This window comes from Phocoena phocoena, chromosome 12, assembly GCF_963924675.1.
Source record: "Phocoena phocoena chromosome 12, mPhoPho1.1, whole genome shotgun sequence".
Classification (NCBI taxonomy): Eukaryota; Metazoa; Chordata; class Mammalia; order Artiodactyla; family Phocoenidae; genus Phocoena; species Phocoena phocoena.
The window spans coordinates 15,954,292-16,019,462 of NC_089230.1; the positions used below are offsets into that span (position 1 = coordinate 15,954,292).

General features: G+C 49.2%; 1 protein-coding gene across 1 annotated transcript; it reads left to right on the forward strand.

Moving 5' to 3' along the window:
• The first annotated feature begins 6,825 nt into the window (after positions 1-6,825).
• ZC3H12D (zinc finger CCCH-type containing 12D) lies at positions 6,826-31,633 on the forward strand. Its single transcript, XM_065888618.1, has 5 exons — positions 6,826-7,130; positions 21,441-21,580; positions 26,459-26,693; positions 29,662-29,768; positions 30,933-31,633. Exons 1-5 carry the CDS (start codon positions 6,826-6,828, stop codon positions 31,631-31,633), a joined length of 1,488 nt encoding a protein of 495 aa, XP_065744690.1.
• The last annotated feature ends 33,538 nt before the right edge of the window (positions 31,634-65,171 follow it).

Consider the following 65,171-nt stretch of genomic DNA (forward strand, 5'->3'; position numbering starts at 1 on the left):
CCCCAAATGCCGTCTCCTCTAGAAGATGACCCTGTGGGCTTCAAGAAGGCCTGTGAGGACATGGAAATAAGTCTTCACCTGATGGCAGTGAATGTAATTTTGGCCAGTTCCCTGGAGCCATTAGAATGCTTGGCCATGAACCCTAAGATATGACCTCTTCTCCAGGGCCAGACGTTGCCAAGATGACGGAGTGCCAACACCTGGCACGTGAATACGTTGGGAGTGGCATTTTTTTTTTTTTTTTTTTGTGGTACGCAGGCCTCTCACTGTTGTGGCCTCTCCCGTTGCGGAGCACAGGCTCCGGACGCGCAGGCTCAGCGGCCATGGCTCACGGGCCCAGCCGCTCCGCGGCATGTGGGATCTTCCCGGACCGGGGCACAAACCCGTGTCCCCAGCATCGGCAGGCGGACTCTCAACCACTGCGCCACCAGGGAAGCCCCAGAGTGGCATTTTTTTTTTAAACATCTTTATTGGGCTATAATTGCTTTACAATGTTAGTTTCTGCTGTATCACAAAGTGAATCAGCTATACGTATACTTATATCCCCATATCCCCTCTCTCTTGCGTCTGGGAGTGGCATTTAGTAGAGGGTTTTGTTTTAAACTTTGCTTCAGAGTTGCCCTGGGATATCGATCAGGACTGTAAATACTTGTGTGTATGCCCGAAGTAACCTACGACAGCACACGAGAGCAGGAGACAAGTTTGAGGGGAAAACGAAAGACCAAGCCAGTCCACCCAGGCTCACAGCTACACTATTCACAACAGCCAAAGCGTGGCTGCAGCCCAGGTGCCATCTGGGTTGCTTGAGTAGATGGATGGATGGATAAATACAATGTGCTATATACGCACAATGGAGTATTATTATTTCCTGCCTTAGAAAGGAAGGAAATTCTGACACCTGCTACAACATGGATGAACCTTGAGGACATTATGACAAATGAGAGAAGCCAGTCACAGAAGGACAAATACTGTATGATTCCACTTATATGAAGTACCCGGAGCGGTCAAATTCAAAAAGACGCAAAGTAGAACCGTGCTTACCAGGGGTTAAGGGAGGGGGTGGGGACTTAGTGTTTAATGGGGAGAAACTTTCCATTTTGGGAGTTGAGAAAGCTCTGGAGATGGATGGTGGTGATGGTTGCTTAATGCCGCGGAAATGCACTCTTAAAAATCATTAAAACGGTAAATTTTATATTATGACCATTTTGCCACAATTTAAAAAAATTATAATTCCGTTAAAAAAAAAAAGGCCAGACGCAAACCACAAATCTCACGGGCTGAAGTCTTTGCCTCTCTGTGAATTCTTCAGACTCTGACAGCTTCCCTGAGGGCCTCTAGATCTGAGCTGAGCCAGAAAACTTCGGCGTGGACCCTGTTTAGAACTTTCTCCTCAGCATGGTGGGTGACTTCTGATGGGTGTCTGTGGTAGGTTTCCCTGCAGCTGGCAAAGGCGACCCAGGAACGGACTTGGGGGTCAGGGTCGTGTGTTGAATGAGGGCTGGCCCTGCTCTGTGGCCGCCGAGCAGCCCTGGACTGCACCCTCTGGCAGGAATTGGGGCGCCCTTGGGAGCCTAGTCTCTCCCATCCATTAGCTGTGGGATCCTGGGTACACCATCAAAACCTCTTTCCCTCAGTCTTGTCACCTGCAACGTGGGGAACTCTTTCCGTGTCCCAGGGACTTTGGGATTTTCCAAAGGTGACATAGCAGCAGGCACTTGTAACTAGAAAACACAGTGCCCATGTGAGCTGCTGTTTCTCTACAGCTCCTATCCCTCTCGTTTTCTCATTCTTCTGTTTCTCATTTATTTTTTTCCTTAGGGGCTCTTCCAGCCAGAGGTTACAGCCTTTTTGGCCCAGAGCCCCTCCCTCTGGATTGGCTGATTCTAGAAGACCTGATCTGACCCCCGTTGTTCCACTTGTGAGGTGTCCCTCCCCTCCTTTCCTGCTGTTCTGTCAGGTCCTGAACCCACCTCCACAGCCTTGACACTGAGCACAGAGCAGCGTGCCACACTGACCGTTGTCAGAGCTCAGGAGACCTGAGAAGATTTTCAAAGTGTCACTAATCATCTGTGCTGTTTGTGACTTCCAGTCAAGATTGAGGAAGAAAACTAAGATGAAATTGTTCATACTTTCAGGTCTTAAAAATAGAAAGGAAAAAGTAGCTCTGGCAGTGGTACAGCTCAAGGACCGACACAGCTGAAGGGGGAGGGTTGTGACCGCAGCCTCCCACCCCCGTGTTCTCCCTTATTTGGAAATTTTATGAGGAAACGAAGTTATTTTAAAGTCTCAAGGAGAGGGGGGAAGCCTCTGAAGTAGGTGAATTCTTTCAGTTAATTTCGTGTAAAAACAGCCCTCCTGTCCCACACATAGCCTTTCAGAAGTCTGCTCAGGAAAGGAGCCCTGTTGAAACTTGAGGGTTCTGTGGGGAGCTGCCAAGGTCAGGGTCCCACTCCTTCTCCCCCGCCCCAGGGGAAAAGGCCAAGTTTTTTCAGTTTGAAAATGTTCATGTTTCTGTCATACCAGAACGCAAAGTCACAAAACAAATGTGGACTCTCCTCGTAGCTGTTACTTGGTGACCCAAGAGAAGTCACCTGACACAGTCGTATTTTGGTTTTTCCATTTCTGTGATGGCAAGGTGTTGCCTCCGTCCTGAACACAACTCAAAGCAACCCATTATTTTGGGCATCTACTTATGGTCAATCTCTGCCATTTAGTAGCTTTATAGCCTTTACTCTGTACCACTCTGAACCTCAGTTTCTTCATCTGTGAGAAGGGAGTACTTTTATCTACCCTAACCACCGGGGATGATGGGAAGTTCAAGTAAGAGTCTCTACAAGAAAGCGACGTGGAAACGAAGAACAACGTGAATACAGACTTTTACGTTGGTGTTGCCTGTACTGTCTTTCTTCTCTTTCTTTTTCTCTCGTTTGTGTTCCCTCCCTCTTTTCTTTCTTCCACCCGTCCTCTCAAGCCTCCCTTCTCTCTCTCTTCCAAACCCAAATAAGTGCTACAGAGCAGGCGTAAGCAGGGAGGGGTAGAGGTGGGAGCGACTGGGGCCGCCAGGACTGGGAAGGTTTCTCGGAGGAGGTGACAGTGGGGTTCAGTCTGGTAGAGGAGGGGCAGGCGCTCCACAGTGGGAAGGGCCCGAGGGGAGGCCTCCAGGCCTGAGAGACCAGAGTCTTTCAGGGACAGTGAACAATCCCTGGTGTGAGGCTGGCCTGCCGGGCAGGTGAGTGTCCCCTTCCTCTGTGGACATTGGGCCAAAGCTGGACCCCGGCCCAAGGGAACAACCTTCCTGAGAGAAAAGGACTGGCCACTGGTCAGGGAAAAGGTGAGACTGAACTAGAGGTATGTGGCCATCGAGACTGGAGAAGGGGTTGCAGCCGTTGTGAGGGGCCTTGCCTCTCATGCTGAAGGGTTTGACATCTACTATTAAGGACCCCAAAGAAATTTTGCTTATGTGGGTTCTAGCTATCTATGCATATGTACCTTATTAGAAACTAAAACTATGAAATTTAAAAATAGTCATTTATTTTAAAATCAGAATAAACCAATTATATTAATATAAATGATGCATTTTATGAAAAAGAACTCTATTTTCCAAAACCCCCCAAATTTGTAAGAAGACTGGGACTGATTTACATTTTTTGCAAATCTCTTTAGTAGCCAATTTAATAGAAGACCACTTGCTTCTCATATCTGCTTCCACATTCAAGCTGTCACAATATCACACAACACGTAGCCTCTGGGACACTTCATGGTACGCTCGTGAGAGGATGAGAGTGAAAAAAACCCAAATTACACCTAAGCATTATTATGGAAATAGTTTTTACCTTAAAGACTCCCTGAAAGGGTCTTGGGCTCCCCCTGGACCCCACTTTGAGAACCACTGAAGTGGGCTCAGCAAATGCCTGGTGAGTGACAGCATTGTGAGTTCCCACAGCACTTTATCGAATAGCCTGCAGGGCATTTATCTCCTAGATTTGCAGCCATGTGTGCCTGGTGCTTAGCAAGAGGTCTGAGCCAGAAGCGCAGTTGTGCGCTCATTGATCTAGGGGCTGGTGGAGGGCATGAGGGGGAGGGAAGATGGCCTGGGCAGGGCCCTGACATTGAACGAGGGAGCAGAGGCTAAGGAAAGAGCTGGAAAGACTTAGGAGGAGACCCAGGCCAAATTGTACAACCTAAGGGAGAAGAGAGTTTCAAGAAGGAGATGGTCCAAAATTTTTGGATTTAAAAATCACAAGGAAGGGAGTGGTCCACAGAGTCAAAAGTCGCAGAGAGTTTGCCTAAGGCGAGGCGTGTGAAGGTGCTGTTGGATTTGGCAGTTAGGGTGTCATGGTGACCTTGGGGGCAGTTTTGGTGTTGCAGCAGTCAGTGGGCCAGGTGGGTGGGAGCTGACAAGTGGAGGCTGCAGGAGAGACCTCTCCATCCAGGAGGTTGGCTTGCAAGTGCCCTTGACCTGCCAGCCCCAGGCATTGTGAGTCCTGCTTGGGTTCCAGCACTACAGGGAGATACCCTGCAGGAGAGGGAGTGGCCATGCTGGGAACCCAGAAGAGAGAATGTTGCAGAGGATTCCAACAAGAGACTAGGAACTGAGGATAAAGAACCTGTAATACTGAGGAGGGGATGAGGTGAACTGATAGACGTGTGTGAATGTGCGCTGAGCATGAAGTGTAACAGGGTAAGATCGAAGACCATCTAAATTTCCGTCATTTGGCATATGGATAAACACCATTCATTCATTCATTCATTCAACAAATATGCATTGAGATTCAGCTGCGCCAGGCACTGTTCTAAATGCTGGGGTTACGGCGGGCAGCAGAACAGGTAAACCGGCAGGGAAAGCTTTCCAAAATGCCTTTTTAGTAAGAAAAGTACGTTGCTAAACAATAAGTCCAGAATGATGCTATTATGTGAAAATCATCTCCTTTAAACAGTATATGTGTGTATCTATTAGATATGCAAGTAAATGCATAGAAAAAACTCTAGAAGGAGACAGGAGAGGCAAGTGGGATTTGGGGTATGTATGAAGAGACCTTATATCTTTTTATTTGCTATACTTCTACATTGCTTCAATTTTTCACACTCAATATATTTTCGTGATTATTTCTATATTTTAAAAGGCTTTTTGAAAGATGTAGGTCTCTGTGAGTAGAAAAGAGAGAAAAGACAGAGGGACCCAGTCTGTCCAGAGTGTCCCCTTTGGCTCTCTCGTCTTTTTCTTGTAAACGTCTGTCAGGCTGCAGCCCACTGCCCAACACTACCCCAAAGGTGCAGGCCAGGCAGTGATGGCTGAGTGGAAAGGATCAAATTTGGGTTAGGCCCTTCCATTTTAGAGGTTCAGTACGATCTGAGTTTATTGCTAGGGAAAGCTGTGCCAGTGCACAGAGCTGAATTTAGGTCAGAGCGTTGTGTTTCTGGGAATAGAATTCACCAAGGGGCGTTTTCCCCTATTTAAGCCGTGGAGCTGTATTAGTTTGCCAGGCCTGCCATGGCAAAATACCACAGACTTGGTATTTATTTTATGCACGTATAATATGTATACAATCGGCCCTCCATATCCTCGAATTCAACCAATTGTGGATTCAAAATATTCGAAAAAAAATCCCAGAAATTTCCCAGACCCAGGCCCTGGAAGGCTGAGCCCCTCACCTGCTCTGGCACTGGAGAAGCTGTCCCGCCACCTGTCCTCCTTCCTGGCTTGGTGGGGGCCTGGCTGAGGGGCAAGACTGACCCACGGAGGAAGGGGGAATCTGTACCTGTTGCTGCTTCCTCTGTCTTGGCTAACCCCCGTTCACCCTGAACAGCTAATGAAACTCAAAGAGTTCCCAAAGCCTGAGACCTGGGCCATTCAAGCAAAACTTAAATTTCCCACGCCCTGGCAACTGTTTACATGGCATTACATTGTATTAGGTATTATAAGTAATCTAGAGAGGCTTTAAACTATACCGGTGCGTATACCTAGGTTGTATGCAGATACTAAGGCATTTTATATAAGGGACTTGAGCATCCAGAGTTTGGTATCTGCAGGGGTCCTGGAGCCTGCCCCCTGTCCTCAATACCAAGGGATGACTTTATAGATTTATTTTTAAATTTTTAATTTATTATTATAATTATTATTACTATTATTATTATCATCACCTCCTCACAGTTCAGGTGGCCAGAAGCCTGAGATCACAGTGTCGGTGGGGCTGGTTTCTTCTGAGGCCTCTCTCCTTAGTTGGTAGATGGCCTGTTTCCCCTGTGCTTTCGCATGGCCTTCCCTCTGTACCCAACTGTGTCCGGATCTCCTCTTCTTATGTGGACACCAGTCTTATTGCATTAGGGCCCACTCCACTGACCTCCTTTTACCTTAATCACCTCTTTAAAGACCCTATCTCCAAATAGTCACATACTGGGGGGCTGGGGGCTGGGCTTCAACATATGAATTTGGCGGGGGAAACAATTCAGCCATAGCAGAGCCTAAAAAACATTTCTTTGGCCTGTGCACAAATGTCCCCAGGGCTGGGTGGCCTGCTCAGCGGCTCTGGGTCCCTCTGGCCCCCTTGCAGGACCGGGAGTGGGGTGAAGGCCTGGGAGAGCCACTAGTACAGGCACCGTGGTTGCATCACAGCTCTTCAAGCACACTGAGCCACTGAAACTCCTCAGGGGACCAGGCCCCGACGTGACTTCCTGACAGATAAGTGGGGGGAGAGAGCACCCATAATTCACCTCCTCTGCCCAGGAAACACCTGATGGATGCCTTTTCTCTCTAGCTCATGCCGGTAGGGCTCTGCCAGGAGGAGGCCAGCGGCAGGACCCTCACGGGGGCCCAGCTGGCACAGCATGGAGCGCTCGAGAAAGATGGAGTTCTTCCAGAAGCTGGGCTACGGCCGGGAGGATGTGGTCAGGGTGCTGGGCAAGCTGGGCGAGGATGCCCTGGTCAACGACGTGCTGCAGGAGCTGATCCAGACGGGCAGCCGGCCCAGTGCCCACGAGGGCAGCGCCGCGCCCCTGCTCGTTCCCAGGGGCTCCTGTGGGAACCCCGACTCTGCCCAGCGTGGGCTGAGGGCGGACCCGGAAGAGGACAGAGGAGGCCCAGCCAGTTCCTTGCGACCCATAGTGATCGACGGCAGCAACGTGGCAATGAGGTAGCTTTCTTCGTCCCCTAACCGCGGGCGGGGAGAACTAACCTTCTTCTCAGTGGGTCTGTCCGAGGAGCTTTGGAGCCCATGGATGGGGCTTGGAATCCCCATTCCATCCCTCAGTAGCTGTGTGGCCTTCAATAAGTCAGTTAACCCCTCTGAGCCTCACTTCCTCCACCTGTAACGTTGGTCTACAAGCTCCGTAGAAGGTAATTGTAAGAACTGGAGCTGCACAGAAATGCCTAGGGCAGTGCTGGCACAAAGTAAGTGTTCAACAAACGGCAGCTTTTATCGTACTAACTCAGGAATAATCGGGGAAGAGCCTAGAGCTGGGCCTTGGTGAGCACGGCTCCCTGTCTGGTGTCTGTCCCTGACCAGCTGTGTGACTCTGGGAAAGCTGGGGTATCTCAAGCTTCCTCCTCTGTGACACAGGTCAAGAGAGAACTCTTCTACTCCCCTCGAGGTTATGAGAAGCAGATGGGAAAACGTAATACTTGAACCGTGCTGGAAGCCCTCTGCTGGGGGTTGTGAGCTGTGCTGGTGGCGGCCCTGGTGGTGGAGTGGCTCCCTAGCTGGGTGCGGGAGGTGTGCTTGTGGTCCCTGAGCTCTAGAGGCAGTGTTATACTGGTGTATTGGCATCTTGTGTGTTTCGGTGATGAGAGCTTCGCGCCCCAACTCATCTTTCCCGGAGAGGCCAAGTTCAGCTGAGAGAGAAGCTTTGCAGCCTCACCCACACTCCGCACTGGGCACAGAGGAGGCTTTGCCCAAACAAGCGCGTTATTTTACTGTTTGGCTTAGCTGCAGCCCAGCAAAGGGCAGAGCCACAGGAAGTCGGTCACTCACAACTACAAATAGACACACGTCCCTTTCCAAAAGCTGAGCCACAGTGGATGGAGAAGAGCAGTGTTATCGGCGCTGAATGTGTCAACGGGGTATTCTTTGGCTGACAGACCGAGTGGTTTTCCCTGAAAATTTGGGCTCGCTTTTTTGTTTTTAAATTAAAAAAAAAAATTATTATTTGGTTGCGCCAGGTCTTAGTTGCAGCAGGTAGGCTCCTTAGTTGCGGCATGCATGTGGGATCTATAGTTCCCTGACCAGGGATCGAACCTGGCCCCCTTGCACTGGGGGTGTGTGTGTCTTAATCACTGCGCCATCAGGGAAGTCCCTGGGCTCACTTTGGATTGGGCGCTGCAGGACAGAAGTGTGGAAAGGTTAACTCAAGATGGCACAGGCTTGGGGGTGGTTCCAATATGCCCTGCTTGGTGTGTAGGACAAGTTCATTCAAGCGTTCATTCAAGTTTTAGCCAGCCAAGTCTCCCTGGGCTTGATTATGTCAATAGGCAATGGAGCCCTGCCTTTTCCCTGGGGCCTAGGAGCCGTTCCTTCGGTCTCTAAGGCATTCTCACACATGCTCTGTGGAGGCACCAGATAGGTGAGACTCTGAAATCCCGCTTAATTCAAGATCTCTGGGGGAGTTAAAGGGATTTTTAAGAATCCAGTAGGTTCTGAGCATCCTAGGAAGAAAGTCTGCTGGGTTCTGAGAGGGGCCTGGCCTCTGCCTGGTCTGGATGAGGCATCTCTTCTTCTAGACATCAGTAGAAAGACATGGGTTACATGTAAAGATTTTTTCGATATGGACCATTTTTAAAGTCTTTATTGAATTTGTCACAATATTGCTTCCGTTTTGGTTTCTTGGCTGTGAGGCATGTGAGATCTTAGCTCCCCTACCAGGGATCAAACCCGCACCCCCTGCATTGGAAGGCAGAATCTTAACCACTGGACCGCCAAGGAAGTCCCTGGCTTGTATTTAAAGTAAGGTGATATTGCTTAAATCGAAGACCTTTCCAGTCCTAAGATTATATGAGCTCTCCGATTCCAGATCAAAAGAGCAGAATGACTGCAGGGTAAAACAACTACTTCAGGTGCTACAGGAAAGCATTCTCTCTTTGGGGACCAGAATTTTTTTTTTTTTTTTAATATTTATTTATTTATTTGGCTGCACTAGGTCTCAGCTTGCGGCACGCAGGATCTTCGTTGCCGTGTGTGTTCTGGCGTGTGGGATCTTCTTAGTTGCAGCATGCCAACTCCCAGTTGTGGCATGTGGGATCTAGTTCCCCGACTAGGGATCGAAAGCAGGCCCCCTGCACTAGGAGTGCAGAGTCTTAGCCGCTGAACCACCAGGGAGGCCCTAGGGACCAGACGTTTTTTAGGAACAGCTACAATAGGGTGATGGTGGAGGGTTTTCTTTTGATGAAAGTCTCTGTTGCTGCTTGGAATTCACATTTAAACCACGTCCTCTATTTGCACATGACCTAGACGTGTTCTGGGTAAATCCATTTAGTCCCACCCCGCCCTCACCTCCTACGATTGTAATTAGTCTGTGGCTTACAGATGGAAACCATCTCTCAGGCTTATTATGAACATGTGTGTGTCAGAACATGAATTCTTTCAGACTTGCGCTGCCTACAAGCGACCTCAGATACCTAGAACACATGTATTTGTGTGTGTTCTCAGGGTGTGTACGTACATATATGCACATTACACAAACATCCCCTCCCCTGCGCCCCTGCATCCCCTTAGTTAGGAACAAAAAGAGAAATTTCACAGCTCCCTGATGGCGGGACTTAATTTGTTCAAAGGCACGTCTGGGAGAGAGTTGGGGTCTGATGTTCAGATCCACACCCGCTCCTTCTCCTACAATAACACCTCCCGTGTCCTCCAACCAGAGTTTCAAGAGGACCCCTGACCTCAGACTCTGCCAGATCCTCGTTTGTAAAGGATAGCTCCCAGTGTGGGGTGCATCTTTAGAGGGGCCAGATTACTGAAACCCAGCATGGTGTCTACTCGTTATCTGCTGACCTCAAAACTCAGTTAACCTCAGAAACATGGTTTCTGAAAGTTCTCCTTCGCTGGTTTTGTAGTATCGCAGGCATTGCCATTCTCTGTTTTCGAAGATGCTGCTGCTTCATGTGCTGTCTGGTCCTGGAAGGAGTGGGGAGGAGCCTAAAAGACAGGTTGGGATGCATGTCCTTTCTGCCCTGAGCAGGTGAGAAGCGTGTCTTCTGTTGGCAGCAGCATCCTATAGGGTGACTGTTGCTGATTTGCTGACTGTGGCTTTGTCCCCTGGAGCCTGGGACTGTGTCTGCCTTTGCTCACAGAGAACAAGAGCCTGACTTTTCAGCCATGTTTTTTTTCTCATTATCTTTGGGAAGTTGTGTTTCAGTGGATCTTTAAAGACTAAACAAATCTGTATTAGTTTCTATTGCTGCTATATCAAAATTACCACACAAATGTAGTGACTTAAAACAGCACAAATGTATCGTCTCGTAGTTCTGGAGGTCAGAAGTCTGGCCTGGGTCTCCCTGGTTTGAAATCAAGGTGTCGGCAGAGCTGTGTTCCTTTCTGGAAGCTCTAGGGGATGATATGTTTTCTTGCCTTTTCCGGCTTCTGGAGGCCACCTGCATTCCTTGGCTTATAGCCCCTTCCATCTTCAAAGCCAGCAGTGGCCTGAAATGATTTACAAAAAGTAGAATCTGTATACATATATTGGTTCCCTTGGGAGAAGATCCACAGCTTCCAATAGCTACTTAGAAGGTCTGTGATCCCCAAAATGTAAAGAAACACTGATGTAGAATGAGCAGTTCTAGATAATGTCATGCTTTACGGCAGGGCGCTAAGCCTCTCCATTAGCACAGAGAATGTGAGAGGGGGTCATTTGTCCTTGCCTCTGACCATCTGAGTCGAGAGAGGAAAAAGCACAGGAAGGGCCTAGAAGGGCTTGGCCAAGATCAACACTGGCTCCATCAGACCCTGGCCTCCAGCCTTGTGCTCTGACCATACCATCACTCTAGGAGTTTCCATGGGCTCCTCTCCCCAGAGCCTCAGAATGTGTAGGCCAAGTCTATTTGTAGTGGCTGAACCCGGTAGGCCTGGGGTGGCTGCTCTCTGGAGATCGGCAGTGAGGGTCACTGGCCAAGTGCTTTTTAAAATAAGTGGGAATGTATTTGTTCAGAGCATACATCTTGTTCAAGTCATTTCGAAAGGACCATACCACCCAATTCCAAAAACCTCCCATCTCCTCACTGTAACAACAAAAGGAGTCTATTTGGTTCTTACAAGCAGGAGCAATGGCTTCATTTACCATTTCCTAAGTGGTGGGTCAACTTCAATGTGAATTCTAAGTTGCAGTGGCGGGCGTGTAAGATTGGGACCTGGGAAGCAGATCTCATGCTTGTCCGTAGTTTTGCTGAAATCCTTGTATTTCACATGGGAAGTTAGGGAGGTCAGGAGCAGGGGACAGAACATAGGGCTTAAGAGTCCGAAGATCTGAGTTGTGACCTCTAGCCTAGGGCTGCCCAATAGCGCAGCTCCCTGTGACGATGGAAAGTTCTTTACCCGCATATGGTGGTCCATATGGTGGCCGCTTGCTACATGGGGCTGCCAAGCACTGGAAATGTGGCTGGTGTGGCAGAGGAGCTGAATTTCCAATTTTATTTCTTTTGAATTAACTTGAAATGTAAATAGCCACATGTGGTGAGTGTCTGCATAATGGACGGTACAGCTGTAGCTCCTCAGCTTACCTACTGTGTGACCTCCACATGTGTCACCTGACCTTTTTAAAAAAATTTTTTTAATGTAATTTAATTTTTTATACAGCAGGTTCTTATTAGTTATATGTTTTATACACATTAGTGTATACATGTCAATCCCAATCTCCCAGTTCATCCCAGTACCCCACCCCCCGCTTTCCCCCCTTGGTGTCCATACGTTTGTTCTCTGCATCTGTGTCTCTACTTCTGCCCTGCAAACCGGTTCATCTGAACCATTTTTCTAGGTTCCACATATATGCGTTACTATACGATATTTGTTTTTCTCTTCCTGACTTACTTCACTCTGTATGACAGTCTCTAGGTCCATCCACGTCTCTACAAATGACCCAATTTCATTCCTTTTTATGGCTGAGTAATATTCCATTGTATACATGTACCACATCTTCTTTATCCATTCGTCTGTCGATGGGCATTTAGGTTGCTTCCGTGACCTGGCTATTGTAAATAGAGTCACCTGACTTTTTTGAGCCCTGTTTATACAGGTAAGAGGTTGGACTGAATAATAATAATCTTATGTACTTTCTCATCTCTAACATTCTAGGACTCAGGGTGATTACTTTATGCATGTGTGAAAGAAATAGATGCATTTTTCTCATAAAGGAATGTCTCTTCTTCTGCAGAGGTTCAGAGAGAGTAAGTAACTTGCCACAGGTCCCAGAGCAGTAAGTGCCAGTCTCTGGCTTCAGTGCTCTTTCCATTTCCCCAGCACTGTGTATCTTTGGGCTGCTAATTCCATGTATCTTTGGTCTCAGAGTGGGAGACCCTGACCCCATAAACTTTTATTCCGGGGCCAGAGCCTTCCTGTGCTGCCCAAAGTCCTCCCCAGGCACGATGAGCTCCAGACGTGCCCGCTGCAGACAGGACACGCCAGACCCCTCTCCCTCACCAGGGGCCAGGATGCCCCTCCTGCAGCTGCCAGCCTGTTGGGAACCCTCAGAAGGTCACGTGCATTGAATGGTGGCTCTGCTTGACCAGCAGCACAGAGACGGATTTTCAGTCCCTACACCTTCAGGGGTGTGTAGGCGTACGTGTTTGTGCATGTGGGCATGTGCAGGAAAGGGGAAGCTGTGAGCCGAGCTCTGGAGTCGCTGTACGCTTGGCCTTAAGAAAAATGTCCAGAGGTTTTAAAAAGGTGACTTTCGTTGAAAGCATGTGACCAGCTGCACTGTGGTGTTTGGGAAGAATGTTGCTTCTCGCTGCCGACTCTTGCCAACATTTTCTTGCCTGGCAAACTCACAAATACCCACACGTACTGACAAGTACCAGTGGTGTATGTTCTGTAGGCAGATTTAGGAAAGGAGTGAGTTGAAGGCTTTCAGCCTGGGGAAAAAACACCTGATAATTTCACATCCTCTTACTGGCCTTGACAAGGGTTTCATTTGAGTGTTTCCTCATTTGGGGGTGTACAGGGTTTTTTGTTTGACTTGTTGTTTACCTTTTTAAACTCTTAAAAACCTTAACAGAATCTGGCGTACTCTGGAGAAACAAATCTTCAGTGATGAGAGAGCTGAGGTTGGCAATGGGAGGTTTTCATCAGGCCCCTCTCAGTGGGTGTAGGGGGCACACTCCTGGGCTGGGGGTCCAACCTGCCTCTCAGCCCCTGAATGGACTCCAACCAACGTTGGCCTTGGGTTCCCACCTAAGTCTGCACCCATTTCTCCTTTTATGAGATGAGGGAGCACCCTCTCTCAGAGGTCACCCCCTGTCTCCCTGCTGACCTGAGCTGGGGAGATCTCTTGGTGGAAGGGCTAGAAACTCCAGGTTCAGAGTGTTTGCAGTTTAACCCCAAGTAAGAAACAGAGTCAATCAGTGTTGGGCCTTTACATCTCACACCCCAAAGGAATCTCCGCTTGTCTTTCCTTTCGTCCCACCCCCAAACCACCGCCTAGCTCTTCATAAGACCGTCTGCTGGTTTCTGCAGAGACTTCTTGGGCAACAGTTAATGAATGATACAGGGGCGTTCACTTAGATTATCAGTTACTGTAAATGGCTACGCGCTGATGGTGGCTGCCCAGGCACACTCGTCAGGCAGGATTTGCCTCAGGTACCTACCCACTTCCGTTACCACCTCCCTTTGTTCAAATCCTCTCACTCCTGTTTCCTTTTCCCGAGGCCTGGCGCTCAGCTCTCTGCCTGATAAAGTGGTTCTCAGTGGCTTTTAAGAAGCGCTAAGGTCCCTCCCCCAGCTCGAGCATTTTAACAGCTGGTAATTTTTTAAAGTTTTGATTGGAGAACAGTTGATTTACAGTGTTGTGGACAGGTGGTAATTTTTGCTCCGAAGGAGCTGCTGTCTGGGTCCCAGGAGCAGAGACTGGAGAGGAATAAATCGAGATGGGATAAATCGAGATGGGAAGGAAGAGTTTGCAGCCCAACAGATTAGGCTCTGAGATCAGCAAGCCAGCACATGGCTTTGCTTTAGTTTCCTCAAGGGTGAAATGGGGCCGATGTCACTTCCTCAAGGGCTTCTTGCAATGATTAAATTAGGCACACGTGCAAAGTGGTCAGATACACAGGACTCTGTTAAGAATGAGCTCCAAGAAGCTGGGGCGAGGTCTGCCTCGTTCACTGCTCCCCAGGCCCCCAGCACAGCGCCCTGCTGACGGGGATGTTCACAGCTGCATGCTGAGCGAGTGGGGGAGAAGCCCAGGGGAAGGGGTGCCTCTGGCTAACGTACTTCCCATTTGTACGTGGGGTGTGGGCTTCCAGGGTGACCGCTGAACTTTATTACCTGACTGAGAGCTCTGCTGCCTCCTAGAAACAGAGCCCCACGTGGTGAGGAGGCGACCCCTGCTTGTGGCATCAACCCTGCCATTGCTCAGGGCTTTCTGTGGCCAGGACTAGGGCAGCCATGATGGCGTTTTGAGGTTGGTAAAAAAAGACATGGCAAGGACTGAACATAGATAATCTTCACATTTCTAGAGACCAGAAGGCTCATGAGGCTGGGGTAGAGTGTGTGCAAAACGGTGGACCTGAATGAAAAATCCTCCATTCCAGAGAGACCAACTTAGGGGTTCTCAGGGCCAGTCCCCAACCTCCCTGTGCCTGGAATTCAGGCTGGAAGAGAGGGTACCTCTGAGGGAGAGAGGGAAGATACTGGCCGCACTGATGGGAAGACGTACACTCCCTCCATCTTCCACTGGTCTGGGGTGTACGTAACTGTCCTTTGGAGCCTCTTGGTTGGGGTCTGCCATCTTGGAGTCCTGTATCAGAGAGGCCGTGGGGCCAGTTTCTGCTGCATGAAGCTGATGGTGGCCCCATTCCTTAGCTCTTCTCTTCCTGAATCTCTGCACCTCCAACTGCCTCCCCTCCACCTGCCTCCAGAGTCACTGGAACTCGTCACCCTGCTCCCCATTGCCCATTCACAGGGATGGGGTGCCTGATACCTCTGATGGGTGTGAGATTTATACCTCCCAACCCCCGTCCCAAGTCACACACCCATCAAAGGCATCAGGGATGGAAAGTTGGCTTTTGAACAGTTAAAGACAGATAGGTAGTCACAGAAAAGAGAGCAGTCAAGAAACAAATTTTAGGGACTTCCCTGGTGGTCCAGTGGTTAAGACTCCATGCTCGCAATGCCGGGGGCCCGGGTTCTATCCCTGGTCGGGGAACTAAGATCCTGCAACCCGCATGCCACATGGCACGCCAGAGAAACAAATTTTAAAAGAATTGTGGCAACGATATGTTTTCTTGAGAATGGACTGTGGGCACTTTGCTGCGGCCAAGAGATACATATGCTCGGGGGCGGGGTGGGAGTGTGGGTATCATCAGATGTTCACATCACTGCTGCAATGTGCACAGAGCACAGACCTTATTTTCTATGATAGGTGAAATCTCTTCGCCACCTTCTAGGTAGCGGGAAGGAGCAAACTTTACACTTGCCCGTCTGTGATAGCTCAGTGTCTTCTGTCTTCTGGAGGACTCAGGCTTCGTGTTTCCTCTCCCTTCCCCTGCCCCTCTCCCAAATGGCATCTGGAGGCTTTTGAGACCTGGTGTTTTCTGGCAGAGGGGTCTGGGACGGTCACCGGGCTCCTCTGCAGAGCAATGGGCTGGCCTGGCTTCCGGAATGGTCAACAGAGAGGGTCATCGGTCCCATTTGTCCTTTTGGGGAACCATGCTGGCTTAAAGTCCTGTCCATTCCCAGGCTGCGTGAAATCCTCCAGGCCCGGGGAAGCAAGGGATCCAGGGGTGTCGCTTCCGGTTCACCTATCCGCCACTTTCCTCCACGGCAGCTCTGTAGCCCTGTGGGAGGCTGCACCCACTGAAACCACGATTTCTCTGAGAGGCTTGCGATAGACCCAGGCTGTGCTGAGAGAAAATCCTTCAGCCTCCTGTTCACATCCATCGCGGTGTCGCCAGCCCTTCCGTCCCCTCATGGCTCAGCGAGTGGGGCAGGCCTGGGGGGCAGGGTAAGGACGCTGTGAGTGGCCCCTCATTCTCCCTCCGTCTCCTTGTTTTGCAACTTCTGCTGGGGCCGAAGGGACTAGCTTTTCATTTCCTCTTCCTTTTTACCACAGAAGGCCCCATTGATTTTTTAAAAAATAAATTTATTTGTTTGTTTTTGTTTTTGTCTGTGTGTGTCTTCGTTGCTGCATGTGGGCTTTTCTCTAGTTGCAGCTAGTGGGGGCTGCTCTTTGTTGCGGTGCGCGGGCTTCTCATTGCGGTGGCTTCTCTTGTTGTGGAGCACGGGCTATAGGCGCACGGGCTTCAGTAGTTGTGGCACGTGGGCTTCAGTAGTTGTGGCTTGTGGGCTCTAGAGCGCAGGCTCAGTAGCTGTGGTACATGGGCTTAGTTGCTCCGCGGCATGTGGGATCTTCCTGAGCCAGGGATCGAACCTATGTCACCTACATTGGCAGGTGGATTCTTTTATTTTTTGTGGTTTTTTTTTTTTACTATTACCATTTTTATTAGACACTCTTCTAAAAAAAATCCTAGTCTAACTAAATATACTGAATTAGAAATAAGGGGTATTAACTGTAGGAAAAGAAGATATAAAAGTAGTATTATTGCTGATAATTAAAACAATGTATTACTTGAGAACAAAAACCACAAACCATTGCAGAGGAAATGCCCCAGAAATAGACCCTTGACTACATAAGAAAGTAATATAAGATGAAGAAAGGGCCACCAGTCAATGGGAAAGAAATTGGGTTATTCAATCAATTGTGTACAGAATCCAACTATCTACTTTGAAAGAGAAAAATTGCTTAGAGCTGCATGTTACATTCTACCACAAAACAAATTCTAAAATACTAAAAAGATAAATATGAAAAACAGTCATAAAACTAAAGAAAACAAAGTTGATTATTTATCATATCCTTGAATCAGTAATAATGTTCTAAACTCAGTTAAAAAAAAAGAAGAAACTGCAAAGAAAAAGATTGGTACACTTAAATATGTAAAAATCTGAAACTTCTGCATATCAAGAATTGTAAAATTACATGTCCAACAAAACTAGAAAAAACATTGGCAATAATATGACAAAAGCTTAATATCGTTAACAGGTAAGTGTTTTTACAAGTGAAAGAAAAAACAGACATCCCCAAAGATATGCAATCGAAAAATAAGCAAAGGACATGAATAGAAAATTCACAGAGAAAAAACAATGGCTAATGAACATATATTTTTTTAACGTTCAATCTCATCAGTAATCAAAAAATGCAAATTAAAGCAAGATTTCATTATTTGCCAATAAAATTACCAAACTGTTGAAATGACGCAGTACTCTAATACACAACTGGTGGGAATGTGAATTGGGACAGTCTCTCCGTAAGATAATTTAGCAATATGTATCAACACCCTTAATAAAAGTACTCAGGTTCTTTGACCTAGTAATTCTAATTTGAGGGAATCTATCCTCACGACATAATTTTGAAATACAAGCAGAGTTTTATGCACAAAGATGTTAACTATGTCATTATTTATGATGGCAAAAGACTGGGAATAACGTAAATGTTCAGTAATAATGGATTAAGTAGATAATGTAATTCTACATGATGAAATTACGTTTACTACAAACTCTTTTTTTTAAACATCTTTATTGGAGTACAATTGCTTTACAATGGTGTGTTAGGTTCTGCTTTATAACAAAGTGAATCAGCTATACATATACATATATCCCCATATCTCCTCCCTCTTGCGTCTCCCTCCCACCCTCCCTATCCCACCCCTCTAGGGGGACACAAAGCACCGAGAAGATCTCCCTGTGCTATGCGGCTGCTTCCCACTAGCTATCTGTTTCACATTTGGTAGTGTATATATGTCCATGCCACTCTCTCGCTTCGTCCCAGCTTACCATTCCCCCTCCCCGAGTCCTCAAGTCCATTCTCTACAACTGCGCCTTTATTCCTGTCCTGGCAGGCGGATTCTTAACCACTGTGCCACCAGGGAAGTCCCCCTGTTGATATTTTCTCCTTACTGTTTGCATAAGCCTCACAGCTCAGCGACAACGGCCAAAGGGCTATTTTCTCTAAGCTGGAAGACCCTACAGATCTAGGGGGGTGAGGCCTGGTTCCTGATACGTCACTGGGGCTACAGGAATCTAGAGTTCTCTTGAATCTCCACAAAGCCCAACTTCTAACACCATTGATTAGCATTTCTTTTTTTTTTTTTTTAAAGAATTAATGACTTCTTACCATATGGTGTCATATACTAAGACTTCATGATGTTTTCTTTTTAAAAAAAATTTTATGTATTTATTTATGGCTGTGTTGGTCTTCGTTTCTGTGCGAGGGCTTTCTCTAGTTGTGGCAAGCGGGGGCCACTCTTCATCGCTGTGCACGGGCCTCTCACTGTCGGAGCCTCTCTTGTTGCGGAGCACAGGCTCCAGACGCACAGGCTCAGTAGTTGTGGCTCGTGGGCTCAGTTGCTCCGCAGCATGTGGAATTCTCCCAGATCAGGGCTCGAACCCATGTCCCCTGCATTGGCAGGCAGATTCTCAATGACTGCGCCACCAGGGAAGCCCCTGATTAGCATTTCTAAGACTCCCTTTTTTACTTTATAAACCTGGACCTATCCTAATCCTCTCTGAGAAAGTAGTGGAAGAAGCCACGCACAAGAGAAAGCACAAATGTGAAGATCTGATGTGTTGGCCTTGCCTGGATGTGGAGAGGATGCGAGGGCCATGGGGACCCTTGGCTCTCTAAGCACCCAGCCCTGCCTCTCCCACCTCCCCTTCGCCTGCTCCATGGGTTGCAGCCGTACTGTCCTCTTTTCAGTCCCTAGACGCGCAAGCCTTTCCTGCACCAGGGTCCTTCCAGCCAACCCTTCCCTGTGCCTGGGCTGCTTCTCTTCTGGCTGCTCATAAGACCTGTTTCTTCTCAGTCATTCATTTCTTCAGCATGTTTTTGTTGAGCCCTTACCAATTATCAGGCACCACCATGCTAGGTGCTGGGAACGACGGGCAGCAACAGGAACCTATGCTCTAGAAAGGGGGAGGCCCAATTCATCCCCTGGGGGAGTGTGCATGTCCAACTGTGATAAGTGCCAGGAAGGACAAGGATGGTGCTGTGAGGACTACTAACAGGGGAATCTGACGGAATTTAGAGGCGAGGGGATGCTTTTCCTGAGGAAGTGACGATGAAGCCGAAGGAGGAATGGGCTGGGCTGAGAGGAGTGGAAATAGTTGGTGCAAAGGCCCTGTGATGGGAGTGAAGGGAGATGCATGGTCAGGACAAAGGGCTGAGGGAGTGCCGGTGGCTGGGTGGAAGTTGTGAGCAGGGGGTGAGCTAGTCTTGAGGCCAGACCACGGCCGAGTCCCACTGAGTCTGCATTCTCAGTATCTCAAATCTATGTACCTGTCTCCCTCTCTAGCAAAATGCCGCTGACCTCCACTCATGAAGTCTGAGGGGTGTTTTCAGGCTTCACTGGCCCCTCAGAGCAGCATTTGGCTGCCTTCCTCCCGAGGCTTCCACGGTGCAGCCTCTTCTGCTTTACCCCCTTCTCTTCCTTTTTTTTTTTTTTTTTTTTCTTGGCGGTACGCGGGCCTCTCCCGTTGCGGAGCACAGGCTCCGGACACGCAGCCTCAGCGGCCATGACTCACGGGCCCAGACGCTCCGCGACATGTGGGATCCTCCCGGACCGGGGCACGAACCCGTGTCCCCTGCATCGGCAGGCGGACTCTCAACCACTGCGCCACCAGGGAAGCCCCCCCGCTTTTTTTCTGAGAGATGCCTTTGCTTCTTTCGTTGGTTGTCCTGCTCTACCTGCAATCAGCTGCTCGGTTCCAGGGCTCCTCCAGGTCCAGCCCCTGGATGCTCACTCTGTCCAGGCAATTCTCCCCACGCGGTGGCTCCAACTGGTGCTTAAACAGATGACTCACATGTTTTATCACCCAGACCTCTCTTCTGAACCCTAGCTGTTTATTTAATATTTCCACTTAGAGGTCACCAAGGCTCCTCCCAACTCGCCATGTGTCCACGACCAAACTCAGGATCGTTTTCTCTAAATCCTGTCTTCCTCCCAAACAGAGTCTGTCTCAGGGAGCCCTCCATCCCCTTATACAAGCCAGAAGTCTCCTCAGTGCCTTTTCCCCTATCACCCCTGTACCCAGTCAATCACCACCTTCTGGAGATACTACCTTCTAACTATCCCTCAGGTTCACCTACTCTTCACCACCACCAGCTGGGTCCAGGTCACCATCAGGTTTTGCTTTGATGACTACAGCTGCTTCTTAACTGGTGTCCCCCCTACTCTGGATCCTTCCAACTTATTGTCCTCTGTGCTGCCAGGTTGAACTCTTTGAAACATACATCAGATCACATCTCATCACATCACATACACCCCCCGGTCTTAGAATCCTAAAATCTTTCTACAGCTCTCATGCTTCTTAGGAGTAGATAGATCTTCTAGCTCCTAAGACCCTGCCTGGTCTTTTTCTTTTTTAATTTATTCTATTTATGTATTTGGCTGCTCTGGCTCTTAGTTGCGGCACGTGAGATCTTCGTTGCAATATGCGGGATCTTTAGTTGCAGCATGTGGGATCCAGTTCCCTGACTAGGGAATGAACCTGGGCCCCCTGCATTGGGAGCACGGAGTCTTAGCCACTGGACCATGAGGGAAGTCCCCCTGCCTGGTCTTGAGCCTCCTCTCACACTACTCTCTCCTTCCTGCCTCCACTGATGGGTGATTACAGTGGAATTTGGGGGGCACATTGGCACCCTTACTTGGACTTGGGGAGACAAATATCACATTGACAACCCTCTCTCTCTTTTTTTTTTTTTTTTTTTTTTTTGCGGTACGAGGCCTCTCACTGTTGTGGCCTCTCCCGTTGCGGAGCACAGGCTCTGGACGCGCAGGCTCAGCAGCCATGGCTCACGGGCCCAGCCGCTCCACGGCATGTGGGATCTTCCCGGACCGGGGCACGAACCTGTGTCCCCTGCATCGGCAGGTGGACTCTCAAACACTGCGCCACCAGGGAAGGCCCTGACAACCCTCTCTTGATCCATATTAGCTTCAGTTAATAAGAGGATCTTGTCTATTAATCCTTGGAATGCACTCCCCTTGGAGCCGGAGACCCTCTACATATTATCACAAACTAATTGGTTCCAATTAAGGGATATATTCTGTGCAAAGAATGACCTATTTTTAAAATGCAGATTTGCCTGATTCCCTTTGATTATGAGACTATGATCCAGGCTATTCCCAGGAAAAGTCACTCTTGAGGAACCCTTCCTGTTTCTCTGCAGATGTCTTTGTTTTCTCATTGCAGTCATGGAAATAAAGAAGCCTTCTCTTGCCGCGGAATCCAGCTGGCTGTGGACTGGTTCAGGGACAGAGGACACACCTACGTCAAAGTTTTTGTCCCCTCCTGGAGGAAAGAACCACCAAGATCTGATACCCCGATTAGAGGTATGCTGAAGCAGGTACATTCTCAAGAGGGACTATACACCTTTCCTCCACAGTACTCCTGAAAATCACAGTCAGTTATCTGCTTACCGCTTGTTTGATGATGTCTGTCTTCCTCACTGGACTATAAGCTCCATGAAAGCACTGACCACGAGTGTGCCCTGCTGGAGCCCTGTCACCTAGCGTAACAGCTGGCATATAGCAGGTGCCCAATAAATAGTTGTTGATAGATAAATGAACAAAGTATTTACTCTTTTAGTGTGAAAGATTAAGTTCCAAAAATAATAGAATCTTATAACTTTTAACACTCTGCAGAAAGATTGGGTCTGCATCCCACCCCTAGTAGAATACAGGAACTGAAAGAGGCATCCGTTTGGTCCAGTGATATTTATTAACTGAACATCTAGTTCAATCTCTTCATTTAAAAAACAAACAAACAAAGGAAAACGAGACCCAGGGAATTCTTTATTTTTAATTCTTGTATCAGCTAGGAATATTTTCAGCTACAAATAATAGAACAGGTGGTTTAAATAAACAGGGTTTTTTGTTTGTTTGACTTTCTTATAAGAAGTCACATGCTGAGCCACTGCTGGTATCATGTCAGCCAAGTCCGCAGTGTTGGGGCCGACCTCTTCGTGATCCTGGCAGGTTTCATTGACTTCTTCTTCCAGCCTTTTAACCAAAAGTTGCTGGTTTTGTTTTCAGTTCTGTCAGTGGTTACCAGTTGCTTCTTCTTCTCTTTCGGATTCTGTTTTTTAAGTAAAACGCTATTCTTGTTTTACAGATACGGTATCTTCTTGACTATTTCTATACTAATACAGACTTTTAAAAAGTTCTCTGAAGTTCCATGAATCATATTTATTTTTTCTGGGGTCAGTTCTGTTTGTTCATCTCTCTCTTTGTGCTGTTAAATCTTCTTCTCAAAAGTCTGGTGATCCTTTGCTTGTCAGTGTTTACTTGTGAAAAAAGAACCAGATTGGTTAAATACGTACCTGTGCAGTTGCCATGGGCTTCCTCTCCTGGTATTTGGATCTTTCCCTAAAAGGTAGGACTGACCATTGAATGTGCTGAGCAGGAGTTCACTTCAGCACACCCTGCGCAGAGCAGGCAGGCAGCTGGACGCCTCTGCCCACCACACATTCCAGTGCCACGAGGACGATGGTTTTACTTTAGGAGGTCAAAGGCCACATGGGAACCTCCTCCTTCCTAGTTATATCTTCACTTTCCATGCAGTGATAGGGACCAGAAAGGGTGGATGCAGCTGCCCCATGGTAGCCTTTCAGTTAATAATCCGACTTCTGCTGACTCGCCACTCCTGCTGGAGAGCGCTGGGACTTTGCAGGGAAGGGGCTCTACCTCCTCTTCAGCCTCCATGCACATCTGGGCTCCATGCACATCTGGGCTGTGGTTCCCTTTGTACTGTAGGGTCAATATGATCCTACCTGCTTTCTTTCTTTCTTTCTTTTTTTTTGCCGTGTGGCATTGTGGGATCTTAGTTCACTGACCAGGGATCAAACCCAAACCCCCTGCATTGGAAGCATGGAGTCTTAACCACTGGACCGCCAGGGAAGTCTCTGATCCTACCTGCTTTCTTTCTTTCTTTCTTTTTTTTTTTTGCCGTGTGGCATTGTGGGATCTTAGTTCACTGACCAGGGATCAAACCCAAACCCCCTGCATTGGAAGCATGGAGTCTTAACCACTGGACCGCCAGGGAAGTCTCTGATCCTACCTGCTTTCTGTCTTCCTAAAATTTGTCAAAATCCTGGGTTTGCTGCTGTCCCCAAGCCCATTTTTAATGTGCTTATGGATTCCCTACCCCTTCTGTACTGCTTCTCTTCTCTTTCAATGGGATTATGAGAAGGAGGGGGGATGAACACTTGTGTTCATCATGGACCAGTTGTCCCAGATTATTCTTTATGGTCTGAACATGGAGAATGGTGGCTTCCAACAGCTGTGCAATGTTGTACAATATATATTGTGCGATACGTAACGGATAACGAGTAGGGAATTCACTTTGGGGTACGAAGAATGTTTAAACAAGCCACAACAAATGCAGAGAGACAGCGGAAAGAGTCATACATTTGCCTACATTACAATAAAAGCTTCCGTTCATTAGCGAATACCACAAAAACAAGAAAACGAAAAGACAAGCCTCAACCTGGGAGAGGCCATATATCACATATCCCTGATGAAGGATTCCTGTTGGAATCTATAGGGAACTTATCCAAATTAATAAGACCAAGACAAAGGACACATATATAGAAAAATGTGCTAAGGCATTTGACAGAAGAGAAAACACAAATGGTCAATAAACATATGAAGAGATGCTCAGTTGTATTAGTGACCAGAGAAATGCAAAATAAAACCACAGCAAGAGGCCACGTTACACCCACCAGACTGGGAAAAATTTTAAAAACCTGCAAATGCCAAGTGCTGGCAAGGTTGCCTTAGACGCTGTGTTGGGTAGTAACTTGATATAACTACTTTGGAAAACAATGCAGCGTTACCTTGTAAAGTGCCTTTCCCTACAACTCAGCAGTATCACTCCTTAAGACAGACCCTAGAGAAACCCTTGTCCTTCTGTACCAGGAGACGTCTGTGCAAAACTGACAGTCATGACATGGCCAGACCTCATGCACACAATGTTCAATGAGGAAAGAAGTTGCCCCAGAGTATGTGCAAGGTGATTCCATTCGTGTAAAGTCTGGAGGCTCATAATCACATTGGAAATTGTCCTTTTGAAGGGTACATATATACGCATTTAAAAAAATAAAAGCAAGGGAATTATAAACACAAAGTTCTCAAAACTGGGTTATCTTAAAGGGAGTGGAGGGAGATGCAAACTTCGAGGGGCAATGGGGACTTCAAAGCACGGGCCATGTTCTATTTCTCAAAGGGAGTACCGCACACATGGCATTTAGCTAATGAATTGTAGTTTAAAATTGGAGTATAATTGACTTACAGTGTTGTATTAATTTCAGATGTACAACGTAGTGATTCTGTTGCAGGAAAAATGGGACACGAGGATAGTCATGTCTGAGGTCTTGAGTGAGTCCTTGGGACAGACGACCAAGTGAGGGTCCTTGGCTTTGGGCAGGAAAGAATTCTAGAATGAACCATAGTAAAGTGAAAGCAGGTTTATTTAGAGAGCTACACACTCCATAGACAGAGTGTGGGCCATCTCAGAGGGTGAGAACCGGCCCTGCGATATGGAGTGGTTAGTTTTTATGGGCTGGGCTAACGAGTGGGAGGAATATTCTGTCTTGGAGAAGGGGCAGGGGTTTCTAGGAATTGGGGCACCCCTACTTTTTGGCCTTTTATGGCTAGCCTTGAAACTGTCATGGTGCCTGTCATAGTGTCATTTAGTTAATGCATTACAATAAGGGTATAATGAGGCTCAAGGTCTAGGGAAGTCTAATGTTCTGCCATGTTGCGCCTAGTAGGTTCTAACCAGTTTTTGTCGCATCCCATTCTTCTTAATGGTTGTGGCATTCTTTCAATAGTTGTGTCCTTCCGCCTTCCTTCCTGTCTCAATTCGATATTTTTATACATTACAAAATGATCAAGGCTTCCCTGGTGGTGCAGTGGTTGAGAGTCCGCCTGCCGATGCAGGGGACGCGGGTTCGTGCCCCGGTCCGGGAGGATCCCACATGCCGCGGAGCGGCTGGGCGCGTGAGCCATGGCCGCTGAGCCTGCGCGTCCGGAGCCTGTGCTCCGCAACGGGAGAGGCCACAACAGTGAGAGGCCCACGTAACGAAAAAAAAAAAAAAAAAAAAAAATCACCGCACACACGGCATTGAAAAAAAATTATTCTTTGTACCATACATGCATTATGCACTTTTGAAAAGTCTGGGAACCATGTCATATAGGAAAGGACTGAGACATGGGGGACGAATATGCTAACAATCTTCCACATGCGGAGTAACTGTTTCGTGTGGAAGGGATTTCTTTTGTCTCCGAAGGCAAAACTAAGATCAAAGAGTAGGCAGTCCAGAGATGCAGATTTTAGCTCCTGCTAAGAGACCTTGTAACGTCTGCAGCTCCCAGGACACACTCCCTCCTCCCTGGCTTCTTGGGGGCTCTCCCCACATGCGCTGGTCCAGTCGTCCCACAGATGCTGTGAGACAGGTGCAGGAGTCATCTTCCTCATCTTATAAGTGCAAAACCTGATGTTCAGAGAGGGGTGAAAAACCCGAGAGCTGGAGCTAAGAGCGGAATGTAGGCGGCAGATTCCTAATCCCGGCCTCTCTGCGTGACATTCTTGTGTCCCTCAGAGCTGTCAGTTGTGGGCTGCTCCGTCCTGAAGGTGTCCCAGCAGACTCCTGTGTCATGGGAGGGGGGGCAGTGGTTCTCCGCTAAGGGCCCCGGCAGCACTCTTCCAGGTGGATGCAGGGCTCCTGGTAATTCCTAAGTGCCGGGATTCTAGTTAAAATAGGGATGTCTTTCTCCAGAAGAAGGCCTCTGTGTCTACCGTGGGAGGGGCACGGGGCAGGTAACCATCACAACGACAAGAGCTGTGGCTTCACTCTTCCTTCCAAAGTGCGTCTCCCTGGCTGGGCACCATCCTCAGGGCTCCTGTCATGACGCAGGCAGGACAGAAGCCAAGAGCCCACTTGACCTCAGGCTGCTGGCAAATTCCTCTGAGACCTCCCTGCTCTTCGCCTGCTAGGCTGGGCCATAGGGGAGAGGGGGAGGGGGGAGAGGGGGAGGGGTCTAGGGGAAGGGGGAGTAGGGGGAGGGAGGCGGGGACGGGTGGGAGGGGCGAGCTGATCAGAGAGGAGCCCTGAGCTGCCGGAGCAGCTCCGGAGTTTAGGACGGCTCTGGGGGTGGAGAGTCCCTCCGAGAAAGCGCCTCATGCGGTCCCCGCCCTGCGGCCCCCAGAGCAGCACGTGCTGGAGGAGCTGGAGAGGCAGGCGGTGCTGGTGTACACGCCGTCCCGCAAGGTGAGCGGCAAGCGCGTGGTCTGCTACGACGACCGCTACATCGTGAAGGTGGCCTACGAGCAGGACGGGGTCATCGTCTCCAACGACAACTACCGCGACCTGCAGAGCGAGAACCCCGAGTGGAAGTGGTTCATCGAGCAGAGGCTGCTCATGTTCTCCTTCGTCAACGACCGGTGCGTGTGGCCCGTGGGGTCCCGGGGCGGGCGGGCGGGTGGTGACGGGGCCCCCCGCGGGGCTTAGTCACGGGCTCAGAGCCCCCCTGCCCCGGGCCGCCCGCGCCCCTTCCCCGTCGCACATCTCTCTGTTGGCCCTCTCTGCCTCCTCTCTTTCGTGACCAGATTTCCCCCACGGGGCTGTCTTGTCCCAACTGTCCTGTGACCTTTCTGTTCCCACGCCCACATCCAGTTGCCTGACGCATGGCCTTGGGGGGACCTTCCTTTTGTTTTTATTTTTGAAGAATTTAACATTTCAAATAAGAGCACTGGAACTGTCGTCATGGGGAGAATCTGAACTTTGTTGCACTCCCTTTCACTTCTTCTATGCTTCTGTCTGTTTTTTTTCAAAGTTTTGAATTACGGATGGGAGTGGGCACCATCACCCTTTCTTTGGGGCTGTAAAGATCTTGGAACCGTCTCTGTCTTAATACGTCTTGGTTGACACTTTCAAGAGAATCTGGTTGGTTCATCTGTCCCCTAGGGTGTTTCTCCTGGGTCAGGTCCCCCCTGGACCAACCAGCTACAGCGAAAGGAGGACGAAGTTAGGGTCACAAAGCACAGACCAGTTAGCAGGTGCTGGGTGAGTCCCTAGACGGGGCTGAAGTGGGCAGGGTGTGATGGCTGGTCCACAAAGCACAGACCAGTTAGCAGGTGCTGGGTGAGCCCCTAGACGGAGCTGAGGTGGGCAGGATGTGATGGCTGGTCCACTGCAGGTGTCCTGGGGCATGCTGAAGAGCCTGGCAAGGTGGGCGTGGTCACAGGGTGGGACAAGATGGGAGGTCACAGCAGGCTGGGACGTCACTCCCATTCCGATTTCTGTTCCAGGCATGGTAGCTCGGTCCTCATTCTGGGCTCTCTCACTGGCTTGTAGGAATGTGGTTTGGGACAAGCTCCCCAACTCCGTGAGGGCAGGGACTATATGTGTCTTATGTGCCACAGCTCCAGCCAGCCTGGAGCATCATAGGCACCCAGTGACTAGTTGTAGATTACTGAGTGAGTGAGTGTAAATGGCTGCAGCCCTCGGGTAGGGAAGATGGGGAGACAGAGGCCACGTGGCTGCTATATCAGGCCACCTGCACACGGCAGACCAGCTCCTGACCTGGAGCCTGCGGGGCTGTGTGTGTGGTGGAAAGGGCTAGGGCTCTGGAAGCAGCAGATGAAGTTTCAAACTGAGGTTCTGCCACTTACTGGCTGTGTGTGGTGAGGAAAGCTCTCAACCTCACTGGGCTGAATGTTCTTCACCTTGAATAATCTACCCTTGGATCAGTCACACTTACCTCTGGGATGGTTGTGAAGACCAGAGAGGACTGTATGTACCCCTAGTGGTAGCGGTTATTCTCAGGCCAGGCCAGGACATGTGCCTCCAGGGCGTACTGCTGCCCCCACTACCCCTCGGCCCACAGCCAAGGAGGCAGAGGTACCCTCCTAAGCCCCAGGGCGGATGGTCACAGCAGCTACTCCGCAGTATCCCCCATGGTCATTTCCACATTCAGGAGGCTGGAGGCTCCCTCTCTCTGGCTCAGGCCCGGAGCAATCTGGCAAGGCTGGCACCATCGGATCCCGAAAATCCTCACTGAGTTCTGATGGATCATGGCCGCCTCTGACCTGGTGACAGCCTGGGGTCCAGGCCAAGTCCTCTTGACACACTGGCCTCTGCTCAGGGCCTGCCCGAAGGTCCCCCGACTGCCAGAGGGCAGAGCCTGCCGCCTGCCTGTGGGCAAGGACGCTCGCCCCGTGCCCAGGGCACGTCCATAGGGCCCTCCTGGCCCAGCTCCCGGCTGTGAGGCCCGGGAAAGAGCAGGAGGTGACGGCTTTGGGAACTTTTAATAACTGCACTGGGTGGCTCCCTGGATTCTTGGTCAGGGCCCAACTCTGAGAAGCCGGCTGTGTAGCTGGGATCTGAGCCACGGAGGCTACCCGGGACCAGGGATCACCCAGCTCGGGGCCGGCGTGGGGGATGTGGTCTGCACGGTGGGACCCCAGCGTGACCCTTGACATTAAGGGGGAAACCAGCCCGTAAATACAAGCCCCCGATTAGAATCCACTCCCTCTCTAGTGGAACCTTTGTATGACCTGGAGGTGCCTGCTGGGAAAGAAAGTATCATATGAAAAGTGGATTGTGCTGGAGGAGGGAGTTTCCCTTCTGAGGAAAATTGTTTTCCCTTTTGAGCTGCGGGCATCGAGGATGCATTCCCTTCCTCCTCAGACCAAAGCCACGGAAGGGAAGGGGCAGGCGGGGGGCAGGGTGGTGTCAGAGAGTGACAAAGTGACCCCCACCCATGGTTTGCAGAGGAGGGTGGAGCCTGCGCTGAGCCCTGGGGCTGTGTGTGCCGCAGCGCCCCGATCCGCTTCTTCGCTGACCCACCAGCTGGCGTTTTGAACTCTGTTAATTTTCATCCCCAACCTGAGAGGCCCAGACCTGTGGGGCGACACAGGAGAAATGGAGCTCCCAGGACCAGAGAGTCCCCCGGGCCCCCCGGAGGTCTCCAGCCTTCTGTTGAGGACATTGGAATGCAGCTTAGAGTCGCTTTCAGACTAGGCCCCAGGGGAGACCTAGTGCAATTATGCTTCAACTTTAGTGGATAAAAATGATCTGGGAAGTTGTTAAAATGCAGATTCCTGAACAACTTGAGGTTCTGATTAAGCAGGTCTGGTGTGAAGCCCGGAGCCTGCATGTTTCCAGGAGTTGCTAAGTGATTCTGGCATTGCTGACTCAGCAGGAGAAAAACTTGGACAAGGCCCAGGGGCTGCTGTCCTGGGATCTGTCAGTGCTGTGCTCTGTGCGCGTCAGTGTGGAGCTGTGCTGCTCTAACACGCTGTGACAACCCCTGGGTGGGAGGAAGAGTCCTGGACGGCAAGAGCCCTGGTGCTGCCCGCGGCGGGTCTCTGTGGGCCTCGCAGTCACTCCCCTGTGCTTGTCTTCCAGGTTCATGCCTCCTGATGATCCCCTGGGCCGTCGGGGACCCACCCTGAGCAACTTCCTGAGCAGGAAGCCAAAGCCCCCAGAGCCGTCCTGGCAACACTGCCCCTATGGTGGGTAGCGCCCCACGCCTCGTGGGCCCTGTTCAGGTCAGAAGCTCTGGCTGGGTGGTCCGCAGCCTGGGTTCTAGCCCGGCTTCTGCCCTTAATCAGCTGTGTGACCCCGGGGGAGGTAACTTACCCTCTCTGGATGGCAGTTTCCCGACAGGGTTATTGTAATGGTGAACTGCCATCCTGGACCCCTGTTGCATGCGGTTTGTGAGGGCTGGATGCAGGGGTCACATACAGAGCAAAGTCATATCCAGGGAGCAGGGATGCTGTGTGCACCCCACACTCTCCTTTCTCAGTCCCTCCCCTGGCACCTTGTGCCCACATCCTGCCCCACAGTCTTACCTAAACCCCTACCTACCCTTAGGGACTCTGGTTGGTGCTATCCATTAAGAATTAAGGATTCTATCCCAGAGCCCTCCAGGGACGCTAGCTTTCTAGCCAGCTCTTTCACTAGCTTGCTTTGGGCAAGTTATTTAATGTCCCCAGGCCTCGTTTTTTGTGCCTATAGAAGTTTAAGATGCCGTAAGTGATACTCACACACACACACACACACACACACACACACACACACACACACACGTTGAGGTGGCCCATCCTGTTCCCTTCCACTCTCAGAAGGGCCCTGGTTTGGATGATAAATTATTTGATCACCTCTGTTAAAACAGTCTGTAAGGGGAGGGCAATGATTAGCACAAGGGATGTGGACAGTAGGGTAAACTGAGTCAGCACTGGAGGCAGAATCCTATGTCATGAGCGCCCACTCCCAACCCCCCGCCACTAGGTTGGCCGGGTCCACAGTGTCTCTGGGGAAGTGGAGGCTGAATGAAGGTCATTGGATCCAGAGATTTGGTCTCAGTCCCTGGTCATGGGAACTTCCAGACAACAGTCCCCCTGCGCTGGGCGGGTAACACTGCGGTGCCGTGTCCAGTGGGAAATACCACGAGGAGTGGGGTGCTGCACCCTCATTCGTCCTGTCTGCGCCCCAGGGCACTTCTCCCCACCTCGTCCCGCCCTAAACCTGACAAGTCTGCAGCAGGCCCGGGGGCCTTCCCGGAGGAACCTCCAACGAGAAAGGCCGCGCAGGGCGGGCACTGTCCGGACCACACCGGGCCTCCCCATCCAAGGTCTCTCACCAGGAGCCCTCTCCCCCTGCCCCGCCCCTTCCAGGCAAGAAATGCACCTACGGCATCAAGTGCAAGTTCTACCACCCGGAGAGGCCGCACCACGCGCAGCTGGCTGTGGCCGATGAGCTCCGCGCGCAAACGCTGGCCTGGCGGGGCGCGGGCGGCGAGGAGGCGCAGCGGGGGAGCGCGCGGGCGGCCGACGTGGCGACTCTCGGAGGCGTTTTCTCGCGGCTCGTCCTCAGCGACGACCCGGGGCCCCTCTGCGCGCCCCCTCGGAGCCCCGGCAGCGGCCGCGCGCCCAGGCCGCCCTGTCCCGACTGGGTGGCGCCCGGGCCCGCGCCGTCCCCGCCAGTGCCGCCCGGCCTCCAGAGCCCCCGGAGCCCGCCGGGCCTACGGGGCGGATACCGCCCCGGGGCCCCGCAGAGTGACCGGCGCCCCCCGCGCCGGCAGCCCGCCGACCCGTGGGCCCTTCCTCCAGGGGCCGGCTGGCTCCTGGGCCGCTCGGCCTGGGCGGGGTCGCGCTGGGATGAAGACGCCCTCGGGGGGGCTTCAGGGTCCGTGCCCCAGGCTGCCGCCCCCGAGGTGGACTCGCGTGCCAGGGCACGCACCGTGCTGTGCAGCACCTTCCCGCCCCACCAGGTGGACAGCGTCATGGCCCTGTTCCCCGAGCTCTCCGACATCGCCAGGCTCATCCTCCTTATCCAGAGGTTCCAGAGGTCCGGTGCGCCCGTGGGGAAGCCCTGAGGAGCTCATCGAGGCCACCACGTGTGCTGTCCCAGTCTTGCCTTGCGACCCCACCGGGCTGGTGGCCGTGGTCAGCCGGCATCTGGGCTGGCCCACCCTGTGGAGCCCCCTTTCCTTTACAGATGGTCCGTTCCCTGGAGGAGGCCAGCTTCCTCACCCTCTGCGGTGCCCACGGTGGCACTTGGTGACCTTCCTGACCACACAGGGGCTGCTGCTGGAGGTCCGTGTTCTGCAGAATAAGGTGGCCTTCCATAGAGGGCGTGGTTTCTCGTGCCTGAGGACTGCAAAGGCCCCCTAGGGCTCCAAGGGTTTGTTCAGAACACTCCAGGGCTGTTTTGGTCCAGCTGCAACTGGGAGCCACAAGTGGGTCCCAAGATCAATTTAGTGGGTGACACCCGAAATAGAGTGGAAGGGAGACACACCCCACATAATCAGGCTAAGTGGGAAACTCTCCTTTGTTAGCTATGGGTGTGCCTACTGTATGCCCTTGGCAGCCATGGCCAAAAGGTGGAAAACTGGTAAATGGCCTTGAATTTCATTACGTCAAATCACGTTTGAAATAGTTAGTCAGTTGGCTGGTGCAGATGTTGGCGTCAGGAGGTTTTCACATGAGCTGTTTCTAACCTCTTGAGGGGAACCCAGTTCTAGCCTCCACGTGTGGGCTCCACTTGTCACTCTGAGATTACGTGGCTGTGCTGGTCTGTGGGGGTGTGGCAGGGGCATCTGGCCGGGGTCCTCACACCCTTCACACACGCACACCACACACAGGCACACGGCACACACACGCACACACACACCCGCCCCTTGACTCAGGGCTAAGCGTCCCTGTTTTTCAGCCGTCCATCACGGCAGTTTCCAGCCCAGGCCCTATACTGGCCAAGCCTTCTGAGCTACCCCTCACAGCTGAGCCCAAGCCCTGTGAGTCAGGACTTTTGCTCAGAAACCTCTGGGGGGTTGTTCAGAGCTGGGCTGAGCCTCAGTCATGGAGGTTTCTCGCCACCTTCAACCATGGCTGTTTCTCCTAGCTAACTACTGCTTTGAATTTTGGGGGGAAGGGGCCCACTCATTTGCAAAGGACAAGAGATGAGACAGTGCTGCCAGGACGTGGGCCCTGAGTCCTCAGGGGCCCTGGCATCTCTGGGTGGTGTCCACCCATTCACTCAGGGTCGTGAGTCCAGCTCACAGATCTTGGCTGGTTTGTTCACGAGGAGAGTGTGAGGTACCTCCCAGTGGAAAACCAGCTCCCAACCCAGGCAAGCCTCCTGCAGACTGGCAAACGCTCCCTATGGGCATGGCTGGCACAGCCCGGTGCGCCCCCCGGAGAATCTGCTCCTGCCCCCTTCAGTGGGGTAAATGTTTCCTTTGGAGATACAGAGACCTTGTGTCCCCTGTGAGCCCTTTCATCTTTTTAAACCAGATTCTTAGTGCGGCTTAGGTCAAATCTCTTCCTCACCTTTTTTTTCCCCAAAGACGACACCCACAATTGTATCTTAATATTTTGGGACTGCAGTCCTGAAGAAGACCCACTCTTTCTAGGCAAATTGGATTCCCCTCATGGTGGTGTGGTTTTTTTTTTTTTTGACAAGACAAGCTTTATGATAGAGCTGCTTTTGTCTCTTGGGTCTGTGTCCTGACTTGGAATCCTTGCATTGCTGATTTACAGTTAGAAATGTTTAAACTGCTTCCTTTGAGGACAAGTTTGAGTTTTAGTAAGCTGTAAAGCTATTTTATTGGGTGCACTGTGATTAAAGCACAAAAACAAGTGAAGAAACAGCACATTTCAATGTAATCCCCTTTGGAATTCTTTCCAAAGTCTTGGTATGTCTTTGTGACACAAAACATGAATGGGATGGGGGTGAATGAAATGTTCCTAGTTGCATAACTATTACTGTGCTCCAAAAATAAATCACTTTTACCCACACCTGGACTCTCCATTGTCAAACTGTATGTCAGTTTCCCTTGTGTCGGCTTTTCCCCCCCAGGGCGGTTTTCTCACGTTAAATATTGTGGGTGTGAAGGCTGAGGTTATAGCTGCTTTATTCATTGTTATTTCCCCCTTGGGGGAGGTGGGGAGAGGGCTGGAATTCACCTTTTCCAGGAGAAGCAGCGAAGCCCGAGGCAAGGACGTGCCTTTGCTGGACGTACCCGAGGACACAGGCAGCGTCCTCCGTCACTCATATCTGAGGCTCCCCTTGCTGGACCGTTGTTTGCTATGTGGTGTAGCTTTCTCAGAGGCCTCTGGAAGCTGGTTTGAGACACAGTTGCAGAATGTTGGGGGTTGAGGGCTAGAAGCAAGAGAAGCCACTCCTGTTGTCGGCATTGTCCCGGGTCAAGTGAATCCCTGCTCTCAGGATTTTACAGAGAGCTCAGATGGGGAGCAAATAGACAACTCCCAGCTGGCACGGGTATGGCTCCCTGCCTCTGGGAAAAAAGCCTCCTGTGGGAGAGAAGAGCATAGGGGAAGGGGGTGAGTGGAAGGGTTATTAAGGAGTGGGTGATGGGGGAGGGGGCCCTGGGAACTGGAGCAACGAAGTGGAATCGCAAATCCCACCATGAGGGAACGCATGGAGCCAGGCCCCTGTGCAAAGTTAACTCGTGGGGCCCTATGTAAAATCAAATAGGGCTCCTTGTTCAAAAGTGATAAAGAATTTCAAGACATTGGCAGCTGAGCATTGAAACAAGCATGGGGCCCTTCTACGTGCCCACCTCTGATGCAAGAGACTGAAGAGGGGAAGTCGGGGGGATTGGGCAAACTGTACACTGGATCGGCCACTTCCAAGGGAGGAGCAGATGTACGTAGGCGTGGCTCTAACAGGGCAGCAGGCATGCTCATTTGTGTCGGGCGAGGTGGTTTTCTACAAGCAAGGCTCACAAACCAAATGGCGGGAGGCCAGGATGGAGGCAGCTGTGGGGTTGACTGAATTTAGGGGCTCGAACCCTGTCAGGACTCTCTCATCTGTTTTCTTCTGTATGTGCGATCTATTTCTCTATATGTGCGATCATTCCCTGCACCGTGAAAGCCATTCTGTTGGCAGACAGGCACATATCCTTCTGGCTAAAGGACTCAGGAGGCAGCCTCAGAAAAATCCTGGGAAGAATTCTGATTGGCCTGGCTTGGATCACGTGTCCATCCCAACCAGCTGCTGTGGGGTTCTACCATTGGTTCACTGGGTCTTAGGTGCACACTGATTATCAGCTCATACCTGAACCCAGGTAGTTTGTGGGGAGTTGGGGATGGTGAGTGGTTCCCTCCAAGAAGCAGGGACAGTGTCCAGGCAGACAAAACAAATGCCCCATGCACAGCAAAGCCAATCTACTGACACTGGGCTGTGGGGAAGGAAAGTACAGCATTTATTGCATGGAGCCAGGCAAGAAGAATGGGCAGCTGGTGCTGGGAAGACCTGAACTCCCCAATGGCTTTCAGGCAAGGGTTTTAAAAGGCAACAGCAAGGCTGAGGGTTGCACAGTACATGGACAGTTTTTTGATTGGTTAGTGGTGAGGTAACAGTGTGATGTTTCAGTAGTCTCAATCATCAACCTTCTGGTCCAACCAGTCTAGGGTCTACGTGTTTGTGGTCAGCAGTTTTCACTTGGTGGGGTCCTGGCTCCTGTAAAAACAACTAAAAATGTGAGTCAGAAGTTTATCTCCCTCAAGGAGAAACTCGGAGTCTTGCGATTCTTTTATGGCTGGACTGTTATTTAGGTTATTATTACTTTTTTGCTTCACTGCTTTTCCTTTGTTTCTGCTTTTTTATTTCTCTAATCATTAACTGCTTGGGCCTGTTCTTTGGAACTCAGGGAAGGCCTAGGAGACTAAAGCTTTTTCTACAAGCAAGAAATGGGGAACACAGGGGGTCTGTCACTGGGGAAGGTCCCTGTGCACCAGGACTTAGGACGTCCCCCCCCCCCACCCCCAACACTGGCTGCACCCGAGAAAGGAGCTGCTGTGCGTATTCACTTTCCCTTTAGTCACATCCACAGACAGCAGACGGCAGAGCTTTCTGTGGGAGGAAGTTGGGAGGCCCTGCTGCTACGGGACCCAAGGTATCATTGTGTTCATCTTGCCAGTCCTGGGACTGTGGCCAGATGAGCACTTAGGTGGGAAGCCTGCAAAACCCCTGCAGGGAAGGAAGTGCCTCCCCAGAGTCTCAGGTGACCTGGGTCCCTTTCAGTCACTTCTGAGCTGATGCCCTCAGGAAGCCTTGGGATCACAGCCGCTCAGCCTAGCAGCTGGCAGCCAGGCTGAAAATGAGGGGCTGAGGGCCCGACCCAGCTGGGGAATTACTTTGTTCTGAATTCCTGGGGAAACATCACCTGTGTGTCCTCGTGGAGGAATGACATACCTATCCCCATGACAGAAACAGGAAAGGTGCTGGGTAGATAGAGGCAAATGGGCACGGCGCTCAGAAACCAGCTGAATGCTGTACTTATTGACTAGCTGACTGACTGACAGACGCGGACTGGCTGACTGACAGACAACGATTGGTGGATTGACTGATACTGACAGGCTGGCTGACTGACTGACTGACACTGGCTGACTGATAAGATGGAAAGTGTGGTCAGCACCTGTAGCTGTGGGGAGAGATCACTCAAATAGGATTTGAAAACCACAATAGTTTTGACTCTATCTGAAGTCACCTTACTCTTGTCTTCAATTCAAGGGTGTGCTTGACGTAAACAAGCCCTATTAAACCTCCGAAGTTCAGATTCACCCATGCCATTCTTGATGAGGCAGGTTATGGACGCATTTTTTCTCCAAAGGAAAAATGGGAACGTCTCTCCTTGCAGCAGTGATTTCTCCCAAACAGGCCCTTTTCTCTCTCCTGACTGTTTTTAGCCCCCGTTTGCTCCGAACCTCTGCTTCACACGAAATCACCTGCTCAGCAGTCCTCTGGGCTCCGTGTTGTGCTCGATCACGACGCCTTTGCTCTCCCACCGCCCTTGACCTCCTGACCCGCACCCCTGCCCTCAAACCTCCCCAGCCTTCATGCTTCCTCCACAAAGCCTGCCCGGCCGTCCCAGCACCTTCTGCTCAGATGGCGTCCTGCTGTCCTTTCAGGGGCTGGACGTTTCCCGTCTGCTCCGTGGCGTCCTGGCTCTGAATGGTGATTGGCGGCTCATCATTGAACTCTTTCCTTGTATTCAGGCTGGACGTCCCCAACAAGACCACACACACTTGGAGGGTTGGGACTCTGTCTTTAACCTTGTCTCTCCATCAGCCCTGAGGCCAGGCAGTCAAGGCCAGAGAGGTTACGTTACAGAAACAAAACGGTCCGTAATCCCAATGGCTAAGACCCCAGAGCTCGTTTCCCCTCTGTGCTCTGTGTCCGTTGTAGGTTGGCTGGGGCTGTGCGTGCACAGACCGCTCTCAAATGGGCACAGACGCTTAAAGCTCCTCCCAGGCTCATCACTGCTCTCGTTTCATTGGCCAAAACAAGTGATATGACGACACCTAACTCCCCAGGGGCAGGAAAATGCAATTCTACTGTATGTCTGCATATGGTAGGCATATTTGTAGAACAGCACTATGACAATTTGCCTGCAGTGGCTTAGAGAGATGTGTCTGTTGATTGAAAACCTCAGGGGAAGGAACGAATTAAATGAAGCATGGTACATCCATTTAATAGAATACTGTAAGCCACTGAAATGGTATCGTAGGAGGATGTTGATGACGTAGAAAATGTTGAGCATACATTATGAAGTAGAAAAGTAGATTATAAAAAGAATGTACCATATGATCTCTCTTTTTTGTGTAAAAAATGCATATTTATAGAAAAGAACCAAAGGAAATTTACTAGAAGTTCAAGAGAATATATCCGGGTGGGGGGATTATGATCACAGGTGGCCCTCTCCCCTTTTTGGTCTCTATAGTTTTCTAAATCTTCTATAGCTAATAACTTTGGTAACAAGAAAACAATTTCTTGCTAAACAATGCTGCCTTTAAAAAAATAATAAAAGTGCACATTCATTATAAAAGATTCAGAAAATTCAGGCATCGTGAATTGACATCTGATAACACCAAGGTGTAGATCCTTCCAGATCTCTTTCCATACATGCGTGCATATTTAACTGAAAGAGGGTCCTCATGGGCTAGGGCCCGGGTCACACCTGGCTGATGTCAGTGACATCACAGTCCAGGTGAGCAGAGTCTCATGCTGGTTCCACTGCCAGAGCATCTCATGCAGGCCCTGGATCCCGGGAAGGTTGAAGGATCTGGGCAGGCCCCGCCCAAGCTCTGTGTCTGCCGGCTGCAGTGGCTGTCGCATGAAGACCTTTCGGCACCCTGGGCCACGAACACTTACATCTGGGATCGTGCTATTGCCGGGGAGAGGGGGCAGCTCTCACTGTTCAGTTGATCGCCTGGGAGAGGAGGAAGATGCACATTTCCCATTCTCTGTTTGTGTTCTTTGAGTTGATTCAGCTCCAGGGAATTTTTCTGGCCAAGGCATTTTTCAAATAACTCTTCATAAACTATTTGGTGCAAATACAGTTGATTCGTGGCTCTGCTGACCTTTGATTTGTTGGCAAGTCCCTGCCTGGGGCCCTGGGGAAATTTCCCTTTGCTTGTTTACCAAGAGTGGTTTAGGAGCTGCAGTGCCAAGAAGGGTTCCCTAGCGCTTCCACCCCGGGACCTGACCGCGTGGCCCCTGCCCTCAGGGCTCACACCCTGGTCGGAGCTCAGCCTCATATCTCATATGGAGAGGCAGTTGTCCTTTGGACTCGCTGGACCACGTCACTCATAGTCTCCGGCTTTTAACCCCTCTCCAGAAGCCCCCGAGGAGATTCCCAGCGTGCATCTCACCGGACGGCTGCCGCCTGCAGCCCCGCTTCGTCCCCCGTGTCTTCCACACCTGCTCTTTCCTCGCTGGGAGCTGAGCCACATGACTTTGTATTGATTCTGATGGGTCAGCTCATTACAGAGTCTGGGTGCACAGCCAGGGCCTGTGGTGCCCATGGACTCCGGTGGCTTGGGCCTCCTTCTTGGGGGCTGTAGGTGAGGGCTGTGCTGGAGCCATTGCGGCTGGTGGACCAGATGTGGTGCTTTCCCATCAGGATGGAGCTGGAAGGAAACTCCCAGGGACTCCCTTCCTGGGAGGCTCGCTCAAGGCCCAGGGGAGCTTTCGGCCCCAGGACCCTTCTGGGCAGGGACCCATAGTTCTCTTCTTTGCGAAGGAGAAAGCATGGCTGTCTGCTGGGACCTCTGGAGACCTGGAGGCCATAAGGAGTAGACAGAAGCTTTGGGAAGTTCAAAGAGTACATAATGTATGATAGCATTTATGTAGAACTCTAGAAAATGTAATCTGATTTCTAGTGCCAGAAAGCAGATGCAACTTTACCTGGAGATAAGGGAGTGGGGAGAAGGAGGAGGGAGGGGTTACCCAGGGGCACAAGGAAACTTGGGGGCCGTGGATACATCATCATCTTGATTGCAGTGATGGTTTCGTGGGTGTATACAGATGTCAACATTCATCAGTTGTACACTTTAAATATGTGCGGTTTGTAGTATGTTAATTACATTTTAGTAAAACTCTTTAGAAGAAAAACAAAAACTGCATAGAAACGTGATCCCAAAAGAACTAATTCTGGAGGGTCTGATGTGGACCGGCTTTCACTGTGAGTCTTGTGAGTTGGGTCCCAGCCTCACCCCGTCGCCTCTCTGTCCTGCACAGAGTCCAGCAGGAGGGGCCCCTGCCCTGTGTGTCCCCACTGAATGAGGTGGGTCCATCTAAGGCTCAGGGGCACGTGGGGGCTGGTCTGTGGAGAGACCGCAGGGCTGCCGGGCCTTCCGTGGAGCACAGGGCCCTGTCCTGGCTGTTCCCAGGGCCCACTCCTCCAGGTAGGTCCCCTTGTGGCTGGGCTGCTGGACTGCTCTCCTGACCCCCGTCCAGTCTCTGCTCTGCAGTCCAGGGCCTTTTTCTCTGGCCCTTCGTGGACACCTTAGTGGAGCGGGGGGAGAAGTTCCTGAAGGTGGTAGCCCTTCTCATTTCAGGCCCGGCATTGAAATGCCCTGGAGATTTGGTGGAAAGACAAGGAATGTGGGGCACAGGCAGCTTCTTAAATAAGTGCTCCAGGAACAGCTAGAAAATGGGAGGAGCAGGGAAGGGAGAAAGTGATAGCAGCAAAGGAGAAAGTACGAGAAAATACCAGCTTCCCAGTTCTGTCCGTTCACCAGAGTACCAGTACTAGTGTTTACTTGGCACTTCTCCTTACTTGATTTTACACCTACCCATTTTTTTTTTTAACATCCTTATTGGAGTATAGTTGCTTTACAATGCTGTGTTAGTTTCTGCTGTATAACAAAGTGAATCAGCTATATGTACAAATATAGCCCCATATCCCCTCCCTCTTGCGTCTCCCTCCCACCCTCCCTATCCCACCCCTCTAGGTGGTCACAAAGCACCGAGCTGATCTCCCTGTGCTATGTGGCGGCATCCCACTAGCTATCTATTTTATATTTGCCTACCCATTCTTTTAATCTCTTATTTTTTATTCTCATACTTTCTTTTTCATGGAAAGGCATTTTATTTTAAATATAGCAGTGTGGATATGTCAATCCAGACCTCCCAATCTATACTATACCCTCCCCACCCCCTGCCGCTTCCCTCCTGGTAACTGCAAGTTCATTCTCTAAGTCTGAGTCTGTTTCTGTTTTGTAAATAAGTTCATTTGTATTGGTTTTTTCTTTTCTCTCTTTTTTTTAGATTCTGAATATAAGAGATATCATATAATACTTGTCTTTGTCTGACTTACTTCACTTAGTATGATAATCTCCAGGTCCATCCATGTCGCTGCAAGTGGCATTACTTCATTCTTTTTATGGCTAACATTCCATTGTATATATGTGCCACATCTTCTTTATCCATTTCTCTGTCAATGGACATTTATGTTGCTTCCATGTCTTGGCTATTGCAAACAGAGCTGCAATGAACATTGGGGTACATGTCTCCTTTCGAACAATGTTCTTCTCTGGATATATGCCAAGAGTGGAATTGCTGGATCATAGGTTAGCTCATTTTTTGGTTTTTTTAAGGAACTTCCATACTGTTCTTCACAGTGGTTGTACCAATTTACATTCCCACCAACAGTGGAGGAGGGTTCCAGTTTCTCCACACCCTCTCTAGCATTTACTGTTTGTGGATTTTTTTGATGATGGCCATTCTGACTGGTGTGCGGTGATACCTCATTGCAGCTTTGATTTGCATTTCTCTAATAATTAGTGATGTTGAGCAGCTTTTCATGTGCTTCTTGGCCATCTGTATATCTTCTTTGGAGAAATGTTTGTTTAGGTCTTCTGCCCATTTTTTGATTTTTTTTTTCTTTTTTTGATATTGAGCTGCATGAGCTGTCTGTAAACTTTGGAGATTAATCCCTTGTTAGTCACGTCATTTGCAAATATTTTCTCCCATTCTGTGGGTTGTCTTTTAGTTTTGTTTACAGTTTCCTTTGCTGTGCAAAAGCTTTTGAGTTTAATTCGGTCCCAGTGGTTTATTTTTGTTTGTTTGTTTATTTATTTATTTTTGGCTGCGTTGGGTCTTCATTGCTGCTCAGGCTTTCTCTAGTTGCGGTGACCGGAGCCTACTCTTTGTTGTGGTGAGCGGGCTTCTCATCGCGGTGGCTTCTCTTGTTGTGGAACATGAACTCTAGGTGCCCGGACTTCAGTAGTTGTGGCACATGGGTTCAGTAGTTGTGGCTCGCGGGCTCTAGAGCACAGGCTCAGTAGTTGTGGCTCACGGGCTTAGTTGCTCTGCAGCATATGGGATCTTCCTGGACCAGGGCTTGAACCCATGTCCCCTGCATTGGCAGGCAGACTCTTAACCACTGAGCCAGGAGGGAAGCCCCATTATTTTTGTTTTTATTTTCGTTACTCTGGGAGATGGATTGAAAAAGATATTGCTGCGATTTATGTCAAAGAGTGTTCTGCCTATGTTTTCCTGTAAGAGTTTTATAGTATCCGGTCTTACATTTAGGTCTTTAATCCACTTGGAGTTTATTTTTGTGTCTGTACACTTACCCATTTTTATCTAGCATTTTCCAAGCAGCAGTATCTGTGAGGTCCTGGGTTGATATGTTAGCTACATGTTTTTCAGTACACAGGAAAGAGTTATGTAACTAAAGATATTTCTATAGAGATGGAAAGTAGATTAGTGGTTGCTGGGGGACGGGTGCTGTTGGGAGAAGTAAGGGGATAATAACTAAAGGGTATGGGTTTTCTTTTTAGGATGATGAGAATGTTCTAAATTAGATCATGGTGTTGGTTGTACAGCTCTGTGAATGTATAAAAACCTTGAGTTGTATACTTTAAATGGGTGAATTGTATGGCCTGTGTATTATACCTCATTAAAGCTGTTACAAAGTGAAAAGAAAAGGAAAAGAAAGAAAGCTGGTCTGAGTAACATCCCGAATCTTCCTGCATCTCTCAGTGGGGGAGGGACCACATAGAAATATCTGGCTATAAGAGATCCTGGGTCCCTTCTGCTTCTAACATCTCAGGGCTCCTGTTAAAGTTGCATCTGCAAGGAACCGACTGCCCCATGCTTCCCAGATAAGCAAGTAGTGGCAGCCTGTCTGGGAGCTGAGACAGGCACAGCCCGGGCCCATCCGGGAGTGGGCACTTCGCTGGCAAGAACCCGAGCCTGGCTGTGGGCTGTGGGCAGGGCTTTGCCCCATCACAGTATCAAAGGCTGCACATCAAGCAGTGACTTGAAGCAGCCACAAAACATCCATCACTACTGCACCACCAAGAAAACATCTGGGGTCCAAAGTTGCAGCTGACCCCTCTCTGAGTCGCTTGACCACGAGACCATTGGACACTTCTATGGGTCCAGGGTTGACAAGGTATCTAAAGCAAAGGAGACAAAGAACGGAGCCACTTGAAACCCCTCAGGCAAGGCAGGGCTCCTTGGGTGATAGTCATCCAGGTTGCCCAGGACTGCTCCAGTTTTAGCACTGAAAGCCTCACATCCCCAGGAAACTCTTCAGTCCTGGGCAAACCAGACAGCTGGTCACCCCAGCTCCTCACAAATCCATGACCCCCGAGGCAAACTTCCAGGTAAAAAGACTCCAGAAATGCTACAAGAATTGGCTTTCACCCTCCTCTGCTCCAATATCCACAATGACTGGAATGTGTCCTGGAGAAGGGAAAGAGGAGGGTTTTTTTGTTTTTGTTTTGCTTTTGCGGTATGCAGGCCTCTCACTGCTGTGGCCTCTCCCGTTGCGGAGCACAGGCTCCAGACGCGCAGACTCAGCGGCCATGGCTCACGGGTCCAGCTGCTCCGCGGCATGTGGGATCTTCCCGGACTGGGGCACGAACCCGTGTCCCCCGCATCGGCAGGCGGACTCTCAACCACTGTGCCACCAGGGAAGCCCAAGAGGAGGGTTTTGATACAAGCCTGGCAACCCACTTTCCAGGAACAGAAAACAACAAGAAGCTGGGCCGTAGGGAATCAGGCCCTTGGCCAGGGCACCTGTGGGGCAGTGGGCACTTGCCTCTCTCAGCTCCTACCCTCATCCTCCAGGGGATTAACTCTTACTGACTGTGATGGTTAATTTATGTATCAACTTGACTGGGCCACAGGGTGCCCAGATGTTTGGTCAGATGGTATTCTGGGTGGGTCTGTGAGGATGCTTCTGGATGAGAGTAATATTTGAATTGGAGGCTGAGTAAAGCAGATTGCCCTCCCCAGTAAGGGTGGGTTTAATCTAATCAGGTGAAGGCCTAGAAAGAATGAAAAGGCTGACCCTCCCCCTAGTTCTTCCTGCTGGACAGCCTTCTGACTGAAACATTGGCTCTTCCTGGGTTTCAAACTTACTGGCCTGTGGACAGGAGCTACTCCCCTCAGGCCTGTGAACTCAGACTGGGACTAACTCATCAGCTCTTGTGTGTCTCCAGCTTGCCGACTCACCCTACCGATCTTGGGGCTTGTCTACCTCCATAATCGTGGGAGCTGATTCTGTATAATAAATCTCTCTCTCTTTCTCTCCCTTTCTCTCTCTCCTACTGGTCCTATTTCTCTGGAGAACCTTTATTATACTGATGAATTTAGCTCTCTCCCTGCGCGAATTACTTCATGACCTTCAAATGAAGATGTTGATTTTTTAGTAATTTTGAAAGGCTCAGGCTGGTGATGATTTCAATGTCAAAGCAAATAAGCAGTCAGTTGTGTTTGTGGCCTGTTACTGTGCAGACTTAGAGGATTTATAAGTAGCTGTGGAAGGAGAAAGGCTGGCGCATCTGAGTGTATTGTCTGGGGGAACACACACGTCACTGGTCCTCGGTGTAGTGCTAGAAACACTAGTGTTATTGAGTTACTTCTGTTCTTGGTCACATGTACGTTCTCAGACATTTTAAGACGTCCAGTGTCTGTGGGGAGTTGGTAACATGAGCTCCAAGGTCTTGTCTGGCCCCGACACTCCATGATTTTTGAAAACTACTTCCCATTTATGTAGCATCACTAACCAGCTTGCTTTGAAATGGATAAAAGTACCTGTCCCTACCCCATGCAGTCTTTCCTATCCAACTACAGAAACATTTCTTCCCCTCAAAGCTCACTTCACATGTGGGTTTGAGACATTATTTTCAAAGGGCTCCAGACGCTGCCTTGGTGTTGTCGGGGATGCCAGTAGAAAGCTTCTTCAGGACTTACGACTTGGCTCAGCTCTTGGAAGGAGAGGAAAAGCACAATCGAAATTCTCCGAATTAGTTTATGTTCATCTGCTTCGGCTGAGAAGGGAGCTGACCAGCTGTAATCCACTCCAATCCGGAATCCTTCATTCTGTTTTACTTAGCTGCAGAAAGAACAGGCCTCCAAATACAGCTGGTAGCGTTGGCCTGTTGCTACCCAGTCCTTCAGACCCAAGAGCACAGGTAAGTACCTTCTCTGACCATTAGGTGTCCCTGTTGCACACAACTTGTATTGACCTGGACTCCAGGCGCTTGACAGTGCTCCAGCTTTAACCATCTAGCAGTGCCCGGCCTGAGGCCAGCAACCAGTAAACAGTGGACGGTGTTTACAGAATATAGGTAAAGCTCACTACACGTGTGCACTGGCAGTTACAGCTCCTTGTTTGTGGAAGATGTAAGAGCTGTGGGTATCACGAACATCAGGAAAGGCAAATAAAATATATTTTTACATTGTATTTTTAAATTCATAGTAAACTAGTTTGAATATACAGAAAATTGCGGAGACTATTATGAGAAACATTTGAGTTGAACTGTAACATCTTGCCATGTTTGTTTCAGTGTTTGTTTTAAAGAAATGAAACATTGCTGATACAGTTGAAGCTCCGTTGCTGGCTCTCCAGAGACAATACTATCTTGAATTTGGTGTTTTGCATTCCTGTGTATTTCTATGCCATCGTTGTATTTATTGTACTCATAAAGATTATATAGTATCGTTCTGGGTGTTTTCAACTTTTAGGTAAATGTTACCATTCGCACTATGTGTATTGTTTGGCAAGTTGCTTTTACTACCTCAACCATTATTTTTCATTTTGGAGGTTTATTCATGTCGATATAAGTAGCTCTGGCTTATTTACTTGGATCACTTTATTGTATTCAAGTGAATCTCTACAGCAATCAATTTGTAAAATTACTGGCTGTTTTCAAGTCTTTACTCATTGCAGATAAGGCTGGAATGACAATTTTAAAACAACTTTATTTGAGTGTAACTTGCATACCATATAGTTTATCCACTTTAAGTATACAATTTAATGATTGTTAGTAAATTTACCAAGTTGTGCAACCATTTCCACAATCCAGGTTTCAAACATTTCACTATCATCCCAATAAGGCCCCATGCCCATTTACCATTAATTTCCAGTCCCAGGCCAGCCAGGCAACTACTAACTACCTTCTGTGCAATGATTATTATTACACAGGTCTCTTTGTGCTCACGTGCAAGACAGCTTCTCCCTCGAAGAGTGGAATTGCAAAGGCCGCGGGCACGTGTATTTCAAGTCTCAACTTTTGCTTTATCGTGCCTTGTGTGGTTGAATCAATTTACACTCTTACCAGTGGTGTGTAGACTTTTTTTTTTAATGAAACCATGTATTGTTTTTTTTAATCAATTAATTACTTTTTGGCTGCATTGGGTCTTCGTTGCTGCACGCAGGCTTTCTCTAGTTGCGGTGAGCGGGGGCTGCTCTTCGTTGCAGTGCATGGGTTTCTCATTGCGGTGGCGTCTCTTGTTGCAGAGCACGGGATCTAGGTGCACAGGCTTCAGTAGTTGCAGCGCGTGGGCTCAGTAGTTGTGGCTTGTGGGCTCTAGAGCGCAGGCTCAGTAGTTGTGGCGCACGGGCTCAGTTGCTCCGCGGCATGTGGGGTCTTCCTGAACCAGGGCTCGAACCCATGTTCCCTGAATTGGCAGGCAGAGTTTTAACCACTGCATCACCAGGGAAGCCCTAGACTTCTTCTTTGGCCATATTATTTTCTTTAATTTTGTTCCTTTCTTTGCCAATCAGATTTGTGTAGTTATTTTGTTGTTTTAATTTGCATTTTCCTAACTTCTATCTTTCAGTGTTTATTGGCTTTTTGCATTTCCTCTTCTGTAAATTGCCTATTCATTTTCTTTGCTCATCTTCTAAAGTACTGTCTTTTCCTATTGATGTGTAGCAGTCTCTTATATATACTGGATAATTATTCTTTTTCAGTTACATGCTTTGGAAATACCTTCTCCCAATCTGTGGCTTATTTCAACTCTAGGGACTTCTGTCGGACAAAAGTTGTAAATTTTTATGTAGTCAAATTTATCAACATTTCCACATCTTATAAGAAATGTTTCCCTACCCCAAGGTCAAAAAATATCTTTCTACATTTTCTTCTAAAATTAAAAAAAATTTACATTTCACTTTAAGTCTTTAATCCACCTATAATTGGTTTTTGTATGTGGTGAGGAATTTTTTTCTCCATGTGGATGTCCTTTTCCTCTATCAAACCACATTCCATGTCAAGTTTCTGTTTCTGGGCTTTCTATTCTGTTTGTCTACGCCTGTGCCCATACACACCATCTCCATCATTACAGCTTTAGAGCAAGTCTTGACATTTGGAATGTTACTAAGCTCTACAAGGGCAGGGATCAGTGACCTTTTTGTTAACTATCATATTCCCAGCATCTAAAGCTATAGCACATAGTAGGTGTTCAATAAGTATTTGTTGAATGAATGAATGAATAAATGGTAGGGCAAGTCTCTTTTCTCATTTTTTCTTTTTTCTTCAGGACTGTCTTAGCTATCTCTGGCCCTTAATTGTTCTGGATAAATGTTCAGATCAGGTTGTCAAGTCCCACAAAAATCCTTACTGGAAATTTTATTAGAATTGCTTTGAATTTATAGATGTATAGATCAGTTCATAGAGAATTGACATCTTTATAATACTGAATCTTTCCATTTAGGAACATGGCATATATCTAGATTTATTTAGGTTGTCTTTTATTTCCTTTAGTAATAATTTGCAATTTTCTCTGCAAAGGTGTGGGTGCATACGTTATTGAAATTATTCCTGGATACCTTGTGGTCTTTATTATTATTATAAATGAATTCTTTTTTCTTTCCATTTTCCCATAGTCTCTTCTTGGTGTATTTATTTTTGTATGAATAAATCTTGAATTCCCCGAATACTTTGTTTGCATCTACTGAGATGATTCAGTTTTCCCCTTTCATCTGTTAATATGCATTTCTTTGATAATTTATCGATGTTGAACTGTCTTTGCATATGGGAAAAGCCCGTTAATTTTCTCCATTAGTGCGGACCAGTAGAAGTTTCTGTGGTCATGGAAATGTTCTGCTCTAAGAGAGTAGTTACCACCCATGTCTGGCTATTGAGCATTTGAAATGTGGCTAGTGTGACTGAGGAGGTGAACTTTAAATTTTACTTAATTTGCTTAATTTAATTATAAATTTAAATAGCCACACGTGGCTCATGGCTGCTGTCCTGCACAAAGTCCAGCTGCGTGCCTGGTGCTGGCCAATCTGTGAGGCTGCTCTGGGTTTATCTCCTGTGTTCTATTCCCTTGAATGGGCTCTTCGGGAAATGCGATAAAGACTATTGCTTTTCCTGGGGAAATATAAAAAGGCAGCTGAACCCAAACCATGATGCAGTGAAAAGTCACATGACAGCCGGAGCAGCCACCACCGCAGGTTCTTCTGTTTCGTGTTCCTTCTCATAAGCAGGGGGATTGTGCCCCACCTCACTTTACCACACAATGCAGACATCCACACGTTGAGTGCAACTCCTTAACACCAACTCTTCTTGGGAAAATAATGTGTATGTGTATTCCACTGTTAAGGAGATACATATTCATTAGAGAAGACACAGGAGATACAGAAAAATGACGAGGAAAAAAAAATCAAATCAACCACGTAACATTTTGGTGTATTTCCTTCTCATATGCTTTTAATATATAAGTTTCTGTTGCTGCTGTTTGTTTGCAGATGTACAGTTGAGATCATTCTCCAGATATAATTTAAAATCCTGGTTCTTTCCTATAATATTGTAACATGAGCATTTCTTCCTCTTATTATAAACTTTGTAAACATCATCTGTTAGAACTACATATTTTTTGAAATGGAGAGACTATAATTTACTTAATTTATTCCACATTATTTATTCCTCTCTTTTGCTATTATGCATATAAATATGTTTGGCATGAAGCTCTTTCACCATTCCAGAATTTACACCAAGTAGAATTACTAGAGGCACAAGCAAAGTAACACATGGTTTAAGGTCTCTGACGCCTATTGCCCAACTGCTTTCCAAGAAGGCGTGCAGATCTACCCCGTCGTCAGTAATGCAGGGGACCCTGCACTTCATTACCACCACCACCACCCCTTCTCCTCTGCCTGACCGTGATGGGCAGGTGTACTGGTCAGACTGTCCTTTTCTCACTCGACAGCCCTTCTGTTGGCAGTCTTACTCTGGGCTTGATCGTCACTGACACGTAGCTGCCTTTGCATCCTAGAACACACCTTGGGCTTCAACCGCCCCCTGACAGCTCTATTTGGATGACTCACTGGTGCCTGGGACTCAGCACACTCACATCTGATGTCATGACTCTCCCCCCCAAATCCCCTTTATCTGTGTTCCCTGCTCAGCCATCTGCTCTCCCTGCACACCCGCCTCTTTCCGTGCTCTCCACTGTCTTCCTGGCTGCCCCTGCCAGAGGCTGGGGGACATCCTTGACCCACTTCCTTCTCCACGTTATACTATCACGTAGCCAGTCCATTCTGCTTCCTACCTGCCCTCTCTTCATCTCCACTGTGATTGTTCCTGTGAATTTTCTCCTGGATTACTTGAATCATTCCCCCCGCCCCAACTTTCCTAAAGAATTTTCAACATATAAAATGTTATGTTGGGACTTCCCTGGTGGCGCAGTGGTTGAGAATCCGCCTGCCAACGCAGGGGACACGGGCTCAAGACATGGTCCGGCAAGATCCCACATGCTGCGGAGCTACAGAGCCCGCACTCCACAACTACTGAAGCATGGGCCTAGAGCCCATGCTCTGCAACAAGAGAAGCCCATGCTGGCTGCAACTAGAGAAAGCTGGCGTGCAGCAACAAAGACCCAACACAGCCAAAAATAAATGAATAAATAAAAAAAAAAAGTTATGTTATACAACTATGCAACCTACTACTCAGACTTAATAAATGCTAACATTAGCCATTAAATGCATCACATTTTTAAAAGAATGAGAATACGAGATATAGTTGAAACTCTCTTTATGACTCTAAATCCTGTCACCCATCGTCTCTCCCCAGGGGTAACCAGTGTTCTACAGCTGGTGGCCTCCCTTCTATTTTTATACTTCCAACATACATATAAGTCTGCGAATACAGGGTATGATGCATTTAAAGTGTTATATAAGTGATACCAAATGCCACATAATCCTTCTGCCTGCAACTTGGTTTTTTCACTTAACATTATATTTTGAGATGTAGCTCTGTTAGCACGTGTGGCTCCAGTTCATTCTAATTGCTGTATAGATTCCACGGCATGAACTTACACATCTGTTCCCGTATTGGTGGACATTAAGTTACTGCCCCCCCGCTTTTTGCATTACAAACCATGTTTTACTAAATGTTCTTACACTCACCTTCTCTCACATGCAGATGGTGTCCACAGGGCACCTCCCTACAAGTAGAATTGCTGACAGAACACATCTGCAACCTCATTAGATTCTGCTAAATTGTCCTCTTGCAAGGTTCGAGGGCTTGTTTTCCTACATTCTCACCAAAAATGTACTGACAGCTTCTCCACTGCTGCGGACTTGATGGGTGTGAATCACATTGTACTGCGGTTTTGATTTGCACTTTCCTGTTTACAAGGGAGGCTTAGTGTCAGTCCCCTTGTGCATTTCCTCATCTCTGAGTTGCCTGCTCATGACCTTTGCCCCCACAGGAGCCTCCTGCCCTCTCCAGTCTGTTCTCTGCACTTGCTGCCAGAGCAAAAGCTTCTAGAAAAGGCAGCCCTGACCAGGCATCCGCTCTGTTTAACAAGCCCCTGCTTCTCAAAGCCGAAGACTCATAGGTGGCCTCAGACCTGCACCACCCGCTGCGGCCTCCGTTCTGGCCATGCCCCTTCATCTCTCTGGACACCAGCTGCCTGGACTTTTCTTAGTCCCTCAGATGTGCCAGGCTCTCTCCTGGCTCAGGGCATCTGAGGCACAGTTTTCTCCACTCGTGGCCGACCTCCTCTTCCAACTCCTGAAACTCTCCAAGCCCAGAAGAATGTAGGGCTTCAGGGTCCCTTCAGGGAAGCCCCGTGAGCCTGATCAATGTGCTGCCAGCAGCCTCTTGGGTCCCGGGACCCCAGTGGTCTCATTGTCGTGAAGACAAGATGCTGGATGCACAGGTGCTAGATCTTTCCACTCTCCCTTCCCTCATTCACCTCCTGCCGCGTCTGCCCCATCTCCTCAAGCCCCTGTTGGATAAAAACGGGTAAGACTTGGGAGGATAAGATACAGTTTCTATATATATCAAGGCTGCAAGCTGTCATGAGATTTAAAAATGCATATAGAGAATTCCCTGGCGGTCCAGTGATTAGGACTCTGCACTTTTCACTGCTGAGGGCCCGGGTTTGATCCCTGGCTGGGGAACTAAGATCCCGCAAGCCATGAGGCACGGCCAAAAACAAAAAAAAGAAAAGAGAAAGAAAAACGCATACAATGACGAACGCTTGCACCAGAGCTGTCTGAGGCCCTCACTACTGTGTGTGGTTAAACATCTCCGGACTCCCTTCCTTCCGCCTAACGAAGGCCTTTCTCAGAGTGTAATTAAATCTCATGTGCGCTTGAGCCTTCCTAAGAGAAAAAACCCAAAGCGTGGTACTGCGTTATTAATACTGGACCAAGAGAGCCTGAAAAAATGTGGCTTTGCTGACCTGCTCAGGTTTCCCCCCGACCAGGTTTACTGAGATACTATAACATGGTGTAAGTTTAAGGTGCACAAGGTGATGGTTCGATCTGAGCGTATTGCGAAGTGAGTACCACCATAGGGTTAATTAACACCCCCATCATCTCACCTGTTTACTGTGTGTGTGTGTGTGCGTGTGCGTGTGTGTGGTGAGAACATTTAGGATCTTCTCCTTTGGCACCTTTCAGGTATATAACACAGTATTGTAAGCTTCGGTCACCAGGCTGTGCACAGAGCCCCAGAACGTATCCGTCTTATTAGCTGGAAGTTTGCGCCCTTCGACCGACATCTCCGCATTTCCCACCCGCGCGGCTGGGTAACCACATTCTACCCTGTTTCTGAGTTCGGCTTTTTCAGATTCCACCCGTTAAGTGGGATTGTCTGGCACTTGTCTTTCTCTGACTTACCGCAGTCGGCCGGCTCCTTTGGGAATGGCCTTGCTCCCCGCTGGCCGGGAGGAGGTCCCGTCCGGGAGCCGGGAGCCGTGGGAACTTCCCGGGGAGTTGTCATCCTGGGCGCCCACGGTGGGGGGAGGGGCTTTTGCTGTGACAGCCGCGGGGACGCAGCCCTCCGAGCTCTCTCTGCGGGCTGACGGCTGGGCTGACGGACAGACCCAGCTTTTCTCTCTGGATCCCCCGCTGCGTCCGTGCTGAGGCCACTTTTCCCACGAGCTGCCCCAGCGAATGACACAGGGCGGGGCACAGGGCAGGAGCGCTCGCTCAGACCCCTTGCTGAGGGATCTGAGCTCCTTGGTGGGCAAATTCCTTCAAGCACTCCCTTGGCCTGGTGCAGCTGCCATAGTCACCTGCAGCCTGAGCTCTCCACCTTCCTCACTCCAACCTCCTTCCTACTCTCTCTCTCTCTCTCTCTCTCACACACACACACACACACACACACACACACACACACACGGTGAGGTCTGCATCGCTCCTTTCTCCTTTACCCTGGTGTTTCCCCAGCACAGCTCACACATCTAACCCATCTTGGTATCCACTTCAGTGGGAAGCTGAAGCAACACAAGTGGTGCTGGGAGGGGTCCCAGGAAACGAGATGGGGCTGAGGACTGGCTGGCTCACTGCCCAGGGCGAGGAGGGCACCGTGCTGAGTGGTATGTGGGCCCCTGACACTCCGTGGCAGCCCCGTCACTAAAGATTTCATCAGTGGCGGTCCAAGAAAAAGGTCCTGGTGGTGGAAATTATCCTTCCAACGTGAGGTCGGAAAACAATGTCTACAGGAGTGGAGCTTTTGGTAACTGCTAAGATGCCTTAAGGCCCCGCAGAGGGATAATAAATACGTATCACTATTATTATGCCCTTAATGAGCAGTTAAAGCCTGGGCGTGAGGCCTCTTGGTAAAGAGGTTTTTATCTCCTGCAGTAGAACTGACACAGCTGAAGAGTGGATTGAGGACCTGATAGACTCAGAGCTTCAGAGATGTTTAAATCCTCCGTCAGGGCAGGTCTGTCAGGCTGCTAAGGTCTTTGCCTTGGCTGGGAAAACATGACCCATGAGCATGTGATGGGAGCATCTGGATGGATGCCTCTGAGGATGTTGGCTCTGCAGACAGCCCTGCTCCCCCCTCTCCCAAGCCCTCAGAGCTTGTGGAAGTGGCCCCTCCCCAGTAAGATGGCCCTTCCCTGTGCTGGAAAGACACACACACACTGCAGAGGCCACGGTCCTGCAGGGTGGCAGGAGTCCCCTCAGGAGCTGCCCTCATCTCCTCTCCTGGCCGCCAGGCTGACAACTAGGGTTCAATTCCAGCATAGTTTGGTTGGACATAGACTGTTCCTGATCAGGGAGGAAAATGATTATATTCCAGAGGTGCTGGGAGAGTCGGCAAGCATGTGTGGGCAGGAGCCAGGGGAGTCTGTCTGGGACTGGATTTTGAGGGGCCTCCTCCAAGAGGCTAGAATATAAGATTGGATAAGCAGGAGTGCATCGATTTGGGACACTTTATCAGACGTGGGGTTTAACACCCTGGCAAGGCCTCCAGAGGAGGGGCAGACCCCTGCTGAGGTGGCCGTTAGAAGCCTGAAGTGTGGCAGCCGACACTGGGTGGGGTGAAAAGGCCTGAGTTGCCCTAACAGATGGTGAAGGAAGGAACAGAGACTGAGGGGAATGGCCACACTCGAAAGCTTATCCTATGTGAGGCCAGAGACCCCCAAAGAGGTTCCAGACGGGGCCATCAGGAGCACATGGGGGAGAGGGACCCAGCATCACCAGGAAGTTCGGCGGTGGCTTTCTGCTACAGCCCAGGGTTGATGGTAAAAGGGATGGCACAGAGCAGGGCTCGTTAATATCCCTTTCCCACCCCCATGGAGTAGTAAAGCTGGGTGTCAATGCTTAGCTACCAGGAACTGGAGGCTACAATGATTTTACAGCAAGATGAGAGGGGGCTTGACCAGCAAGAATCATGGGGATGGTCATTAGAGCATGGTTACCCTTGAGGTCAAGTAGTTGGGGAGCCAGCAGGGGCACTGCGTAACATCTACAGCCAGAGAAAGGCAAGACTGGACGAGCGGAAAGCCAAGGGAACTCACCCAAATAAAGTCCTGATCCTTTCCTCAGTTTCTGGACCAGAGTCTATTTTCAGGACTGGAACCCATTAACTGACGAGTGGCCACGTCCTTAGGAAGAAGGACCCTGTGACACCGTGGCAAGTGCGTACCGTGATGATCCCCCAGCCTCTCCCTGGAGGGACCTGTGGCCGGTTACTCAGGTGACTGTATACAGAAAGGACAATACCCAGGCATCTGGAGGCTATGACAAATGCATTCTTTTCTATTCCAATTAGAAAAGAAGACGAGAAACAGTGCATTCACATTGGATGGACAACAAATTCATCTGCAGTTTTGCCTCGGGGCTATGTTAACTCTCCTGTCTTCTGTCACGATCTAGTCCAAAGAGAGCTGGATTGCCTGAACTGCCCATGGAACATCACACTGACCCATCAGTCACACTGATGATATGCTGATCACATCGGAGAGCAAGAGGTGACTAGGAAGCAGAGGCCTTGCTAAGACATATGCTCACAAGAGGTGGGAGATAAACCCTGTGAAGATTTAGGGACCAACCACTTCAGTGACGTTTTCAGAGGTCCAGTGGTCAGGGGCATGCCCAGATGTCTCCTTCAAAATAAAAGACAAATGCATTGTCCATCTCAGAGAAGAAAACTCAGTACCTGATGGGCCTCTTTGGCTCCTAGTAGCAACACATTCCACACCTCCAGCCCATATACCCGGTGACATGAAAGTTTGTCAGCTTTGCGTGGGGTTGGGAGCAGGAAACAGTTTTGTAGCCGGCCCAGGCTGCTTGGCCCATAGTATCCATCAGACCCCATGGTGTTGAAGGTGTCAGTGGTGAAAGAAGATGCAGGGTAGAGCTTATGGAGACCCCTCGAGCGGGAGAATCACAACACAGACCCTCGAAATTTGGAACAAGGCCATGCTATCCAGTTCTTTTGGGAAATAGTTCCTGGTATGTTACTGGGCCTTGATCACGGGGTGCCAAGTGACCATGCAGGACTGTCCATTATGGGTCCTATCATATGACTCATCAAGTCATAAAGTTGAACGGACCCACCATCAGTCCATTGTAAGGTGGAAATGGTCCATCCAGAATTAAGCCTACGCAGGGCCAGATGGCACAGGCGGGCTGCGTGAGCAGGTAGCCGGAACCCACACCATCACCAGTGTCATTTCCCCAGCTCACACTTATGGCCTTAAGAGGGGTCCTATGTGACCAGGAGGAAAAAAACCCAACCTTGGTTAATGGATGGGTTCATCAGTATGTGGGTACAAGCTGCAAACGTATGGTGGCTGCATTACAGCTACACTCAGGGGTGCCTTGAAAGGCAGTGGAGAGGGAAAATCTTCCCAAGTAGTGGAAGTGTGAGCTGTGGCCTCCCACTTTAAGTGGAAGGAGAAACGGCCTAAGGTGAGACTATACATCACCCTGGGCAGTGGCCAATGCCTGGATGTCTGATCAGGGGCTTGAAATAAAAAGGATTGGAAGATGGGAGACAAGGAGGTTGGGGTTAGACCATGTGATGGACATACGGGGCGGGGCATGAGATGAGAAGTTATCATACATTATGTCCATCAGAAAGCATCACTATGGAAAAGGCACTGAACAACCAAGTAGACAAAATGACTTAGCCAGTTGACATCGGTCAAACTTTGTTATTGACCCCCTGGAACTGGCATGATGGGTGCGCAAATGGAGCGGCCGTGGTGACAATGAAGGAGGCTACGTATTAATACATACCTAACGTGGACTCTAAGTCCACTCCCTCTACTTCAGGCCCCTGAGGGCCAGTGCTGAGCCCCTGATATGTAGTCTTCCTCAAAGGACAACCGCCAACCTCTTGGGAGCACGTCAGCTACACTTGGCCCCTCCTGTTCTGTTCAGTTCTTCCTCATCAGAGTAGATACCTATTCTTGGTGTGGGTTTGCCTTTCCTGCCCACAGAGCTTCAGCCAGCACCACTATCTGGGGGCCTCCTGAACGCCTTATCCACGGGCACAGAATCCCACACAGCACACTGTAAGGCCAGGGGATGCTCTTCACAGTGAACGAGGTGCAGGAGCGTGTCCTCGATCATGAGATCTGTTGGTCATATTGCAAACTGCAGCGGCCGGGAACGCTGGCCTCGTGGAGCCCTGAAGAGGCTAACAGCCCAGCTGCAGCCCCAGCTTAGCAGTAACGTTCGGAAAAGGAGAGGTGCCACCCTTCGGAGAGCAGTTCGGGCATGGAGTCAGAAATCTCTATTGTGGGACTGTGTCCCCAGTAAGAGTCCATGGGGCTAGGAAACAAGTGGTGGAACACAAGTGGTTCCACTTACCATGACCACCGATGACCCACTGGGGGACTGTGTGCTTCTCCCTCCCCAACTTTGGGCCCTGCAGGGTTGCAGGTCCCAGCCCAGGAAGGGGGTGCATTCTTGCTAGAGTGCACGGCAAGTCCCACTGAACTACGAGCACTGCTGTGGTACCTTCGCCCTTGTGTCCAGTGCCCAGCACGTGAGGAGTCACGATCACGATCCTGGGGGCCGGGAGGAGTGTGTGTGGGGCCCGGGTGACCCCTGTGGTCACCTCCCGCTTCCCGCCTCAGCGTGGATCTTCGTAGACCCTGGCAGCCCCTGGGCTGTGCAGCCTGTGGTTGCCGGGCCTCCGAGCCCTCAGGCCAGGAGGCTTGGGTTACACCAGGGACACCCCAAAGACCTGCTGAGGGGAACTGGGAACTGGTAGTGGAAGAGGGAGGGGGTGAGTCTCCGTTGTGGCCCCCGATCAACTGCAGAGACAGGAGCGGGAGTGTGTCCACCAGCCTCCCTCCTTAGCAAGAGGCCCACGGAGACTGTGGGGGCGCTGCTCCCCAGACCCACGTGAAGAGGTAAAGTAGGTCCGTGAGGCGCGTGGCTGAACTGCGACAGCCGTGAACGTGAGCTGCCCAGACGTCCCGCTGAGACCGAGGCCCCAGCCGCTGTCCCGGCGGATCCATCGGCGCATCTGCGCTGAGGCAGTTTCCAGCCACTGACGGAGCCCAGCGGGTACCAGGACCTGAAGGCATGGGCGCTTCTGACAGGCCGCCACTGCTCAGGGCTCCCCACTGCCCCGGCTGGAACCTCCTTAGATCTGTTCTGCGGCCCGAGTCTGTGTGCCCAGTCCTTCCTCCCCGCTTCCCAGGGCTCAGGCCACGCCGAGCTCTGCCGCCCTCCCCGCCCCCATCTCTTGTGCATCTCTAATCTCGCCTCGCCTCGGGTCGGCTTCTTGGAGGGTGTGAACTCACAGAGGCTCTTTAAAAAAACTTTTTTTTTTGCGGTACGCGGGCCTGTCACTGTGGTGGCCTCTCCCGTTGCGGAGCACAGGCTCCGGAAGGGCAGGCCTGGCGGCCACGGCTCACGGGCCCAGCCGCTCCGCGGCATGTGGGATCCTCCCGGACCGGGGCACGAACTCGTGTCCCCTGCATCGGCAGGCGGACTCTCAACCACTGCGCCACCAGGGAAGCCCTAAAAAAACTCTTTTAAAAAAATTAATTAATTTATTTCTTGCTGCGTTGGGTCTTCGTTGCTGCACGCAGGCTTTCTTTAGTTGCAGCGAGCTGGGGCTTCTCCTGTTGCAGAGCACGGGCTCTAGAGTGCAGGCTCAGTAGTTGTGGTTCACGGGCTCAGTTGCTCCGCGGCATGTTGGATCTTCCTGGACCAGGGCCCGAACCCGTATCTCCTGCACTGGCAGGTGGATTCGTAACCACTGCGCCACCAGGGAAGTCCCATAGAGAGGCTTTTTGGATTTAAAAGCTCTACTGCTGGGACATTTCTCAAGGGGTTAAGGGTCTACAAAGAAGTTTTAAAATGTTTAGAACAAAAGGCAGCCTTTAAAACAAAATCAGCTATGAAAATGCAGCATATTGTTTTAATTTTTTTTATTTGCTCCAGATCGCTGAAGGAATCAGTGTGGATTGGGAACAGCGTGAAGCCTGGCATCGAGGGGCCGCCGGAGTAGAAGTCCCTCTTGGGGGCTCTCCTGTCTCCCCTGGCTCTGTTGCTGTTTCTCTTGATGAGCCGTGAACTAAACTTGTGCTCACGTTGTGGCGGCTGCTGTGTTTTTCCCATGAATGATTTGTGAAGAGGGGTAGGGATGGGACTTATGCAAGGATAAATGCCCTAACCCGGCCAACACAGGTGGTGGGTGAAGGCCCACTGTGGGAAGGACTTTGTTCTCAGGCAGTAGAGGTGACGGCTTCACGTGGATTTTCAAACAGCCCCTTCTGAGATGGAGTTGGAAGTGACAGCATCGAGGTCCTGGATGCTGGCTGCTCTGCTCGTGTCCAGACCCCTCCGTGGAGTCTTTGCTTCCTCTGCTTGATATCCGTTTCCTATGATCAGCATCACAGGTGCTTTTGAAGGCTGCTACCACGTTTGTGCTGTCTTTTGGAATTAATCAAAACTTTAATCCTCTGCTCAAAAAGTTTCTTTTGAACTATGGAAATATCAGCCCTGTCAGAAAATATTTCTGAAGGGAAAACTGAAAACAGCTTAAACTCCTCTCTCTAAAGTTTTTTCCGAGTGAGCAATGTTTTAAACTTAAAAACGTTCCCGTGTAATTATGTCTCTGTGTGTATTCGTGCTTTTCTTCTGCTTGACTTCCATTCTGTTTACTCAGCAGTTAGGAGCCGTGCCACACAGGGCTCAGCGGATGGAAGACGTCCTCACGATGTGCTCAGAAAACGAGAAAGGGGAGCCCAAGGGGAGAAGCCACACGTGTGCTCTGTCCTCCCCAGCACGGCGGTTAAGGGGGAAGGGCATCATCTTTCTGAGATACCGTCCACTCTCCCTTCCTTATTAAAGAAAACATTTAAAGACGTGAGAAATGAACAACAAACGATGTGAGATTTAGGAATCCATCCAACTTAAAATCAGCTGCTGCTGAGCAGACCGCACATGAAGAGACAAACGAGTGTAGGGTCAGAGCGACACTTTCCAGCCTCTCGGGAACAGTGACCCCAGAGCTGTTCACTTGCCCGTTTTCCTCTCCACCCGCCCCAACAATATGACAACCAAGACCCGCTCTGAAGAGACTAACAGCTAATGTTTGGAGCATTTTGCAACACGTCTTGACAAGTGAGGTTCTCCATTATATCACAGAAGCAGAAGCCAGGAAAGGATCACAGTTTAATCGTTCTTCAGTAAAAGAAATGGTTGCTCTCATTTAGAAATGTATTCTCGGGACTTCCCTGGTGTCCAGTGGTTAAGACTCCTTGCTTCCACTGCAGGGGGCGTGGGTTCGATCCCTCCTCGGGGAACTAAGATCCCGCATGCCCTGAGGCTCAGCCAGAACAAAACAAAACAGAAAAACCCCCCAAACCCCCAAAACTACTAGAAATGTATTCTCTTAAATTTGAGCACATGCTACTAATGGGAGAACCTGAAACCAAAATATGACAAGACCACTCTCAAAGCAACCGGGCAACATACAGAGAAGGCACGTGAGAGGCAGTCCAGGGCTGTGAGAGATCCCGGGGGACAGGCGGGCACAGTGGTAACTGTAACGCCAAGTCTGTGTCTCCAGAACCAGAAGAGTGCTTGGCACATAGGACTGCATTTTTTGAATGAATAAGAAAGAAATGAAATTTCTAAATCAAGGTTTAACTCTGGAAAGCAGAAGCATCTGATAGTTGTTCGGGATTTGTCAGCATAAAATGTTACATAGTGAGTGTAACCAGAGATGTTAATTTTATATACAAGAGAATTACTAGAATTAAACAAATAGTTTAAGGAAAAGGCAGTCAGAATGGGGAAAGCTAAACATGGGTCGCTCCCTGAAGAGCATCTGTTTGTTCTGCAGAATTCAAGCTGCCAGAAGGCCAGAGGCTGCGTCCTTGGGATGCTGATGCTGTGTCCCTTTATGCAACATCCAGCAGTGGCTGCATGGGAGTGAGCACCGCCAGGACGAGGCAGCTCTTCCCTCCCTCACGAAGAATGATCCTCTGGAAGGACCTGAGGACTCAAAGTCCTAGGACGGCTCTGATCTTGGTGCACATGTGGCAGCGTTCACCCGGCCACTTTCACGGCGTCCTCACGGTCACTGATCTCATGCTGAGCTCCCCAGAACAGATGACAACACGAAGCTCCTCAGCACAGGTTGACCTCATCTTGCTTAGCATTAATTCAGTCAATGGTTTGAGAAGAAAACTGACCAGGAGTTATCTGATAGACAGTGGTGATAGCTTTCAGAGGAATTCATATATACTCTACTACTATGTAGTTGTAAGTAAGATACAAGTTAGTGACAGTATAGATAGTTAAAATTCCCACATAGGATGACGTCTGTGAGTCTTTAACTTCAGATGTGACAAGGTCACCTTATAGCTGATAATTACTAAGAGGGCACCTAGCTGGCAACTTGTTTTGTGTTTCTGCTTTTCCCCTTATTTGTCTTTCTCATGGGTGTTTGTGAGAACTTTCAGCTTTCCCCCCAAGGTATTAAAACAGATGTTTCCTCCCCTAAAGTTTCTTTTAAGATAAATTTATTACTTTAATACGTACTGTTTTAATACAATGAAGTACACTCACATAAACTGTGTAATTTTCATACAAAAATCCCCATTTTTAAATGAGTTTTGACAAATGGATACACCCATGTAACTTTGCCACAATCAAGATGTAAACACATCCATCACCCCGAAGGTTCCCTTGTGCCCTTTTCAGCGAATTCTATCCCACTGCTCTGTTTTCTGTCACTAGAGATTAGCTTTGCTGTTTCTGTAATATCACAATAATGAAATCATACAGAATGTGCTCCTCTGGCTGGCTTCTCTCACTCAGCAGAATGCATGTGAGACTCGTCTATGTTGTTGTATCAGCATTTGCCCCTTTTTAATCCTGAGTAGTGCTCCAGTGTATATATAGACCGCATCTGTTTATCCCTTCACCTATTGATGGGCATGTGGGTTGTTTGCAGTTTTGGGCTATAATGGGTAAACTTGCTATGTGGACTTCTGTTTTCATTTCCTTGGGCAAGTTACCCCCAAACCTTCCACGGCTCATTATTGCCTTATTAAATTAAGCACGCTCTCAATCACCCTCCACAGAATGGTCCAAATTACCTTTCCTGTCTTTTCTTCCCAACCTGTCCTCACCTTTCAGCCAAGCGAGGTCCCCTGCAGATCTCTGCACAGCCCCTGTAGCTTCTGGACTCCACTGGGGCTCACACTGTTTCCCACACCTGGAATGTCTTCCCACCTCTGTCAGATTCCCGCCTACCACGAGTCCCATTTCAAAGGCCTCCCTTTCATAAGTTGTCTCTGACTCAACCATCAGAAGTCATCTCTCCCGTCACTGAACTTTGTACCCCTCTGTACAGCACTTGCCTTATAATTATAGTCGATTCTTGTTATTTATGGTAGTTGTGTTCTATAAAGTCTCCACAAACACTGTATTAGTGAATACTAAACTCCCATTCCTAGGGAAATACAGGGTTATGTTCCCATGAGCCTCTGGTCACCACGTTTTCATCAACCAAGTAATACATGACCTTGTTTCCATGTGTGTTTCATAGGTACTCTTGACTCACTGACTCTGACCTCCCTGGCAGCACCATGACTCACACCTGAACGAGGCTTACCTGACACACCGTCTCTTCTCCTTAGGTACGTCCTGGGCTTCCTGAACTCGGGAACACTAGACAGCACTTCAGCACTATGCTTGGGGGTCATCGTAAACAGCAAAATCACCAATAAAAAGCACAAAAATGCAAAAACTATGGCACTAAATAGACCATAAAAAAGAACAGGTGTCGGGCTTCCCTGGTGGCGCAGCGGTTGAGAGTCCGCCTGCCGATGCAGGGGACACGGGTTTGTGCCCTGGTCCGGGAAGATCCCACATGCCGCGGAGCGGCTGGGCCCGTGAGCCATGGCCGCTGAGCCTGCGCGTCCGGAGCCTGTGCTCCGCAACGGTGGAGGCCACAACAGTGGGAGGCCCGCGTACCGCAAAAAAACAGGACAGGTGTTTATAGTCGGAGAGCTGAAACAAAAAGGCAGGGTCCTCACCTTGTCTGTCTGACCTGAGCCTGAGTGTCAGGAAACTCAAACTTTTCATCGATCTGTGCATGTCCATGAATGACTACAGTGAGTAGACAAATTCACAAATTTTATGGAATTCCAAGAATAACAAGGATTGACTGTACTGATTTCCCTTTTGTAAGCTCTAAGGCGGTGACTGTATCTGCCATGTCATCTAACACAATGCTTGGCCCATGGGAGGAATGTGATATTGAGAAGCATTTGGGGGAGACTGATAGAAAAATAAAGTTATACTAGGTCACCCAATTGATCAGGTAACTTAAAATTTGTTATGCACCTCAATGTGCCAGGCCCACATGGGGAGCAGGTATATAGTGGTGAACAAAACGAGAGACCCTGTCCTCACTCGCAGGAGTAAGAATAGGAAGGCTAGCAGAAGGAGCAGCAAAAATGGAAATGTAAAATTTCTCCTCAGATGGAAAGAAGATTCCAGAGACTGAGAGCTGATCACTTACTATAGCTACCTTGGAATAAACAGCAACAAAAATCCATCTGCAAGCCCCTCAGGAGAGCCTGAAGGTAGCTCACTGTAGTAGTTAAAAGCATGACTGGAGTCAGACTGCTCCGTTTTTAATTTTGGTCCTATTAGCTGTGTGACCTTGGGAGAGTTATTTAACCTCTCTGCTTCACTTCTTCTTTTGTAAATGGGAATATCCTATCCTCTACCTCTTTGGGTTGTTATGAGGATCGCGTGAGCTAATATTTGTAAAGCGTTTGGAACAGTGCCTAATGTAGTAAAAAGCAGGTGTTGATCATATTTTGAAAATTACGCAGTGCCCAATTCATCTGCTGTCAGATCAAGGTGATTTACCTTTTAAAGAGAAACAGGGAAGTGGAATATGAGGTAGATAATCTCCTGGGCATCTCATTATCAAGCCAGGAAAGGGGGTCTCGGGCTCTCAGGTGAACTGTGTAGTCTGAGGACATGCCGAGTAGAGATGTTCCAAGATGTTATCAGGACTGAGTCATGGTTGGTCCTGAGGCTAAGAATCACCACCCCATTTTGCTCGTCTCCTGGTGAGTCACATACAAACCTACTGAGAAAATGTTCAGTATGTAGAAAAGGATTAATTTTGGATGGACGGTTAACACTGAAAGAGAAATTAAAGTTTAAATACTCTAAAATATTAGAAAAAAAAAGGTTCTATAAAAACAGCATAGGGAATTCCCTGGCAGTCAAGTGGTTGGGACTCTGTGCTTTCACTGCATTGGCCTGGGTTCAATCCTTGGTTGGGACACGTGGCACAGCCAAAAAAAACCCCCCAAAAAACAAAACAAAAAACCCACAACAGCATGAAGTCAGTAGCCATGAAGTAAAAGCACTGATGGATTAAGGAAACAAAACATAACAAAAGCAAAAACCGAGTGAGTAACTGGGTAGCACAATTCTAAGGCCAACTGAGTCCATGAAATCACCCTGAAGAGCACAGGCAGAGAGCTGTGTGACAAACGCCACAGGAGGAAACCTCCCACATGCCCCAAACGTGTAGCGAAAAGCACAGGACATACAAGTGCCAGAAAACAAGCATTAAGCCCATTTTCTTTCTTATTTTAGTCAATCAATTGTTAATTAATTAATTAAGTTTTGGCTGCATTGGGTCTTCGTCGCTGTGTGCGGGCTTCCTCTAGTTGCAGCAAGCAGGAGTTGCTCTTCGTTGTGGTGCATGGGCTTCTCATTGCAGTGGTTTCTCTTGTCGCGGAGCACGGGCTCTAGGAGCGTGGGCTTCAGTAGTTGTGCCATGTGGGCTCAGTAGTTGTGGCTCACGGGCTGTAGGGCGCAGGCTTAGTAGTTGTGGTGCACAGGCTTAGTTGCTCCGCGGCATCTTCCTGGACCAGGGCTCGAACCCGTGTCCCCTGCATTGGCAGGCAGATTCTTAACCACTGCACCACCAGGGAAGCCCTAAGCCCATTTTTCTGAACGAATAAAGATGCCAAAGGTTCTATGCCCAATTATAATTCATAAAGCGTGGTAGAGGAAGCTGGGGCCTTAGGAAAGGAAAACAGAGTGTATGAGGAAAGACGGAAGGTCGTTATTCTGTCTAGAGGAGAAAGCTGAAGGGTTACTGAACTGTATTCTTTGAGAACGGAAGGGCAGTTTTTCCTCTGTACCCTTGTAGAAACCTGAGAAAATAGAACCCAATGACTCAATATAGCAACAAAATCCTTTTACTTGTGGACTCATGACTATGTAAAAATGCCATGAAAAATGAAAGCTTCATAAGACTCAAGGTCTCAAGATTTCTGCACCGTAGCGAACATAGATGTCAGAGCACATGTGCTCAAAGGAAAAAAATGCCAGTTGGCCGAAGGTTTTCAGCGAGTCCTGCTTATTCTTTATTTCATTTGTCTTGGAATGTGGAGGCCATTTGTTTCATGTAATGTGAAGTCAGTGCCTTTTTTTTTTTTTTGGCAGTATGCGGGCCTCTCACTGTTGTGGCCCCTCCCGTTGCGGAGCACAGGCTCCAGACGCGCAGGCTCAGCAGCCATGGCTCACGGGCCCAGCCGCTGCGCGGCATGTGGGATCTTCCTGGACCCGGGCACGAACCTGTGTCCCCTGCAGCGGCAGGTGGACTCTCAACCACTGTGCCACCAGGGAAGCTCGTCAGTGCCTTTAACTATGGTACGTTAATGGTTGTGAACAGTAGAAAAGAGTAAGATTGTGGTTGATAAAGAAATACAGTGACAAGTTTAAAAAACTTTGCTGTGTGTTTTTACCATTTGATAGTAATGTAATTATGCTCTGGGATACTGAATCTGGCGCTTCAGTGAAAGGGTTTGTGAAATAATTCTATTAAAACCCCAAAAGATAGTCATTATGACTTCAAGCCAATTCGTGTACTAAAATGTAACCTTGTTTCATGGTGCCCAACACACAGGCAGTGTCTTGGTTATACATGCCTGAGTCACAAATATACACCTAGTCCCTGCTCTCTGCTATTGTTCCTTTAGTCGGAAGCCTGTCTTTCCACCCCCTTCTTGGGAAAGGGGAGGAGTTATTTCACATTTCACTTTCTTCTTTCTTTCCTCTTCTCTAGACCAGTTTTCTCAGGAAAAATATTCTCTCATGTCCTTCTCTGCTTCAATTGTGAATTAAAAAAAAAATTGATCCTCGTTATGTTTAAGAACAAGCCACGCAAACATCTTTATCGAAGAAAAAGGCAGAATTAAAGCTCTAAAGTGAAATCAGATGTAACAGAATCAGGAGACTCAATTTCAAATTTCTGAATTTTCCAGAATATCCGCAAAGCTCTCTAATTCTCCACCCTCTTCCAGAAACACACATAAGAGATGTGAAACATTTTCACTTAATTTCATTGTTAATTTACTTACCCCAATAGTACTGCACCTTATTTCAGTATTTCAAATGCAAAGCAGTCCAGTTAATTAGTGATCTGGCCTGGGAACCTATCACTTATGATATTGGTCCTATGAGAAAATACATATCAAGTTCAAAATGGCTGTACCGATTAACTTGGAACTAAATGTTAGAAATTAACTTGGTCATCAAGAATCATTACCACCATCACCAATTTTTTTTTATTTTTTATTTTTTGCGG

Excerpts from the sequence above, each read along its gene's own strand:
- ZC3H12D (XM_065888618.1), top strand. The coding sequence starts at position 6,826 with ATGGAGCGCTCGAGAAAGATGGAGTTCTTCCAGAAGCTGGGCTACGGC. Across the intron at positions 7,131-21,440 it reads GGCAGCAACGTGGCAATGAG|TCATGGAAATAAAGAAGCCT; the intron begins GTAGCTTTCTTC and ends TTCTCATTGCAG. Across the intron at positions 29,769-30,932 it reads CTGGCAACACTGCCCCTATG|GCAAGAAATGCACCTACGGC; the intron begins GTGGGTAGCGCC and ends CGCCCCTTCCAG.